Below are 72,089 nucleotides of genomic sequence, written 5' to 3' on the forward strand. Positions count from 1 at the left end.
GCCACATAGAAGGACTTCCTGACTACTGTGGTGATGTGACTATCAAAGGAGAGACTACTATCCACCTGGGTCCCAAGGTCTCTTATCACGCATTTGGTGTTAAGTAGATTGCTGCCTATGTGTTAGTTCATGGATACAGAGTATTTACCAAAGTGGATGACACTGCACTTTTTGGCATTGAGCTTGAGGCCATGGCTCTGACACCAGGCATCTGTCTCAGTGATGCCCTTCTGTAGGATGTCCACATCATTTGGGGACTTGACTATGGCTCCTAGTTTGCTGTCACCTGTGAACTTCGTCAGCCGGAGGCCTTCTGTATTAGCCTGTACTTCAGAGAAGTAGATGCCAAACAGGAGAGGTCCAAGGACAGAACCCTGTGGCACTCCACTTGTCACTGCCTTGAGGTCAGATTTGGAGTCTGCAACTTTTACAGTGTGGGTTCTGTCAGTGAGCCAATTGGCAACCCATCTTGTGACGTGGGGATTTATACCTAGTTTAGTGAGTTTAGCTATAATTCCAGAATGGGCGATGGTGTTGAAAGCCTTGGTGAGGTCAAGATAGGCTGTGTGAACCACCTTACCCTCATCCACAGCTTTGGTAACTGCCTCAAAGAAGTTGATCAGGTTCAGGAGGCATGATCTGCCTTTCACAAACCCGAACTGGGTGGGATCCAGAGTTTGGAGGTTACCAATATCTTTGTTTATGAGTTCCATGATGATACGTTCCATGGCCTTGCAGACCAGGCTCATCAGGCTAATAGGTCGATAGTTCCCTGGATCAGTGGTATGAAACATTTTTACAAGTGGGGGTATCACAGAGATTGCTACTTTCAGCATGTTACTTGGTAATTTTATAAAGCTGAATATAAATTATAATTAGAACTGCAGTGCAAGGAGAAGTGGTTTGAGTTGAGTGCTGCTTGTTTCTCTTATACTTGACTCTGACTGGCATTCCAGTAATGTATTTAAAAAGTAATTTTTTTTTTATGCCTTGCGACCTTTTTGTTTCCATCTAGATATTAAGTAAGCTGTCATGCAGCCAATGCATTGCAATATTTTTTTCTTCTGCACTTCATTTTGTCTTGATTGGACTCTCATAATGGTTTGGCACCCAGGGCAGCGTATTTAATTAAAGTTCCAGTGTTTGTGCTTTTGAGCATAGTTCCTCCTCTTTCTAGTTGGCCACACCCCTTCCCTTTGGCCCCCACCCATTCAGCTGTCTCCTACAGCCCCGTTTTGGTTTGAAGTCACCAGCCTCCACTGAGTTATACTCCTAGGAGGAGGGAACATAGGAGATGCTGGAATAGGTTTAGAAACTTTTGGCAAGCACATGGATGGCTGGAAGCTGTCATTTGGGCTGGCAGCAGAGAAGTTCTGAGGATGGTACATGCAGACATCACTTTTATGGCCAATGTCAGCTGTTCTATGTGCAACGTTCCACATTCCTTGCAGTAGCTTAAGTCTTTGGTATACAAGCCAGAAATTTGGGGTCACCTAGGCAGTGATTTCCCTCATGTTATGAATACTGTAATATGGGAATAGAAGGACATCAAAGTCATACATAATAAAAGCCCCCTAACCAATCCAAACAGGCAGCTAAAAGGGTTAATTAATATTTCAAAGGCTACATTTGAAGAAAAAATTGCTTTTCAGGCAATGGACAACCACAAAGCTTTCTACAGCTATGTCTGTAACTTCAGGGGAAATACACAGCAATGTGCGGAACTTATTATAAATGGCATCACACATACTGAACCGGAGGCTATTACCACCATCATCCACTCATCCTCTTGCCCCTCTGAACTGCTACTAAAAACTCAACTAGCCTTCTCCAAAACAGAATCCTGGATGCAATACAATCACCTAGCCCTAAACGCTAACAAAACAAAACTAATGGTTTTTACTCCTACCAAAAACTTAAATTTCAACAAAAACTTATTCTCCATTAAAAGCCACACTAGCATCCCCCTAGAAATCATTCCCAGTAGCAAGCTACTAGGCATCACCATTAATGAAAACCTAAAATTTGATTCCTACATTTATTCCAGAATAAAGAAAACCCATCATAAAATTGGTCTCCTCTACAGACACAACCGTTACCTCAGCCATGCCACCCGACAAACTCGCGCAATTACCTTCCTTCTCCCCTCTCTCATGTATGATGCTCCCCTATTCTTCAACCCCCAACTTGGCCTACATTCCAAACTTGAATCCTGCTATCACAAAATTTGCAAATTTACAACCAACTCTAAAAACTCATCTCATCACTGCCACTCCCTACACATGCTCAAATGGCTAGAACTCCCCAACTACCTAAAATACCTACAGCTTACTACTGCCCACAAACTCATCTTCAAACCTGCAGAATGCCCTTTTTTGCCTCATCCCTAATACCCTACATACTCAGCCGCTCCCTCAGATCCAAGAGCCAAAACCTCCTACAAGCGCACAAACCCTCACATCCCCCTCACCAATTACTGCTATCCTACATCATAGCTAAACTATGGAACTCTCTTCCCCCTATGCAGTATACCAAACCACAACAACTTCAAATCCGCCCTGCTCTCTGATCTGTCCTCCAAATGGGAATGCCCTTCTCATGCTCCTGCTTAAACATATGCTCCCAACTGAACACCCCCCCACTCTTAAATCCTTTATCCCTCTTTATAATGATATAGGATCAGTACACTATTCCTATGATGCAACATCCAATTTCCTATTGTAATCAATTTATTCCCTTTTTCAATTGTAGTCTATATGCATTAAGACTACTCAAATGCTTTAAATGAACTTTTTAAATCAATAATTAACCCCCGTACTATCTTTATTAGGAATATTTAAATATTTCTAACTGAATCTTGACAAAAAATTCCTATCTATTATGTCCTACCTTTGCCAGAGTTGCTCAAATGTCTGAAAATTGATTTTCATATGATAATTTCCTTTCTAATATGTAACTTTATATTCATCTGTAATGAATGTTATGCATGAAAGCCTTTTGTTTAGTATGTATTTTTAATCCTGTATATATTCAAAAATATGTAACCTCTATTGGCATGAATGTAACTGCTTGTGGAGCATTTCTCCCTGGGCCTCCACTGAAAATGGGTTGCTCTGACCCAGTGGACTCTCCCGGTCAGCAAATTCAAATAAATAAATAAAAATATAAATAAACCTTTTGGCTGACAGGTTCAGCTCAAATTTCTATCCCCACTCCCCTTTGATAGTCGAAAGGAAATAATGCATTCCACAATCCCCCAAATCATTACTAAGGAACAGGTAATCAGTGCACTTTCCAAAGCCAAAAACACTGCATCAATGGGCCCTATTAACATCCCACGATGTTTAATAAATAGCATGAAACATGACCTCTTTTGTCCACTAGAATCACTTTTCAACTGGAGCCATCAATCAGGTTTCAGGGAATACAAGATGGCTGCAGTCATACCCCTGCACAAAGGAGGTCCAACCACTGATCCTGGTAACTACAGGTCTATAAGTCTTACCAGTCTCATATGTAAGGCTGTGGACAGAATCACCATGGACCTAATAAATAAGGAAATATGTAGCCTGAAAATGCTGCACCCATTACAGTTCAGCTTTGTTAAAGGAAGGTCATGCCAATTAAATCTGGGGACATTTTTTGAGAAGGTCACCAAGCACTGAATGAAGGTAAGACTATGTGCACAGCTTACCAGGACCTGGCCAAGGCTTTTGATACAGTATCTCACTCAACCATTACAGACAAGCTCATTTATTTAGGTATAAACCCTTTTATCACTCACTGGATAGAAAATTGGATCACTGATAAGACCTAGAATATCAAAAGAGGTGCGACCACTTCCACCAAGAGGCCAGTCACTAGCGGAGTCCCCCTGCTACTTTTTGTCATCTGTTTATTTGAAATGCAAGCAAATGCTATTGGTATATGGCTGACTAAGTTTGAAGATGATTGCAAGCTGGGGGTTATCATCAACCCCCCTGCAGACACTAGCATTCTTCAAGAAGATCTATCTCTGACTAACACATGGTGCCAAAGCCATGGTCTTAAACTCATTGCTAAGAAATGCATAATTATACTCTTTGGGAAGTCAACCATCTCACTTAATTACCATGTTGATAATATGCCCTTAAGAGTAGAACCAGAGGTCAAAGATCTGGGTATGCACATAGACAGTAGCCTTACCATGTGGCCACAGTGGTGAGGAAATCATTATATTGTTGCACAGCTTACAAGTAAGGCCATGGCATCTAGGTCTAAAGAGGTCATTATCCCACTGTATTCTGCCCTTATTAGACCAGTCATAGAGTACAGTACTCGATTTGGTACATACTAGACCAGGTATATGTAACAACTAGACAGACCTCCAAGGTTAATTACGAAAAGAGTACAAGGCGTAACAAACCTGCCTTATGCAGAGTGTCTTAAAGCCTTTTTCCTGTACTCATCCTCCTAAATATTGCTGAGGGGTGAGCTATGCCAGGCTTACATGGCATCCATAAATCCCACAATTATGAATCTTCTACTATTCACAAGTGAAATACTACCAAAATACAAGGTCTAAGGACCTGATTTTTGTCTGTGACTTAAACAGAATATGCTAGAGGGACAGATACTGTGTCACAGAGAATACTCCTCTTATGGAACAAGCCTCCAATCCATGTGAAGCTGAGTAATTGTATTACCCAATTTAAGAACAACCTAGACCAAAGGGTGGGGAATAAGAAATGTATACCAGGCGTGGCACACATGCCCCTTATGGACAGAGTTAGCTTATAAATGCTTGGCCCTCAGTGTCCTGTTTGGATACATGACATCATTATTTTTTGGGGAAAACTTGCATGGCTTGGAAAAGCCCCTGGATAGTAGCAATCTATTAATCTATGTAGTTACAAAATAATGACATACTATTGAGTTTCAAACTCCATATTCTTCAAAAAATGCTTGCCAACACAAAAAACGCTATTCTAGCATCTTTCCAAGTTTATAAGAGCAATACTTAAAATCTGCCACTATTTTGGTCTTTTGCCCCATCCCTATTATTTTATGTTTTGTCCAGATTTCTTGAGCTAAGAGTTTGAAAGGTATGCTTGAGATTTCTTTTGCTGCTTCAGCCATATACATCTATTTCAGCATTTGCTCCAAAGGTTCTGTATATCTTTGATATGTTTGCTAATATCAACTACTTTTTGAGATCATGTGCTCATTTTACCCAGTTTTCTGTTTCCCTATTCTCTCTCTTATTGGGTCGATTTTTATTCATTGTTGATGAAAAAACATTTGGGTAAGGAATTGTTGTTTTTTTGAGTTCTTCTTCTGCAATCTAGCCCAACTGTTTATTTATTTAATACCTTCTCCTACCTTTGTTTCTGCTGGCAAGTCATTGACTTCCCTTATTTGCTCTTTCTCCCAAGTGTCAGGATTTTTTTACCTCACTGTTGTTACTTTCTAGTAGTACACTTTCTTCTGGGGTTGTTTACCTCTTAAGTTTTTGTTATTTTTTTTTAGATCTGCTTCTTTTACAGAACAAAACATTGTAAGAAACGTGTGTGTGTTTTTCAATTCCTTTATGTTTAGTTAATCACTATATATCAAAAAGTAGAAAAATCAGAAAACAGTAGGAGAATTAGTGAACTTAAAAATGTCCTAAATCAAAAAATAAAAACTTATTTTAAAATATTATTAATATTATACATAATTATTAACTTTATTAGGTATTCACAAGTAATTCAAGCAGGGCAGACAATCTGGTACCAGTCGAAAATCCTTTGCTAAGCACACATACAAGAGAGCCAAATAAAACAAAAAATAAACAGAATGATCATTCTTTTTATTTGATTTTTTATTTATTTATTTATTTTTTGTATTCTGATCATAGCTGGGTCTCTAGTTATAACCTCACAGTTATGCCTTTCAGAAACAAATGCCAAAATTTTTACCTCCAGAGCAAAGCTCAAGATATTAATTTTATGGCACCAATTTTAAAAATAATGACTGTGATTGAAGACCTTATCATAATTCTCTATGATACACAAGAGTTTTATTTACATTTATGTGACAGCACTTGGTAAAAAGGGCTATATAACAGCTCTTAAAGCGGCTTTTCAGTGAGTAGAATGATTTGCTTCTGTCATTCGTGTAGTTATGTGAGGAGATCTTACAGCTTTAAATGTTATTTCTTGTTTTCTAGTTTAGTAGCTTGCATCTGCTATCTATGTGACAGAGCAAGGTTCTCTTAATCTTATAAAAGAAAAGTTATTTCATTTTTCTCTGTCTTTTTGAATCATTATGAGAGCACTGTTTATTTCAGTTTGTGTTCCTCTAATATAAGAAAGAAAAATCTAAGCCAGTGAACCAAAGAACATAGAATATATTATTTACAGAATAAATGTTTTCCTTGCACTGCTTATGAGCCAAAACTCATTGGACAAATTTACATTCTAACAGGATACAATCTGACAGTGACTAACAATATTATTAATAGTATTTGGTGTATATGCAAACTTACTATGTTTCACATATATACAGTAAAAGCTTCTTAAATACTACATAGTAAATTTGCCTTAAGGTACTGACTGTAGCAAAGTTATAACTGCTAAAGATTTAAAAGGGACAGTATATACTTGTGGCATATTTCGTAAACCTTCATCTCAAAAAATCTAGAATTCCTTGTGTGGCTAATGACCCAAATGTAAGGCACATGGCTGAGCATGTACCGGACATTCAAAACTGAGTATGGTCAAGTACAATCTCACAGTATCTTCAGTCTTTCTAAATGAACTTTTACTATATACTGTGAACATGCATCTTCTATTAGTAACACAGAAGTGTTTGGAGAGCTAAACTGTACAATTATGCCTCATCATGTGGGACTGCTGACAGGTAAGTGTAGTAATGTGAAGCAGATGATTTTTTTTAAGATATCAGTTATCAGACATGTTGCCTTATTTCACATCAGTGGAAGGTTATACATCCACAACATTCAAAATGTAATATTTATTAATTGAAATATATATTTAAACACTTATTTTGTACAAAGTGAAGTATAACTAACAACAACAGAAACTGTGTACTAACTTTCAAACTGGGATGAGCATAAGATTATCAGCTGGTCAGCTGACAACATTTGCTTTTATTTTCAGACTTGTTAGCTCAGCATAACTGTTTGGAAAACTATGTTGGGTTAATTATTTTTCTTCCTCTTTATATTTACATGCTGGTTTAATAGACTTTCAGTGAAATAGGACATATTGCAGACATGACTACTTTCCAGAATAGCCATGTATTGTGCACATCTTTACCATATGTGAAGTGACCACTGTCTATACAATATATTAAAAGGTCCCTTCTCCTGTTGCAAAGCTAAGCATTTACAACACACTTTAAATTATGAGACATTTAAACACAGTTGTTTGAGTTGTTGTTGTTGAAGTATTTTTCTAAGTGTTGACTACTTTATAAATAAAGTATGCTTGCATTGCACTGCATTCACGTTATGTAACTAATAAAATAGTATTTCCATGATGGAAAAATCAGACATCACATCTACTGCTGCTATCATTTATTAAACAAAACTTGCCTAGCTGTGAATTAGTAATTATTACTGTCACCACATTAGACAGTCTCTGCTTGTGTACAATTATTTCAGTGCTGTGCCTGTGATAACAGTATGCTATTGTTTTTTGTGCAGAGGCTCTTGTGGTGTGTGTGCATTCTTAGCTACATTGTGTATCTTTGATTAGCTATGGAATTTCAATGAACTGGAATTTAGCATGCAGAGCAAGACTAACAATTTAATGAAGAGTCTCTCTTTATTTTTCCTTTTTTCCATTCCCTTTTGGTAAGGACTCACACCTTGACAATTTATTAGCTAAGAAACAATAAATAGCAAGATAGTTATACATATTCTATTGTCAAAATATTTCTTAGTGAAAACACACACACACACAAACAAACACACACACACACACACACACACACACACGCACACACACACACACACACACACACACACACACACACACACACACACACACACACACACACGTATAAATCATTGTGGCCCATCTCTATATATCAGAGAATCACTAAGATCATCAACAATTAAGGCTTATTCTTCACAGAAAGAATATACAGAGATTGGTGACTGTGAAATGTATTATAAGCAATTTCAGGATATTACATAGTACAAAACTGTGACTGTGTTCACTATCTCCAAAACATACTAATAACTGGGAGTAGCACTTGTATGACTTTGTTATCAATGAAATTTACCCAGCTGGTATTCCTGTGCATGAAAAATAAGTGACATTTAAAGTCCCTTAGCTGTAATGCTCTTGGTGAAATGTAAGTAAGCACAGTTTTTACATTTTTGTTCCTCAGTATAACGTATGAGTCAATTTTTTTTTTATTATTGATTCATTCATATTATTAGTATACATAATTTTATAGCAGATAGTGGGACTGCAGGATAATACATTATTAAGAAATTATGATAAAGTGTAACACAGTACAACTGCATGAACTTTGGAATGAATGTAACTCTGTGTGCATCTTTTTTCAGAATGTATACTTATGAGAGAGCTAAGTAGCTTATGCCTTCATTTCCAGTATCTAAGATGAAATATTAGGTAAGGAGAAGTGCTTTAATATTTCACAAAATGAATGAGTTGCATTAGTCATGACACAACTTGACAGGTAATGAAAGTAGCAAAGGAGGTGGCATTTTAGTAACAGATACGGTATTTACAATAATAAATTAGAGGGAATGTTAAGCCACCCCTCAGTTGTACAGGAATGTGGATCATGGAACCATAGAATCAACTTATGACAAGATTCAAGGGTTTCTAGAAACTGCATGGCTTAGAACTAATTGGCAATAATCAGCTTGAATTCCTCCCAGTCCATCATCCAAAGACACCATTGTTCTTTGGGATGCCAAAACTCCATAAAAACCTACACGACCCCCATATAAACCCAGGACTGTAAGTGGTGGATCAATAATGGAACCCATGGCAATCTACTTGGAAATTACTATAAAACCCCCAGCAGCTAGCACAAAATCTTTTTTGCTAGACACCCTTGATTTCCTGCAGAAAATGAAAGGCATAGGTTTCCAAGGACATACAACTGTAGTTACTATAAATGTCAAAGCACTATGCACAGTACTGCCTCACAACTATTGCATCAATACAGTTGAAGTGGCACTAATAAGGCATAATGAGCCCTTTCTGGTGAAATTGAAAGATAAAACATAACTTACTGCATTCACTATTGAGCAACAAGTACTTTACATTCAATGGAAACTATTATCTGCAAAGCATGGGAACTGCAATGGGGCAGCAATATCCCTGAATTTAGCCAACATAATTCTGGATAAATAGGAAACCGTAAAGATCTACAATTCCACTTACCAACAGTACATAGGGTGCTACTTGTCCTTTATTGATGACATTATTATATGGACAAGAGGCAAAACAGTTTGACTTCTACAATTACATCAACAAATCCACAGATTTATTGAAATTTACTAGTCACCATAGTAAAAACAATGTAGTTTTCCTTGAACTAACCATCAGCAAAAAAGTAGTGTAAGGGATAATGGATGGGGTTTTGTCCAAAACTGATTTGGAAAATTAACAGGGGTTAAAATGCTTTTGCATGCTAACAGTATGCACTCTCAGATGACAAAAAGAAATATTTATTTATTTTTATTTATTTACATTTGTTTGTAGGCCGCGGTGGTGCAGCGGTTAGGGTTGTCACCTCACAACAAGAGGTTTTCCCATTCGATTCTTGGCTGGAGCGCCTTCCGTGTGGAGTCTGCATGCCCTACCCATGGCTGAGTGATGTTAAAGTCATGCAGATGGGTGTGCCTTTGTTGAAGGTTGGGCATCAGGCTCGCAACTCAACACCGTAAAAATCCACTGCCAATTATTAGCGGACTGAAGTTCTGCTGTGGTGACCCCTAACTGGGAAAAGCTGAAAGACATTACTATTTATTTACATTTGTTTATCGGGAAATTGTAACTGGACACAAGTCCTTTTTCAGTGGAGAAAAGCTCCACAGAGCAATAAATGAGCAGTAGAGTACATGAAGAACAATTGAATATACGTACAATAGTAAATAATACATACTGCAGCAAACATTAGCTATACATACAATATGAAGCATAGCAATGAACAGATATACCAATATCTAGCTAATGGCTAGGAATAAAGGTAGGATGTATATACAGATAGTACTAAGCTCAAACAGATACTGTTCTAAACTCATATACCTAAATCCTATATACAAATATTGCACTAAACTCAAGCAGATATAAGCAGAAGCTCCACATGAAAGTGGAGCAAGCTAGAAGGGCTAATGGGATGGAAGGGGAAGATAGATGAGTAAGATAGGAGACTGAGTGAGTAGCATGTGTGGTAGTGAGAGGAAGCTAGGTGTAAGTCAGTTGGATATGTATTTGGAGTTGAGCTGAAGTAAGGTAGTTAAGCATGTTATAAACAGGTCTGAGAGGTTGAGTGAGGAGGGAAGGGGAGGGTAAAGGGTGATCATATCACAAAGGAATCATATTGATAGCGTTGTAAAAGAGCTGAATAAGCTCCTGACTAATATTAATAATCTTGAAAATAATTTTTTTGATAGAGGTTGTGAAGCAATAATACTGCATTTCTTAATGGATTCTATAAGGGATGTAAAAGTCCAAGGAAACCTGACAAATTTTGAACTTGTAAACAGACAACTACATAACTACAGGAACTTTTATAAGGATCATAAAAATGAATCAAGGTAATACAGCGCTACCATAACCTTCAGTATAGGTCACTTACACAAATACAGAATCATGAAAGAGACGTATGTCATCATTAACAGCAATAAGACAATTGCTAAGATATGAAAATCTGGCCCCCATTTCATCTTTAAAAGAGACAAAAGTGTGAGGGACTTCCTTGAATCCTTCTCAAATACAGACTTGAATGATCCCAGCTTAAATGGAACATTTAAATGAAAATTCCAGATTGCTCATCCTGTACACACATTAGGAATTCAAACCTCTTTGTATTCCCTACTATAAGGAAGAAATATTTAAGCAAATTCAGAGCAGACTGCAGCACAGAGATGGTCATCTATAGGGCCCCATCCACCAAATGTAAAGCATTTTCTATGGGCAAAACTATGAACAAGCAGAAGATTTGCATTTTTCCTTGCTTTTTGGACATAAAACAGGAATGACCAGGCAAAACACTCCGTGGAGACCACATGCCACTACAGCTTTAAATTCCATATCTTGGAAAAAATCACAAAAAAAAACCCCAATGAAAATAAACAGACACTTAGAACCAAGAGAACTGGAATGGGAAATATGACTTAATGCATATAGTAAGTCTGGTCTGAACTTCAGATGTTCCATCAACAGTGTTGCACAGTTGAAAAAAAACTGAACCACTTGTCTTTTTTATTACTTCTTCTTTCATAGGAGTTTTCATTTTTTGTTATTTATTTTCTTATTATGTAATTTTCTCATATCCTTTAATCTAATATGTTATGAAACAGGGACAATGCTTAGTTCTGTCTTGTTCTGGTTGTTTAGTGAAACTTTACTAGGATACCCTAATCAATTTTACATGTGTCACAATATAGGATTAATGCTGGTGACCATTAGCCACCTGTAAAAGAGGGTGTAGCACTCTGTTGTGTCAATTAATTTTTGATATATGGATTATCATGGTTTTAGGTATCAGCATGACTTTCTGAATTAACTTGTTTTCTCATGAAGCCTTTGTTCCTGAGATGTGTGTTCTTAGTATTTGTTTTCTGTGAAGTGTTGTTTTCTACATCATGATGTATTGTAATCCATTGAACTACACACAGAACAGTGCACTGAAGTGCAAAGCTCATGGTTTAAGAAAAACACATTGATTAAGCCTTATGCCCTGGAAAAGCAGACACACAGACAAAAGGGTCCAATTTTCCAATGATATTTAGCCCTGTTCAGTGGTAGCTGTTATTTACTGATTTTTCATTTATCTCCAAAGATTTTTTTGAAAAAAAAATGAAAAAGCAAAAACAATAATTAGAATAAGAATATAATTTTGATAGATGCTCCAGTGTTAAACAGGTTCAGGAGACTAACAGTTGATCCAGTCAGACTATTTATGCAAATTGATGACTAGCCTTTCCCTCCAATCAGGCTGAGAGCTAGTTTGTACTAATCTTTCTACTGAGTCAGGCAAACTAACTGCCAGCGTCAACAGTGGTTCTCCACCACATCCCTTTTCTGAAGCATTTAAAGGACCACTATGGATAAATGATAAAAAAATATATATTTTGTATCTAGTCACACATTTCTGCAACTCCCAAAGCTGCTTTCAACCAAAAAAGTATTCATTCTTAAATTTATTTTATTCATTTTTTTACTCCTTTGGAAGGTTAAATCTGTTCCAAAATGCAGTATGACAGCCCTGATTGTGAAAACAATTTGCCCTACCCTTTGCTGTCAGATAAGACTTCCATTCATTTAGAATGGAAAACCTGAAAAATATTGCCAAGTTTAACAGTCAGTAGATCATGTGTCATATCGTGTTCTGCACTGAGTTTTACAAATGTTGTTCCTACTGATTTACTGCACTTTTTCTGATAGAAGCTTGCAAAAGTGTCAAGATATTACTGAGATAAAAAAAGACTTTTTACAAACAGCTGTTTTGTTAGTGTCAGTTCCTAACCAAGTTACTCCTCCCATCTCCCCTCCTTCAGAGAGCCAGAGTCTCACATTTCCAGCTAGGCTAGGTTCAGCTAATTAGTATCCTTGCTTGACAATAAACATCAAACAAGGATTCCAAAATGATGGACAGCCTGTAAACACACTAGCTTTGCAGCTCCTCAATTTTTAAGATGCTATCTGACCTTTTGCTGGTGGATCCTTCAAAGAAAATATCTTAAACCTCTAAGAATTGAGAGAAGAATACAAATATAAACAGATTTCTTCAATATTTATACAAGAAAATTCATCTTTGAACTAAAATACTATTTACTGGATGCTGAGCCCTGAACCACATGGTGTGGACACTTCCAGACACTGAGACCTAAACAAGACAACAGCAAAGAAAAATATATCTGTGACTTGGAATTAAAATCAAATAGAATTATTAAATCAAATAGAATTATTTTTTTTTTCAAATTGCAAGCATTTGGTTTTGGATTTGAAATGGAAAATCACTCATCCCAAATGGAAACTCTGACTACTAAAAATAAACTGTATCTCATAACTACTCCTGAAAAAGACACCTCTTCTAATAGACAAAAAACTAGTAAACCACAACAAGAGACTATGAAGATAGCCCTCAGATCAAAACAGGAACAGTCTCTAACAGCTGATGATCTTAAAATTGCATTGCAACCTCTACAAGCTGAAATACAAGGTTTTTCTCATAAGCTAACCTCATTTGGATCTAATTTAGACCAAATTATGCTTGGACTCAAACAGAATGAAGCAAAAGTTATGGATAATGAAATAAAAATAAATGAGCTCAAACAAAAATTGCAAACCAGTGATAACATTATCTACAGCAAAAAATGTTACATCTTGAAGCCAGAAGCCGGTGCAGTAACTTTATCCAAAGAGGAATTTCTGAAACCTTTGAGAGTGTCCAACTCAATTAAATAATCAAAGAAATATTAAACACTTTACTAAATAATAAAGACCTCCTAAATGACATAATAATAGAAAGAGTTCACAGATCTATCAGGAGTTCTAAAACAACTGAAGTCCCGAGACAAATTTATGTCAGACTACTAAATTCAGCACATGTTCAGTTTATACTTTCAGCATTCAAAGCTAAAATTAACTTTACCTGGAGAGGCCACAATTTTAATATAATACAAGATCTTCCTTCAGAAATTAAACAGAAATGCCAAAAACTTAGTAAATACTGTGCCTACCTGATAGAAAACAACATTCATTTCCAAATGAAATATCCTGCTACCTTAGTCTTCTATCATAAAGATGTAAACATATCTGTTGAAACCTGCAAGGAGGCCAAATCCACGCTCAAGGTGAATCCCGCATGAAATAACTCACCCTGATTATCAGTGAGCTAGCGACTGGTTCACCAGGAGACTTTGCCATTTTTCTGCGCTGGCTGTTTTTATTTTGGGATCGGTTGGGTCGCTGTTTCTTTGGGCCTAGATGTCTGTTAGCGTCTCAGTGTTCCATTTCCCAGAAAACCCTTCAAGCACATGAGGAAATGATCCTCTTTTACCTTTCAAGTGAAATGATGCACTCCCTGACTCACTTACTGCTCCTATGCATTACTGGGAGCACTTACATGCCTATATCAAGTCGCGAATGCTGAATTCAGCCTTTATGAACTTGAAACCTGTATTTGCTATTATTTTTGTACTTTATTTCTCCTCATTTGTTTTAATCCATGAATCACCAGATAGTATCGATAAAGGAGATGTAGTGGAAATTCCTAACTGCATACAAAGCCCAGGACTTTAAAGAATAATAGCTGAAAAAGAAACTGCATAAGGGCTATGTTACTCTATTTCCCCTTCTTGTTGATTTATAAGCGCACCTATGAAGCAAAGCAAATAAAGGTACTGTCTCTTTCTAAATGTTTTAAAGGTGCTCCTGCAACTGCCAAGAATTATGGTGACAATTGACATTTATTAGAATATGTTTTCAGTCATATATAAAAGACATAGGGCAGGATTCACGAAGCCTCCGTGTAAGAGTTATAACTCATACACGGAGGCTGCAGTTAAACGGAGTGATGTCAGCATGCTTTGCATATTCATGAGAGCATGCTGAATCACACTTAAGGCTAACACGGTCCGTGTAAGACAGTAGGGGGTGTGTCCGTAGGCCGAGCCCTGTAAGCGGACACGCCCCCAAAGAGGAAAAGTTCCCAAAGTAAACACCCACGACAGAGTCCACGGAAATGTGAATAAACAGAACACAACACATGCCCCCACAGACTATGAACAGAAAACATATAAATAAACATGTTATATATTTTTTTAAATTGTAAAAATGTTTAACCGTGAGTGTGCTCGTTTGCGCGGGTGTGCCCGTATTGCAGCTACAGTTAGCAGGCAGTGGGAAAGCATATAAGAACTAAATATGCAAAATAAGCCAGGAAGCAATAGCGTAGCAGTAGAGATGTTGGCTGAAGAACCGGCATTCATGGTTCAAGCCCCCACAACACCAATTTTTATTTTTAGCAAAATAAGCACGAAACAAGTCCCTGACAAATATGTACACATAAAACCACATTTTATGTAAAATATAATGAAATAGCCCATTTATATTGAAGAAATGTGAGGTAACAAAAGAATAAAAAATGCCAGATGTGCCCATAGCTGAGCTACAGTTTAACAGGGTGAGTGCATCTGCCCGTAGATGAGCAGTGGTTTAACTGGTGCAAAATCAGTGCCCGTAGCTGAGCAGTGGTTTAACATGCTAAATCTATGTGCCCCTAACTGAGCTGAGCGTAATATGCGTGCCGATAGCCAAATGAGGCTTAAACCAGTGTACCCCATTTGCGCGGAGCTGCGCACCACGCAAACAAGCTAACCGACGGGCAACGTTGAGCAAGCCGTATCAAAACTGCCTTTACACAGACACACCCCTCAACATGTCTAGACAGTCATGAAAAATAAAAAGCAGTGGCAAGGTTCGAACCCAGGATACTATACACCATAGTCAAGGTACCAAACCACTAAGCCATGACAGCAGTACCTACAAATGCAATAATAGCTAATATATAGGAATGAATACAAACTGGAGCATGACAATGCAGGTTTACTGAAGTTGATACAATTCCAAAATGGCCAATCACAGATATGTGTGGGAAAAACGGACTATATAAGCCCCATAGGCGGGAATACACAGTATAAACGATTGTAGAACTGACCTGCAGGCAGAATGACAGGAGTAGGAGAGGGTAGTTGCTTTTGAGCACAGAGGTGGGGCGTTGAGGAGTCCAGGTACATGGTCTGGCTCCTAGTCCACAATCATGAGGCCCAACTCATGCAGGGCCAGGTCCCCTGGGGAGCATACAGGGCTGAGGCGTGAGACCGGTTGGCTCATGATCTTACCAGTGCCACAGGGATTCCAAGGACTGGTGAGCAGGTTCGTCACCACCATGCGGACCTGAAGAGACTCAAGCAGGACCAACTGAACCTTTGGATCCAGGAGGCCTGGCAAACACCCAATGCCACACTACTGAGTAAGTTGCATTTAATTATGTATGTAAGAAATTAAACTAGCTGATATTATGGAGATGTGTATTCCAATATTACTTCATTTATATTACAGCTGCAGGTGTCCGTTCTGCGAACTGCAGAGCCTATGGCGATAGGCTGGTGTGGTTGCACCACCAGGCAGGTCAGTAATCCACTACCAGTAACTGTAAAGAAATATAAAAGTATGACAGTCAGCAAAAGAGTGCAGTGTAGTCAGTAAGGAATAAAATGTGCAAGTAACAGTGTGAAAGTGTCTGCAAGTATTGCTTGATTACAAAAGTGTGTTTCAGCCTGTAAGTTAAACCGAAAAATGAAACTGTCTGACATAAATTCTGAAATAAAAATGCCCTACCTGTAAGAAAATAGTACACAACCTGCAGCAGGCTGAAAAGTATAGCTGCAGAAGATGATGAAATCACATGTGTGAAATATATCCCTGTTGAAATACTGAAACATGACAGAAGTGAGACTGCTGAAAAGGATTGTAATAACTACAGGTAAAACATGTCAATAAAGCCTAGAAGTAAGTACCATCCTGAATAGTAAAAGGAAAGCAAGTGAGAGAGTGTGAGAAAGTGTCATGAATCCAGCAATACAGTAGTAATAACCCCTGAATAAAGTAAACGGCAGTCAAGACAGAATGAAATGCATGTGAGAATCAAAACCAAACAGCGAAATCTGTTCAAAGTGTTGCTGCATCTGGAATGTGTATCCCAAAACCTGGATATGTTGCTCTCAGTCTGCAATATGCAGATAGGATGATTGTCTGATATACCAAACATCCACACTTGTCTACAGCTATATAAAGCAAATGTAGCAGGATGATGTAGCTGAACAAAGCTAGATATGAATGTGTATGAAGAACAATAAAATGTAGATTGATGTTGCAGTAACAGTCCTATCACCAAGTTGAAATAGTTATCATATAGGAAACTGTAGTTAGAATAGTAGTGTGTATATAACTGTAGCTATTAGAAATGTACAGAATATGTATTGGTATTTGAAGGTGTTAATATTATTTTCTTCACCCCACCCTATAACCACATATAACCCATTCCACTTGAAAATGGTATGTGCAATCACAATTAACACCCCTGGACGTTTGTCCTGTTGGGTCATATATATTTGCATGTCCGTTGATGCATCTGCCCTGTTCATACATCCAAACCTGATGGCCTGTTGCCATCAATTAACCCTGCATGTTGTTGGACTGTGTATTTCTGTCCAAATTATGCATGTGTTATGCACGCTGTTCAATGGTGTGAATATCTGGGTGTTTGGTTAATGGGAATACTAATGCATGCTGTTACAACTAATTGTGAATGGTATTATATGTCACTAACCCAAACTGTCATGACATAATGCAAAACATAGGACGACAGGGAAGGCGGGTTCCAGCGGACCCACCTCTCCCACCTCAGCTGGCGAGTGCACCTGGCACTAGTGCCGAGTCCAGACCCTCCTCTGGTGGCCCTGTGCCACCTGCAGGTGGAAGCACTGCAGGGGATGGGGCTCACCCCCCCCTCTGCAAGTGTGGCCGGAGGAGAACCACCACTCACTCACTCACTGTCTGTAGCGTCCGGACTGTGGTGCGTAGGGAGATTCGGGACTCTGTTCTCGAGCCCCTATGCCAGCTTGAGGCATGGGTGGTGCAACTAACGGGCATGCCTGTTGCCCGGCCTACACAGCCCCCAGCACAGCCCCGTCCTTGGCAGTGAAGGAACAGTGGCAACTGCCTATGGGTTGGGGTATCAGTTCCACTGTTGCCATCTGTGGGCTCATGGGCTCTGGATATCCAAACCTCCGTCCCTGTCAATTGTGTAACCCCCCCACACGTGTCATACACCGCCCCTGTATGCGTCTTGTTTGCCTTGTCTGTTTACCTACCCAACCTACCTCCCCAGCTGTACCAATTTCCTTCACCTGACATACCACTCTCACCTGAAATAAAAAAAAAAAAGGGCACTCTGTACCCACAAAAAAATTATGCCTCATACATAGCTGCCCATTCCGCACACATGTCTGCTGGACATGGAATCTATCAATTACAATTGGCTGTACAACAAGTATTATTGTTGTCCTGACACCTCTCTCATGGGTGGAAGGTTTCAAATGTCACACCAAATTACATACATATGCACAGCTGTTGCTGATGAAGAAATGGGCAGCTATGGGCCTTACCTACATCCCTACTGCAAATCCCAAGCTTGTTTCCCTACTGTCTTACCCTCTTTGTGAACCCTTTTTCACCACTTTCCTGTCTCCCCATTTTCTTTTCTTTCAAAAAAAATAGCGTGGGTGTGCGCCAGAGTAAGCACCGTTAAGCGGTTGTAAGCGAGTGTGCGCTTGTTTGCGCGGAGATAACCACCAGTGCGCATGCGTTAGCTCCACGCAAACCAGCGCTAACCTGGTTACAACTTTTTAAAAGTGCCTTAGTCACTTTCATTGACAGGTCCTGTAATCAGTTCAAAAGCAAAATAAAATCCCACTGTCAGTCCTGAACCCAGGACCTTGGAAACACTAGTTTGTATGACCTACCACTAAGCCATGACTCTTGTACAAGAACATTGTGCTAAAATAAATATAACATGTAATACTAGGGATGAATGTAAAGGGAATATAGGATGTGTAGTACACAAAGCATGTCATTTAGAATTACTGTCAAAACTACTGGATTTCCATAATAGTAGTGTGTGAACAGAAACAGCCATGCTAGTTGGTAGCTTGTAGATAATAATGTCAGTTAAAGTACATATATAAATGTATGTATATGTACATATATATATATATATATATATATATATATATATATATATATATATATATATATATATAGTTGTATGAGTCATTGTGCATACACACTTGCTACAGGGAACATGAGAGAGGAATGGAGAAATGTGAATATACAACACAGTCTGAATCATGAGAGTGATACTAACCTTTACACTCACAGAACACTGTCCACAGCATACCAGCATGGTCCCCGCCCTTACAATCTGAAAGGGCAACGCCTATCCCACATACCCTTTTATAGCACTGACCTGAAATCACAGTGAGAACTGCAATCAGTACACAACTGGCTGTATGCAGTTAGCAAATGCTGGCTTACAATTGTTGCAGAGGCCATCACATGGACCTATGCAGATACCTACAAAAGCAACCAGTACTAACACTCCACACATGCAATACATTCATTGCACTGTCTGGAAGCAGACAGAGGGAGAGAGAAAAGTGAGAGAGAGAGAGAGAGAGAGAGAGAGAGAGAGAGAGAACAAAAAAAAATATATATATATACACTGTGACTCTGTCACCCGAAGCTGTCAGCAGTGACAGTAGCAGCAGCAAGCAGAAGCAGTGGTAACGCAACCAGCTGCGACAAACACAGGTAATGCAAAGTAGCAGGTTAATAGTGTGCATACTGTGAACCCTCCAAATGTGTCATAGGTCTGTATCTATAGGTATGTCCATGTGATATGTTGTGTGTACGTAGTTCCACCAAAAGGGGATGACCATACATTACATGTCAATCAGTCTTAGGCCATGATCCTGGCAGCAGTTGTCTGTGCGTTGCCCCAGCAATGGCTGTAGTGACTGCTTTGAAAGGTCAGCCAGGTTCAAAAGGCAGGATCAGCCCATCACAAAGGCACACTGGCTGGGAACAAGTGTCTGCAGGTACCCGATATCACTGCATATGCATCCCATACTGCATAATTCCATAGCTTAGCAGACCAGGCCGGTTATGCATATGATGTGGTAGTTCCAAGGGTCAGTCGAGGTGCCTCCTTAGTGGTGTGGGACCACTGTCGCTGTATGCCACTGTCCAGGTACATATCCTGAAGTATGGCCAAGATAAATTATCAGTGTTATATGCGGTTGTATGTCCTCTCGGAGTACAGGTAGCACACAACCAGGGAGACCATGAGGTCACAGAGATGCTGTGTGTTCTTCTCTGCTGAGGGCAGCCCTCACCTGGACAAGTGAGATGATAGGGAGGTTACATCCAGCTGTGATAAATATTTCAACTTGTAGGGGAGAAGGAGGGGGGATACGTGCACCGAACATGTCTGCAAGATTGTTGCCAATGTCCGTGTGTTTGGTGAATGTTAAGTAGGTGTGTATTAACACAGAGCATATCTGAGGCATGTGGTCCATATGTGTAACATAACTGAAGAAGGCCTTGTGGTCATCCATAGTGTTTGTGGCCATTTCCCTCCCAGAGTAGGCCGTGGCCATTGTTATGACAGACTGTAGTGTAGTACCAGTGCTGACCACAGATGCCTTCCCTTAATGTGAATGTGCTCTGTTCTGCAGTAGCCTCCTGCTATTGTTATACAATCTGCCTCTGTCTGGGGTCCACCGGACAGGATGCCTAACCTTTGTGCATAGGGTCTGGGTTAGAAATGTGTGTGCAAGTTCCATGCAATCTGTGGCATGTCCATGGTAAGCATTTGCAAAGGGGTCAGCAGTGTGGCTTGTGGCTTCCACTGGCCCAGTGTGCTGCATGGATACCATCTCAGTCCCCGCAAGTGAATAACTGTCTAATCACATACATATCAAAGTAGTCTACTGTGCTGGTGGTGGTGGTGGGATATGTATATCCAGGCTGAGTAACTTCTGTCCACATCACAGTAGTGGACGGCGTCCCACCTACTGTACCTTGGGATGAACCCCCAGAGTGAGGTTGTGCATTGCACCTGTCAGTGTGTGCTGACCGATGGGGCATGCTACTATGTTGTGTGGAATGTGGCAGGTATTGTTGCACAGGTGTTGGCTGAGCACTGATATCTGGCCATGTACATGTGTATCCACCATGACAGACACACATGCAACATATGGGAGTAGTAGTATATCACTACACATGAGTATCATGTATAGTATGTGTGCCATATATTGCTGACATGGTCTGCTGATATCCTGTTTGTGTTCTCTTCCAGGGAGATGGCACATCACCGTAACCCCACCTACTCTGTGGTGGAAGACGAGGAGATCCACAAGAGCCTGGTGCGGGAGTATGACATCCTGTTTTCCCGCACCAGTCAGAATCAGCAGGAGAGGGCTGCACTGTGGCAAGACCTTGTCCGTAGGGTAAATGATATTGACACACATAACAGGACATATGAGCAGGTACGACATCACTGCAGTGATTTAATCTGAAGTGTCCGTCAGCGTGCATCAGATATCCACAGGCAACAGGTTGCCACAGGAGGTGGGGTGGCCACACATCCCCCCCCTCACCAGACTGGAGGGGCTACTCCTAAGTGTTGTGGCTCCAGCCCTGGAACACCAACAGCAGTACACCTGCATTATGATGGAGGCTGGTTCCACACAGCAGCACGACATGGAGCATGCAGGTAATATGCCATATGTACACTTGACTGTTCTGTACACTGTATCATATGCAAAATCAATGGCACAGTTGTGCCCACTGACATTAATCTCATCATTTCTGCTGGTCCCTCCGGGGTTACAGCAAGGCAGGCCATCCATGCTGGTGAGTGTGTTTAACATAACCTATAATAGTCCTGATAATGCTAGTAACAGTAGTGTAACTCAGTAGTGCTCTGTGTGTATACTGCGGGGTGTGCATGTGTGCATGTGTGCAGGTGTGCCTGTGCTCATGTGTGCATGTGTACAATGTGTGCAGGTGTGCCTGTGTCCATGTGCGCATGTGTGCATGTGTGCATGTGTGCATGTGTACACGTGACCACATGCATGTGTGCATGTGTGCATGTGTGCATGTGACCACGTGTGCATGTGTGCATGTGTCCATGTGTGCATGAATCCATGTGTGCATGTGTGAATGTGTGCATGTGTCCACGTGTGCATGTGTCCACGTGTGCATGTCTGCATGTGTGCATGTGTGCCTGTGTGCATGTGTCCATGTGTGCATGAATTCACGTGTGCATGTGTGAATGTGTGCATGTGTGCATGTGTCCACGTGTGCATGTGTCCACGTGTGCATGTCTGCATGTGTGCATGTGTGCCTGTGTGCATGTGTGCATGTGTGCATGGGTGCCTGTGTGCATGTGTCCACGTGTGCATGTCTGCATGTGTGCCTGTGCCCATGTGTGCATGTGTGCAGGTGTGCCTGTGTCCACGTGTGCATGTGTGCATGTGTAGTGTCCACGTGTGCATGTGTGCATATGTGCCTGTGTCCACATGTGCATGTGTGCATGTGTGCATGTGTACACATGACCACGTGTGCATGTGTGCATGTGTGCATTTGTGCATGTGCCCATGTGTGCATGTGACCACTTGTGCATGTGTGCATGTATGCATGTATCCATGTGTGCATGTGTCCATGTGTGCATGTGTGCATGTGTCCACGTGTGCATGTCTGCATGTGTGCATGTGTGCCTGTGTGCATGTGTGCCTGTGTGCATGTGTCCACGTGTGCATGTCTGCATGTGTGCCTGTGTCCATGTGTGCATGTGTGCCTGTGTCCATGTGTGCATGTGTGCATGTGTGCATGTGTCCATGTGTGCATGTGTGCATGCGTGTAGAAGTGCATCACTGGTAACAATGTCTGGAGACTGTAAACTGTGTTTCCTGTCTTCCTCCCACAGGTTCTGGGGCTGCTCTAGTGACCTGCAGCAGGGAACCTGAGTCCTGTGCCATGGCTACTGGTAATGATGATATTTGTGTAATGGTACAGGAAGGTGTGTCAGGGTCCGCCATTGGTCAGCCAATTGACAGTACACAGCTGTCAACCCCATCATTGTGCACAGTCATCCTGCCAGTACATCCTTTGTCACCATTGTCCCTAGGTGATGGACAGGATACAGTGGGCATAGACCAGGGTAATGTGGTACCTGTGGCACATGCATCCCCACACAGCAGCCATGGGCAGGGTCCTCCGATGGTACCACACAGACAGTTGCCCATGGGTTCTCGTGGGAGCATCCGTGGGAGTACTGCCTCTGGCCGACGTGCCCAAAGAGGTCTGTCAACCTCAGCTATGTTTCGGACTGTCATGCAGGCACAGTCACGTATGGAAAGGTACACCAGACAGGGTCTGAGGGAGCTGAGAGCATGTCGCCCAGCCATGACAGACAGTATGCGTGACATTGTGGATGCTATCCGTAACTTCACCGATGTCATAGACAGACATTGTGGGGACATATTACAGCAGTTCCACAACCAGATGTCCATGAGCCAGGGCAATGGTGGGTGTTTGTGGTGTCGACGTGGCCGTATGCCGGCAGCAGCTGCAGCTGACAGTCGGCGCGGATGACAACAGGCTCGTGCACGCCCCCATAGTGCCAGCAGCAGCCTCAGCAATGCAGGGTCTGTGCTGTCATCAGAACGCCCCAGGGGACCACGTGCACATGGCTCTGGACAGTCCCAACAGGGACTTGTGTCCAGTCAACACACTCCCGCTTCTGATGACAGTACCCAGTCTGGCTTAGTACTAGATGTGGTCCGTAGCACCCCTGCCCGGCACAGGTATCGTGTCCGTGCACACAGACACTGATCTGTATGACCTGCTAGGTGCAGTCTGTGGCTGTCCACAAACCCCTGTATATGGCAGCCATGAGGTGGAACTGTGTGCGTGCATACACACATGCGAAATGTTAACACCTAGGGTGACCACATACATGCACACACTGCACCAACACTGCCCCACCCTGTACTGCTGCCCCTCACCAACACACATACACACACATGTCAATTGGTGGTATCAGTGGCTGACTCAGGCATACCTAATCCACACCCTGTGCATATGATGACACTGTGCCACCTCCTGCAATCTTCAACATCATTGCGGGAACAGGTAAACACGTTGCTGATGCACAGGGTGACTACATAGAAGTGTATTAGTAGTATCATGTTGGTAACAGTACAGTGTGCTGCTATGACTGTGTGTTTATCCCAGCATGCCTGCTGTAGTAACTGTATGAATGTCCTGAATTGTTATCTTCACCCATAGTACATACCAAAGTATAACAGCTGCACATAATTGCATGCCGGTGGTAAGGTTGTCAACAGATAGCCGCATACATGGGTAGCACAGGGGGAAAGCTAACGGAAGTAGTGATATGCAATGGTGGACATGTACAGTAATGGTGTCAAGTTGCCCACAACGACTATGCCATGTGGATGTTCGCGCATGTAGATATGTGTGCAGTACCAATGTAATCCAAATCACAAATAAATATGACATAATATCAGTTCTACCATGGGCATCTGCGCTGTGTATTCCTGGGTACATGTTGATAGTGCCTACATATTTGCATTGTTACTTACTGTTATTGTTACCCCTTCTTTGTTGTACAATGCACTACTTCCAGCCCTGTTTACTGTAGCTTTGTTTGCATGCATGTTCACTTGGGGTTCCCTGGAACACTGCTTACACCTGCAATGCAGAGTTACAGTGCTTCTGTAGACTTCTAGTGACATCTGCATAGCGTACGATACGTATGTCAACTTTCCACATGACAGAACTTCACTGTCTGTCCTGTACACATGTACATTGCCTGTGACACATTGCACATGTCTTACCTGGCATTTACCCACGTGTGCAGTCATATATGTCAGTGCTATGAAACAGTAGCGGTACACCCACACATACACACCTTCAGTATGTTGTTCCCCATTGGCCCTATGTGTTGGTACTCACCATGGCAATCACACTACTAGGGTAGCATGTGCAAAGGTAACCTGTGAATCGCCTCTATGGTCCAGTTATGGTTTATGTGAGTCATGTGTCAATGTCACAGCTGCCACATGTATGCAGTCAGCCATCATCCTTGGCCAGGAACATACAAGACATGTGTGGGATGCCACCACACAGCTAATCTGGGGACTTGGCTCTCTGAACCCAGTAATGCCATACTCTGTCAGGTGGCAGGTCATATATACTACATCCTGGACAAACGTCAACCCCAATCCCTGCTGCTACTATTGATAATACCCCTAAAGATGTTCCTGATAGTTTTGACCAATTCTTTACTGAGACATTTCAGGCCCAAGCTAGCCATCTACCTCCTAGCTCCCCTGGTCCTGAAAGTAGCACCCCTAGAAACCTACTTGCGTTCAGCTGCCAACCAGTCGCCAGTTCACTTCTCCGTACCTTGATTGAAACAGTGAAACCCACTACACTTTCTGCTGATCAACTCCCTGCCGAGTACCTATCAAAATCAGATGATGCTATTGCTTACACCATCTCAAAGGTAATCAAACGAACCATGGTAGAATCTAAATTTCCCACCATCTGGAAAATGTCATATGTAATCCCACTTCACAAAGGAGGCAGCTCTACTGAATTCTCCAATTATAGGCCAATAGCTATACTCTCTCCACTTGCAAAGATTATGAAAACTTTAGTCATAGACAATTCATGCACCACCTAATCCAAAATCGCCTTATGGCAGACACTCAACATGGCTTCTGTCCTCATCACAGCACTACTTCAGGCCTCCTCGCCTTTACTAACACCATAAACCATACTTGCAACACTAATTATATATCCTCAGCCCTCTTTTTGGATCTTTCCAAGGCATACGATATGGTTGATCACCAACTTGTAATCCACACCCTGCAAACATTCTGTCTAGATACTGGAGCCTTCCAATGGTTTCAATCCTACCTGCATGGTTGACAGCAGGCTGGCCTCTGGCAGAACTAGCTCTCTAACCTTCTACCTAACACCCTCAGAGTACCACAAGGATCTATACTAAGGCCCTTGCTGTTCTCTATCTTCATTAACGACCTTTATACTGTCATCCCAAAAGTCAGCTGTATCCAATATGCTGAAGACTCTACTCTGATCTGCTCAGCCACATCTCCAGTAGAGTTATGGTCAGCTACCCAGACCACCTTTAATACAATAGAAAACTGGCTTTCTGAACATTGTCTGATCCTAAATTCCAAATAAACTAAACTGCTGTTATTTCACCAACACGTAGGTCTACCGCTTTCACAGTTACCATAACATCAACTGATGGCACAATAATCTCCCCTGACCCATCTACTAAACTATTAGGTGTCATCATAGACAATAATCTCAAATGTGACCTACATGTTAACCAAATTATCAAAGCCATCAATAGAAAACTAGGGTCACTTTACAGAATTAAAGCCTTCCTAGCCCCTCCAGCTAAAGGTGCCATAGCTCACTCACACCTTGTTTCAACCCTTCTGTATGCATCCCCTCTACTCACGAATATGAACAAGACTGTCCTTAAACACTCAATTTGCTACAACCACATTGCCAGGTTTGCCACTGGGCTGCCTTTTAGGACACATCATTGCAACAATCTAAATCAGCTTGGTTGGCTTGCAATACCCAGCCTAATACAGTATAACCAACTGATTATGGCCTATAAAATCCTCTATAATCCAGACAATACTCCTGCACTTCAAATATTATCACCCCCTATAACAATCCTAGACTGCTTCGATCCTCTAACAAACTACTAATTCAGACTGGCAGATTTAATAACACAGCCTGTGATTCTCTCTTTGCAAACTCTGTAAGTAGATCCTGGAACTCACTTCCAGCTGATATTACCCTACTGTCCACCTTAGGTCACTTTAACACTAGACTCAAACAACATTTGTCGCTTAACTGGCTATGTCAATGTATCAAGCCTGGCTAACTCGAATGTGTAAAATCTGTGAACCACTTTACTGTGTAATTTAATTTAATCCTGACTTGTGCTCAGGACTAACATTAACCTGTGGAACATGTTTAACTTGCTTACTTATGTAATCTCTGTAAATAATCTGTTTGTAATATGTAATGCTGGTATTATGTAATGCTGTATCTGCTACCCTCGTAGCTTGTCTCCCGGCCTCCTGAAATGGACATGCATCCAGTCGGACTATCCCGGTCAACAAATGTAGGATAAATAAATATATAAATAAAATATATTACAGTGACTACAATACAAGTCAGACATTGACACGCACTGACAGCATGCTGAACACACTGGGGCATACGTGGGGACTCAGAATAGCAGCCTGCCTGAGCATCACACACCTCCGCAGCTGGCACACAGGCATATGTTCTGTCAGAACAGAGCACATGCCACACATGGCAAACACATCCCCTGTGCCACACACTCACAGCCTGTAGGGCTACTCAACACACCTGCTACAGACGTGTCAGGTACCTGTCTTGTGTGCTGCACTGGTGTCCCACTCACCAGGCTGTATCTGGTGAAGGTCACAGTGATATGCCTCAGGGGCACTATGGTCCACCACAGAACACATGTGTACAGGTCAGTCAGAGGCATGGACACATATGACTCATTCATTGACCATGCCAGTATGGCTGCCTGAGACATACCTCCCTGGACTACATGATAGGGAACATAGAATGGATCTCTCAGCATGTGGCACAGGCCAGTATGAGCCTGATGTTGGTTGCCAACATACCCTCACCAGGTATGCTACCACTATATGTGGGAAGGATGTTGTATGTCTACATTATGCTCAGTCTCCACTGTCATTCATAGGGTATCCGCTGGCTGTCAATGTGTGCTTACATGCTAGGGAAGCCACAATGATGTGCAAGGGTCATCTTGCACGTGACACCCATGGCCCGATGTATAATGGCAAAGCTCATTGGTACACACATACTGCCTTATGCTGCAGGACATGGTTTACATAGCCACGTGGGTATCACACAGGTTAGGACACTAACAGTGCTGCTACACAACAACAGCAGTGTACACCGGAAGATGCATGCACCAGACACTGTCCTCAGCATGGTGAACTGCAATGTCTGTGCAGTACCAGATTCATGATTCATGTCTCACAGGTGTTACCCATCACTGACAGGTTATGCCCCATACCATGCCTGTCATCCCCTACACATGTAACACACATGGATAGGGTGGTGGTATCCCAAGGTACCACAGATACACACACCTCCAGGTTGTTGGCACTACACAAAGCATCAGGGCCTAATCATGTGCAGCTAACAGTGTGTCGGACTGCCATCTGGTTCATAGCCTGGCACACACAACCCTCCCATACACAGGAAGACCACCTATCCTCCATAACAACACTGGCAATATGACAGTCTCAAGAACTGTGTTTATATGGCTGGACTGCATCCAGCCAAACATTGTGCATGAGCATTACTGTAGCTACAACACACTAGTTGAAGGGTTCACAGCATATGGTCACTGAATTGCAGTGGAATGACATGTTAACACTACCACAACAGGTGGGAACATGCAGCACCTGTACATTGACTACATGTACACTATATGGCCCAGACCAGATGTGTATCCCCTGCTGTAGGTATTTCACCATATACACCCACACTGTATAGAGACATACCACGTGCGGACCCTGCACAGTAAGACACAGTCATATTGGTATACATTGCAAATACCATTTATCCACACGAGGCATGTGTCAGACATGGTAACTACTGCAGGTCACAGGTATTTATGTGTATGTGTCACACACATACATCATGTGTGCAATGCCATTGCTGGTTTAGGCAATGGCATGCATTGTTATGTACAAAGACCCACACAAGGTCATACTGTGTGACACAACCACACGTGGCAGTTGTGGGTTACCAAAACATACCTATCTGTACTCTGACAATGGTAATAGACACAGTAGCAGAGCACACTATTGGCATTACTAGCCAACTAGCCCTGTTTGGCTGTGCTGATAGTGTGGTGACATCCCCTGTGTTTACTGGGGGAGTATGCAGCATCTGTTGTATTGTAGTATTTGCCAAAAGGATCTGTTCTCTCACACTTACACACACCCTACTACCCCCACACACATGCACACTTGCCATTTGCAGGATTCATTCCCCTACCTAACTAAGTCATGATACATGAGAGAGACGCATTAGCAAAGCGCACTATTCGGTTTACTAGATAGTTCCTCTTCTCTGGCTGTACTTATAGGGTGCTGACAACATCAGTATTTTGAAAGGGTAATGTGCATCAGGTAGTGTGATCCCCTGATTGCCAAAACTAACATGTTTTTCATACGGAAATGCACACACACAAACTCCCCACATCCAAACACACGCACATGCCATTTACAGGTTTCAAACTCCTACCTAATTACATTACAATACTCGGGAGAGACGCATTAGCAGAGTGCGCTATTCACATTACTGGGAGGTTTCTCTTCTCCTGCTGTACTTATAGGGTGCTGACATCATCTGTGTTTAGAAAGGGGAGTGTGCATCCTGTAGTGTGTTCTCCCAGTTGCCAAAAGGGACATTTCCCTCACACAAAATTGCACACACACTAACACCCCTCATCCAAACACACACACTTGCCATTTGCAGGATTCAAGCCACTACCTAACTATGTTATGACACTCAAGATGGACGCATTAGCAGAGCGTGCTATTCGCATTACTGGGAGGCTTTCCTTCTCCTGCTGTACTTATAGGGTGCTGACATCATCTGTGTTTAGAAGGGGGAGTGTGCATCTTGTAGTGTGTTCTCCCAGTTGCCAAAAGGGACATTTCCCTCACACATAATTGCACACACACTAACCCCCCTCATCCAAACACACACACTTGCCATTTGCAAGATTCAAACCGCTACCTAACTATGTTATGACACTCAAGACGGACGCATTAGCAGAGCGTGCTATTCGCATTACTGGGAGGCTTCTCTTCTCCTGCTGTACTTATAGGGTGCTGACATCATCTGTGTTTAGAAAGGGGAATGTGCATCCTGTAGTGTATTCTCCTACTTGGCAAAAGGGATACTTCTTTCAAACAGTCTAGAACACACACTAACCCCCTCCACACACACTGAGCATGTATAGGATTCAAACCCCTACCTATGTTATGACACTCAAGACAGGCGCATTAGTGGAGTGTGCTATTCGCATTACTGGGTGGTTTCACTTCACCTGCTGTACTTATAGGGTGCTGACATCAGCAGTGTTTAGAAAGGGGAATGTGCATCCTGTAGTGTGTTTTCCCAGTTGCCAATAGGGACATTTCCCTCTCACAGCCTTTCACACACACAAGCCCCACTTACCCACACACACTGAGCATTTGCAGGATTTGAACCCCTACCTAACTATATTATGACACTTGAGGGAGACGCATTAGCAAAGCGCACTATCCGAATTACTAGGCATCTGTTCTGCATCTGTAGTATTTATAGCGTGCTGACATCTTTATTTCTACAGAGGTATGTAGATGAAGTACTACCTGTCAGGTGGGGGATAGCATATATATGCATTTGCAGCCACCTACGTCAGGGTCAGATATGCACATCGCACTGGCAGGTTATGTTCTATACCATGCTTTGGGACCACAGGACCTGTAACACACAACACAACCAGTCCAGAACACCACACACACATCCAGGACACACACTTAGCTTCCTTGGGAACAGTGCCAGGATATGCAGGTATTCACATACACCATTCCAGTTGTTAACATCAGGTACAGGCATATTGTGTGTGAGAACTACTCAGGCCTCTACAACTTTACCCTACAGCCACTACAATTTGTGGGTCCATGTGCTATGGCAGAACCACACACCACAGCCACATGGGTGAATACATATTGCACCTGTCCATCTGCAATGTGGGTACTCACTGTTCCACACCAGAGGTAGACCACCATTGTTGATATCTGACCATACCCACCTTTCCCTGGACATCCATATCTCATCTCCACCCCCAGGCAAAGTTGTCACTGCACACAAACTGTGTTTAGCACAAGCAGACTCTACACTTGTGTAGACTGGGGTGGATGACTTCAGAGGACCCATGCTGGAGGACTATACTGGCCACTCAGCATAATCCTTGACAATTGCATTCTATGAGCATGTGTACAGTTTGCATTGGTCATGCTATCCCACATATACCCATGACTGCTCCACAACAAGACATCTGTCAGCTGTACACCAGCCATATATGCACCGTTCAACAGACAGAGTGACCTAATACATTGCAGAGCTGTAGCCCACAGAGGGAGGACATCTGTGGACAGTTCCGGCATGGCACTTCATTCACACATTCTCATTACAACACAGTGTTGACAGTGGAATTGTCCAGAGAATGCAGATAGGGCTTCCCTCAGTCTGTTATTGACGGACACCTACTGTCAGAGATCCTCAGCAACCCTCTCACAGCACACATCAACAACATGGCTGTGGCTTAGCACATTCAATCCCTGAGACCTCCACGGTGCCCCTGCTTGACAGAGGCACAGCTCACTAGCCTCACATGTTGCCTTCTGTGACCTACTTTACAGTGGCACAGTAGCCTACTATCCTGGGAATGCAGATGCCAAGCACACTCTGGCTGAGCTGTCATTCCCTGGGGCAAGAAGCCTAGTATTGACCTCTACACCCATATGTTCAATTGTCGGATGCACAATATTTGTTGTGCTGTTCTACTGTTTGCAGGTCTTTATTGCCATAGCATTCCCTGTTCCTATGACCAACTTGTGTTTCTGTGGAAGATGTTTGCATATGATGGTGATCCACTATATCAGTTATGTCTCTGTGGTCATTTACTGTGTGCACTGGGCTGATTGCTGTGTTGTGGTTGGTTCCTGGACTGACACGTACAAATACCAGATATGTGTGGCCAACTGCTAAATGGAGATATGGCCTAAGTGTGTGAGCATGCCCAGTTCAGCCTTTCCATGGCATGTTGTCTGACATATGCCTCATTTATCAAAGTGTGCGAGCATGCCCAGTGTGAGCTTTCCATATGTTGCACTCTGAAGTCCACCACATATTTGGGTGTGTGTGAACTTCGACAGTATCACACGTTTATGATTGTGTGTTGGGTGTCATGTTGTGTACTAACTGGCCAACTGCTTCATGTCTGCCACAACAGGGATTATACTGTGCCTGCAGGGATTGCATGGGATACTTTGCAGACAGTTCTCAACATACTTTCATAATGACCTAACACTGTAGTACCGTATAGTGTACTGGTTCGGTACTTTCACTGTGGTGGACAGTATCCTCAGCTTTAGTCCTGTGACTGCTTGACATCTTCATAGTGAGCACAACAGGCTGTGTAGGGGCCAGTTGTGCACATATGACCATGTTGCAATATGTTCAGATATGGACTACCTAAACCAGGCTCATCCAACATTGCTAGTGTATTCCACAACATGGGTGGACATTGGAAAACACTAGCGATGTTCCCTAGGCCATTTCTGATGCTAGTCACAGGGTGTGTTTGCCCTTCGACACACATTGTAACTGGAGTTTGCCATGACATATGTCATGGTTAGTATACTGTGCCTCCGTCTACCTCTGACATAACAGTGATACCCAGGGTAGCCTACCATCTCCCATACACTCATCAGGATGCCTCTTGAGGGGTGTCGATATGTGGCTCTCTGGCTGACCTGTACCAGGAGTTTACTGAAGTGTGGGGGTGCCTTCTGTGTTATGGATCATTCTGTACAGCTTATACTATGTATGTCAGTGCTGGGGTTCAGGTCTCTCATGTGCATAGCTCACTGCCATTCAGATTGTACAAGGTGCAACATGTTCATTCATTCCAGGTTGGACATGGCTTCATACATCAGGCACAGCTTTCCTGTAGCTGGGACGGATGGCGGTGTGTGGAGCTGCAGTTTGTTTACTCAGGCAACACATGGCATCTGTTCATGCTCTTTGCTACCCCTGGTGGGGTACTGTTGTGGTCTTTACAGTTGATGGAGGTGTCTGCTGCGGTATATCCCACAGGGGCTATTGTAGTCAGTTGTGATGCTGATGGAGGATGGCTGCAGAGCCACAGTGAGTTCCCCTTATCTACATCTGCCAACCTTCATGTTTGGGTGGGTACATGGTACATGTTTCTGCGAACACTACAGCCACATGTTTGTCCACTGCAGGATATTTATCACCTTTTGTACCCAGGTCTCACATTACATGTTAGGTACCTCATGGGTTAACACCTGTGTGGTAATTTGTGGGCACTTACTGTATATCCACGGTGGTTGTCTATACACAGTTCTGCAATTAGCTTGCTGACATGGCTATGGCTACAGTTGTCTGTTTGTAGGTGGCCCTTTTGTGGGTTGCTTGTGTCAGCTGGAGGTCGGATATGGTGGGCTGTTTGTACTCCTCTGTATACATGCTCAGTCACAGTCCTTCCATGTTGGCCTATACCTATGGGACATGTATACAGAACGGGGGTGGGGGGCCAAGACCAGGCCTTGTGGGATGCCACTCATATCCGCTTTGTAGTCTGACATGGATGCGGCATATCTGACCATGTCAGTTCTGTCCTTGGTCTGGTTTGCAACCCCTCTACTAACATAGGGGTGTATATTTAAGCTGGTGAACATATCCATACTGAACTCGTACGGTATTGTCTAGAAGCATGTGCACGGTCCAGCTACGCTGTGTGGACCACATTGCCCTCATCGATGACCTTAATGACTGCTTCAAATGGGTCAGACATGTTTAGGGGCCAGTTCTGCAGTTACAACAGCCACAGTGTGTAGGGTCCAGTATCAGTAGGTCCACAATAGCCTTCTGTCTGCGGTACATACTGATCCTTTCCATAGCTGTGCAGAACAAGCTTGTCAGGATCCTGGGGTGGTAGTTTGGAGTATCCATTCAGGCAACACCTTTGTTGTGATGGACCACTGTTGTTGTTGTACACTGCTGTTTGGGTACATATCCTGTGGTAAGGCTGACATTGGGCAGTAGTGTGATTTGGCATTCCATTATTCTTGGAGTCCATGTTGGCCTCAGCACAGGACACCATTACATACCTTTGCTGCTGTGTGTTCTGCTTTGCAGATGATGGCTGTTACCTCAGCATCTGCAATGTCAGGGGACCATCTGCTGAGACAGGTATTTTGCACTCGGGGGGGGGGTGTTTGCACTACACCTGACAGGTTGTATGTTAGCAATATGTGTGTGTGTTTGGTATGTTGTTTGTAATATCTGTGTGATTCGGAGCATTTCTGTGGATGCCCAACATGGTTCCTACCATCAGTTGGGTAAGCCTTGTCATTATCCTTAGTGTTCTGTACATTTTGTATCTTCATAGGTTCATGGGTTCATAGTTGGCTAGACACCCTAGGCCATTAGTAAGCCTAGCTAGAGTGTGTGTGTCTTTCGCCACCCCTTGCTATGTTCAATTATGGCCATTAATGAGGTTCTTCACTGTGCCTCTGTCTGGTCGGGACACAGTGGGGACCCCAAGTATACATGTACGGTCATCCATCCACTTGGCAATATTCCTGTTGAGGGGTGTCAGTGAGGGGCTCTGCCTACCATGGATTGGGATCCTGTTTCTGGGTGTGGGGATCCTATAGGTTATGTATCTGTCCCTCCAGCACATCTTATTTCATTATGTGTTGAGGTTGACATCTGTGACTCTCACAGCTCCAATGGCTTTGATTTCCTGTGGTGTAGCATGTCCATTACTCCTGTGTTGGACATGGCCTTGTACAACAGACATACAATGCCTCTGTGTAGGCAGTGTGTGACTGCAGTCAGCTGGGGTGTCTACAGCCAGGCAGCATATGACATATATTTCACACCCTTTATCCTGTTGGTGGGGTAACTATGAGGTCATCCGAACCGCTGCAGGTGTCACATACGGTACATCCCATATGAGTCATTGTACTAGATTATGGGTCTGATAAGGGAACAGTACAGCGGCACAGTGACCTCTGTTGATATTGATGTGAATCCTTTCATGATACGGTGTCCAGTATCAACAGTCTTCATAGCCACATTGGCATTGTGGGTGTCACATGACAGATTAATGTCGACCTGTGTCCCTAGGTCCCTGATTACTCCTTGCATACATAATGGTTTGACACCTATGTGGTACTTTGTGTGTACCTTGTCTGGTATTTGGTGGGACATTCATACTGTCCAGTGTCTTCGGATGTCTGGGTGGAGTTCTTGTGTGTGAGAGTGTGGACTGTCGCATGCTACAGACTGTACAGCAGTTTTGACTACAGTTATGTGCACATGGGTGGTGTCCGCTGGTTTGTGCATTGTCAGTTACCTGGCAATATGGGTGTCTGTGCTGCATATGGATACTCCCCCTCCTTTGATGTTTTGGTGCAGGTGTTGGGGCCATAACACATGATATGTGGTATAACCTAGTAGTGCTGGTGTGCTATCACTAGGCTTGCAGCAGGCTTCTGTCACTGGACAGACATCAATGTTCTCCATAATGGGAAGTGCCTCAGGGGCATGCATATTGCAGTTTACACATCTGGCATTGGTCAGCATTACCCTTATGTTTCCTACCACTTATGTTTTCTAGGGTGGTGGGTAGTCTTTTTGGCCTTGCCTACATACGGCTCTATGGAGGTGGCAAAGGCCTTATCCAGTATCCAGACGCACACGGGTAACAGCTGACAGCCATCCCTGGAACAGCAGCATGGCTTGTCATGCTTGACATCTCAAGCAGACACACATTAGACCCTCTTGGACTGACAGCTGTAACTGTGCCAGCTGTTAAACATGAGCATTCTGTGTTTGTACTGTGGCATCATTCTTGGTGAGGGTTGGATGCTGCACACAGCCAGTGTCATCCCACCCTGGGGTACATACTCAGAGGGACCATCCATGTCTCTTTTGATGTTGACCTAGGAGGTACATCTCAGGTAATTCACACCAGCATGGACATTGAGTACATCATATTTCTGCTTGCTTTGGGGTGACCTGCGTACTTGTGTTATGTGGCATTTTGTGGCAGCCTACAAGCAGCTTACTCTACCCTTTCCCTTGTTCAGTCTGGTGAGTGGGACAGCTGTGTGTCTGCCTATACAGACACCTACTATGACTGTATCAGGCATGTTGTTTCTCCTTCTGGCCTGTGACTGTTTGGCACACCAGCTTTGCATACTATTCGTTGCATGTGCTATGTTTGAAGGTTGTGGTTGCTTGTGATCTACTTTGGAGGCTTCTGTCGGTGTGGTGTGTTTGTAATTAAGGCCTCCGGGAATATTTGTCTGTGTTTATGTGTTTGGTTTACAGTTTTGGTAGGTCTATGTGGGACTGGGTTTGTGGTGTATGTGGTTACCTTCTCCTCCTGACTAGTTTTGACAGTACTGAGTTGTTGGAGCTCAACCTCTGGTTTGGATACATGGATGCATCTATCACATATATTTGTATTTATTGGGGGGTGTTGTGGTTGTCTGTGTACTTGGTACTGGCGTCACATTGCCTCTGGATTCACAGATTCTACTTGTTGTGGCTGGACTTATTGGATTGTATGTGTGGACATATGTTGTTGCCATACTACTGTTCAGTGATTACTTCACTTTTCATGTTTGCTCTATCATATGGTAGCTTCCTCATTCTCTTGCATGGTTTGGTAATGGCTGGAGGCCAGCATGCCAGATGCCTGCGTGTATGGCATTGTGTGTTGTTGTTATTTGTGATTGCATACTCCAAGCATTCCTGGCTGTGTTCATGGAATGCCTGTATAACATGTTCTGTGGTGTGTCCCATATTCTGCACTTGCATAGGGCCTTTTGTGGATTCAACATCGGTTTTGAGGGCTGCAACCTATACTTTACACATGTTTTTCACTGTGGTATTCTGGCCAGGGACTGGGGTCAGGATGTGGTATGTCCAGTGTGATTACTCTATGGTCTGGTCTTACCAGTGAGGGGTACACTTCTCATCTTTCCATCCAGTACACATGTTGCTAATTATCACATCCAGTATGCTTACCCCTCTTGTGGGAGTAGTACATTGTTCCTGGGCATTTTGGTTTATGGAATCTGGGTAATTTTCTCCTACTGTGTTGGTGCTAGTACAATGCTACCGGTGTATGTCTGGGTATTTTCAGTCAAGCAATATAATGTGGTTTGGGGGGCTTGATATATTCATGTATTCCGACATAGGCCAGGTGCTGTTCCTGGTATTAGGACAGTAGTCTGCAGCAGGCTATATACTGTGAGGCAGTTTTAGCCATTGGTATTTGACCATGGCTATTCCATGCTGCTTCTTGTTATGGTACCAACATGGGGGTGTGGTTATCCTTGCCATTTCTTGCTAGTCACCCTCCTTTTGTAGCTTGTTCCATGTTTTGCGGCTGTATAGCACAGTATGAGGTGTGACCTGGTAGTGTTAGGGTGCTGATGTGAGCCTTGCCCAGCTCTCTATTACAAGACTGGTATCTACATTCTCCATACTGTGTGCATTTACACTGCACACATCTTGCTGTTTATACATCTGTCATTGGGTAGCATTACATCTAGGCTCCTATCCCTTGTAGAACCTATGAAGGTGGGTTTGTGTTTTGAGACTTACCTATTCAGGGCATGCTGTGGGTACTGACAGCCTTTGCCGGTATCCATGGGGCATGGCATGATAGGTGCACACCACCCCTAGCAGGTGGTGCATCATGTCAAGCTCCACATATCTTCCCAGCCTGAAACACATTGGCTCCCCTTTGACTGACTGCATTACTTCAGCCAGTTATTGCACTTGATCATCCCATCATCATTTTGTGGCTTCATGCTTGGTGAGGGTGGATGTTAGTCAAGATGCTCAGGTGTACATATAGTACATGGTGTTACATTACTTAACACATAGCATTCATGCCTCAGGTGGTGCTGCAGGGCTGCCTCTGTCGGATGCACATATTACACTTCCCTGTACATGTTTGTGAGCAGGTCATGTCATTTTAGGCATCCATGTTATTATTTGAGTGAGTCAGAGGGGGTATCATTCCCAGGGTTCCTACTGAGCCAGTGTATGTGCTATGTGTTGCCTCTTTGCCAAGGCCAGGGCATACTGGGCATGCCTCCTTCTGCCTACTGGGGCAGGCTCAGGTTGTTCCTCCTCTGAGTCATGCTCTGCCTGTGATGGCCTTGGCAATGGTGGGGGGCTGTTTGGCCCGGCCCTATGCTGGTCCTGCTGCATCTGTTTTCACAAGATCATATTATGTAGCATAGCACATACCATGACAATTTGGGTACATGTAGTTGGTGTGTACTGCAAGGCTTCAACAGATGTGTCCAGACACCGGAACCGTGACTTGAGCAGCCCAAACACATGCTCTATTACATTACGTGTTTGTGCGTGTGCCTCATTATGGTGTTCCTGTTCAGGTGTGTGTGCGTTTCTGATGGGTGTCATCAGCCACAGCTCCAGTGCATAACCTGCATCCCCCACTAGGTGTCCATGTGGGATGTCCCCATTGGCAAATGTCTGGTACAGCTGCGTCAAGTGCCAGATGTGGGAATCGTGGTAACTCCCAGGGCAGCCAGCACACACATTCATTATTATGCCCTGGGCATCACACACAACCTGGCAGTTGATGGAGGGGAAGCCCTTGTGGTTAATGTAGGCCATACCCTGCTCACCGGCTGGTGCTTTGATGCGTATGTGCGTGCAGTCTATTGCACCCAGTACCTCAGGGTATTCCGCTATTTGTTGGAAGAGACGCATATTGCTGGCCAATACCTCATGGGCATTGGGGAAATATACATGATCACTGACATGTGCTGACATGGCATCCAGGAACTGGTGCAGTACCTTGGAGGCTGATGCCTGTGATATCCCCATCATATTGCCAGTTGGTCTCTGGAAGGTACCTGTTGCTAGTATTCTTAAGCCAACACATACCTTGGTTTCCACTGGGATGGGTTCCCCTCTGTTGTTTCTGTGTGTGAGGTGTGGCCTGCACAGCTCAACAATTTGCTGCAGGAGCTCTCTGTCCACTCTATAGCATTCTACTATCTCCAGGTCATGTAACCCATGGTAGGTGACCCTGGGCCTGTACACTCTTCTCCGTCTCCACACTGTGGGTTGTCTGGCACCATCTGCATTGTCACCACCCTAAGCAAGTCGCCTATGTCTCATTATGACAGCTATGGCAGCCCCTAACATTTCTGCTCTGAGTTCAGCTTTTTCAGTTTTCACTTCTATTAGCTTACTCCTGTCTTGCAGTGTCTCTTAAGGGAAACATCCTGCACTACTGTTTGCAGAGTTTTAAGTGCTGGGCTGGGCTACTATTGTGCCTGTGTAATTGCCTGCTTCTAATTGTTTTCACCTGCTAGCTTCAGCAATTATCCCTGCTAGCTTCCTATTAATTCTGTTGCTTCCTTTTTCCTCTCTGTTTCCTCTGGGGGAAGCAACGTGCATACCATCAGAAACACGCTCACAGTGGCTTACACACGCACACACGTGCTTACACGGTTCAGAATCTACTTATTCGGGTTAAAACGCGCGTACACCCATGCAAACACTGTTACACGTCTGCCAACAGCCTCCAACATACTCAGCCTGCCCTATACATGCGCACACCCACGCAAACAGTGTTAAACATCTCCCAACACGCTCCCACATGCTCAGACTGCCTTACACGTGCGCACACTGTCCTACTCGCGCTTCATGGCGCGCACACGTGTACATGCACGCCCAGCAAGAAATTTTGGTGTAAGTAACAGTGTACACCTTCCATTTCTTGACTTTCCATGACTTATCTAGTGGCACACCTCTTTCCATGATCTGTGCCTGTCATCTGTCATGTTACACTGGCCTCCAATGAACTGCATTTCTTTCTACCATTCCCCCCTGTGATGTCACCTATCTCCTACTCTATTCCTCCCCTTATGTATCTCTTACACTACTCAGACTGTGCTCATTTTCTATGTGACTGTGAGATTCAGTATCCGAACCCTCATTTACATGAGATTGCCTACTAATGCTTAGTTACATGTCTTAGACTCAGCTTCCCACCTTAGCAACCACTACACGGTGGCCATGTTGTTTTTGGTCTGCTGGTCCCTGCATTGTCATTCCATGTATTGCATGAAACCCACATTTGTGGGTTTATAACCTTCTTTTTTATGTTTTTATACAGCACAGCCCGTTTTAATTATTTTGGCATCGGCTTGTATTGCCAATGGCCACATATTTGTCCATTGGCATGCTGCTTGAGTCATATGCAAACTTTTTTTGGAGCTGACATGGCTCCGTTGTGGAATTTGCAGAAATGTACTCATCTGCAGCTAAAACGTCTCCTACACGGACTGGTTTCTGCTTCGTGGATCGCTACTATACCTCATTTGCATAACTTTCAGATGCAAGTGAGGTATTTAGCATGTCCACGCCCAGTCCGTGTAAGAGACGTTTTAGCTGGTCTCTTACACAGAGTTTAGGGCTGTTCCTGGATCGCGAGGCTTGCATGAAGTGTTGCACGTCTCTTACACTCCGTGCAAGCCTTCCTGAATCCTGCCCATAGTTAAACCTAAGTTCTGTAATATAGTGTTATGCTAATGGTACATTCTTAAAAACTTCCACTGTAAGCAATCCTTGCTACTTAATAGATTGAGCAGAAATGAGCAATTGTATCCCTAGAGAACAGAAAAATGCAGTGACTAGGAGTCTTATCTTTATAATTATTAATGTTCAAATATAGGAAACTACATGTTAGGTGGTGCACCTTTCTGCAACAGTTTTAATAATAATATTATATGGATGCCAGTTGTTGTTGTTGTTTGTCTTTTGGCTTTTTCCCAGTAAGGGGTCGCCACAGCGGACCTCCGGTCCACTAATGATTGGCAGTAGATTTTTATGAAATGCCGAGGTGTCAGCTCGACCCCCAGCCCTCAATGAAGTCATGCCCATTTACGCACGCATGTCTTTTAAACACTACCCAACCATGGGGAGGACATGCAGACTCCACACAGAAGGCACTCCCAAGCCCAGCCGAGAATCGAACGGGAGTAATCTATTTATATAAGCAGCAGTGCCTCAGATTCATGCTGCCAAACTTGTAGTTAGTTTTTCCTATGACATAGAGATTCTACAAATGCCAAGATTAGCACTCTTTCACCTCTCTGCTTAAATGGGTTGAATGTACCATTATGGATAAAATGCACATTAACCATTTTTTTAATGCATGGTTAAACATAATGAATGGTCTGATAATCATATTCACTTTCTCCCTACTCCCTTATGGCACATAACTAATATGTTCTTTTCTAGGTACTTGTATAACTACTATTAAGAATCTAAGGATATATAATATACTGCTCATAAGTTAAGGTTTTTAAGAATGCAAACATGATTATGGTGTTCAAAGCTTATTGCTGCTTGCTTTTTTACATATGTTGCATCAATTGCTAGTTTCTTCTTGTATTAAAAGAAATCTAACAGTTAGTAGGATATAAAGCTAGAGTTTTGCTAGTTGTTTGTTAAATTTTAACATTGAATGGTAAAACAATTTTCTTTAGCCTGATGTTGAACAAAAGTAACAAGTTCAAGTATAGTTAAACAGATCATTGAATCGAAAAAACTCTACAGGCTGAATATAACAATTAATGCTTTAAAAGGGTCTATGGTAGATTTACTGTTGTAATTTAAATGAACTAGAAGTTCCCCTATTACTTCTATAATTAATGGCAGTGGTTGGTATCTAATATAGTTATAAGTTAAACAATCCTTAACAATGGCTATATCTATACTTTCTCTGGATACAAACTAATCTGATATAAGGTCTTCTACTCTTGTACATAACATTTTTTCCTTAAGAGTCTAAATACTTTTTAACAGAACTCCCTCTAAGCTTTATATAACAATGGCTGACCCTTGAAGCAAGGTACTTATTATTAGATTGATATCCATACAGAACTATGTTCTAGCCTTAATGTTTAAATTGTATCTTTAGTAAAGTGAACATTATTTAGTTCTGAATGTTGAAGTTTTGTAACTGTAACAAAATATATATATTTTTTCGGCCAGAATTGTATAAAGTTTTCTTTAGTTAATCTAGGATATTTTTATCACTATCAAGATTGGAAACTTTCTAACTGCTGGTTTAATCAAATATCCCTAGGCTTCTGCCTTTTTAGTTTCAACAAGTTATTTAAATAGGTGTTATTAATATAAAAAATTGAAGTCAGATAGTGATCCCCTAGTAACTGTCAAATAATTTAAAGGAGCAGTCATGCACAGTTTGTAGCTGATGTTTGTTTACATTTGGATCACTTTAGGTAATTTTGGAATCCCTCTGCTGTTTATATACTTCATCTTAGCTCAAATTCTATCTATTTCTTGCTATCCGATAAATATTTCTACACTTACACAGAGGGTTGGGTGGTTAGGCACTTACATAGGGTACAGGAGTTTAGAAGTCACCTCACTTATAGTATTTTCTAATATGACAGCTTTTAATATACACCTCTTTTCTTACCTTTGTCAACCAATAACATGTATAAAAGTAAACTAACACTGTGATAATGAATTCAATAGATTCATGAAACATTAAGGGGCTATCTGACAAAAAAAAAAAGAAACTTAATCATGCATCTCACATTTCAAAATAAATCTAATGTAACCTTTCTTCAAGAAACTCACTTGACTAACCAACTCTGGAATAATGAGAGGAAAAGAAAATGGGTTAAGCAAATAATTGCAGCAGGACACAACACATCATCTAGGAGGGTAGTCATTATAATAAATCAACCTTACCAGGAAGAGATTGCCTCTACAAGAGTGATGCTAATGTTAGGTGGGTTTTGTTCACTAGTAACTATCTTACTGTTTCTTAATGTTTACAGCTCCTGTTCAAATCAACATCTTTTTATTTATGATATCGTTAATATTCTAGTTAATTATCCAAATCATTTATACATTGTAGGAGGGGATTGGAATACCTTACTCGACCCTGACAGGCATAGGTCACATAAAGGCACTAAGCAATTGCAGCATAATACTACCATAGCCGTAGACAAACTTCAAAATATCTTTGATTTAATAGAAACTCTATACAAATTTTCAATAGGATAACTCAGTTCCTAGATTTACTTTTTTTTCAGTCACACATAAAACCTAGTCAAGAACTGATGCCTTTTTAATATCCCAAACCTTCCTTTCCTATAGACTAAGCTATAGAGTCTCCCCTAGATCCATATCGAACCATTAAAAAATTAGTAAATTCATTAACATTTTGACCTCTAATCAAAGATCCTCTTATTTCAATAATTGGACTTTAAATCCTAATATCATTCAAATACAAGAGGTATCACAGGAAATAAGTAGTATCCTAGCCCAACTGGATGTTGATATTATATCTACTCACACTCCTTATAACATGCAATGGGCTGCTGCTAAATCATTCATAAGAGGTCACATAACCCAAAAATCCACATGGTATAAGAAAAACATAATAATAATAATAAACTCAAACTTGAGACCTAGATCAAAGAAACTGAATTGGAACTTCAGCATAAATACTCAAAGGAGATGGAAAATGCACTGAATGATTTGCAAAAGGAATTGCATAGTCTTTACTTAAAAAATATCTCATTTGTATAGATGAGATCGATATACCAATATTTTGAGTGGGCACAAACTCCCTCAAAAATTCTTGCTAGGTTAATTAATATTAAAAACCATCCGCTGAGGATCAAAGAAATAAAATAAAAAGGACTCTTGAAATATAAAGACCAAGACATTATAAATACATTTGAGGCCATATACAAAAACCTATATAATTTACCTAACTCTCCCTCTACAGACACATTTCTTGAGTTTATACATAATCTAGAATTCCCACAGATTACTGATCTTCAGAAAAAAACTTCTAAAATCACTTCAGAATTTAGAAGAAGTTAAAGCTGCAATAAATAAACTTAAATCAGGTAAATCTCCTGGACCTTATGGATACACAGCAGAATTTGACAAAATATTCTCAGATCACATTTCTAAAATTTTATTAAAAGTATTCAGTTATATAATTCAGCATGGCATTACAGATAGATATATTAACAACTCAAAAATCATTTTAATTCTTAAACCAAACTCTGACCCATCAGACCCAGCCAGCTATAGACCAATATCCCTTATCAATAATTTTAAGATCCTAGCCCATGTTATTGCTAATAGATTGAAGAACATTCTCCCTTCCATCATCTTCCAAGAACAAATGGGTTTTATGCAGAATAGGCAAACATGTGATAACACTCTTCTTTTGGATACCATTATAAGACTTCTGGACAAAGATAGACATCCTAGGTACATCTTTACTGCTGACAGAAGCAAAGCATTTGACAGAGTAAACCTAAATTTCTTATTGAATAGCTTGCCCTTTTTTTGGAATTCCACAAGAATTTATAAAAAATAATTAAGGTTCTTTATCAGAAGGCCTCCACTTCTACACAAATAAATAAACTCAAAACCAATCCTATCCTCATCTCTAATGGCACAAGGCAAGGTTGCCCCTTTTCTCTCTACCTTTTTAATTTCTATTTAGAACCCTTGCTCTTATATATATCCCAAAAAACTTTCCATCATATACCCAGATTATCAAACATAAAACTTTCATATTCAGCCTTTGCTGATGACTTAAACTTATATTTTCAACTTCCTAACACTGATCTTCCAAAAGTACTTAACTCAATAGATTTGTATTCTGAGATATCCAATTATAAATTATACTCGAGTAAATCTTATGTATTTCCCTTGAATCTCCTAGGCCATAAAGAATTTTACTTTCCTGATAGCGAGATCAAAATTAAATATCAGATAAAATATTTAGGCATAATGTATACTTCTAATTTCAAGGAGATCATTAAGAACAATTTGTTACGTACTTGGGCTAACATAGAAAATTATATTAATAGATGGAAGAATATTAACATGTCTCTACTCTCAAAAGCCAGTGTGGTCAAAATGAATGTCTTACCTAGAATTCTCTATCAACTATATGCTACTTTCTCAATTATTCCTCAAAATTTTGTTTAAGGATATAGAAAAAGCCATATCTAAATTCTTGTAGCATCCAAAATCTGTCAGAATTAAATATGATAAACTTTCCCTTACAAATGATAAAGCTGGCCTGGGATTACCAGACTTTAAACTTTATTATAGTATAATTACTTCTTGTCGGCTGATCCAAATAGTAAACTATGATTCGAACATGACTAGATGGACACCCCGGTGGGTTAAACTTTGGTATGATCAAATTAAATCCCTAGACTTTAACCCCAAATCTCTTCTTTTCTAAATTTAAATCAAAGAGATTCCTACACCAGGAATGTACACCCATTGATCAAACATATGATTCTAACTATCCAAAATCTATTCAAAGCTATACAATTATCTAGTGTTATGGCCTTCATGCAACCGCTTCACCTAAATCCTAACCTGTTAATTAATAACCAACCAATAAACTTAAACTACCCTCTAACAAAATAATTTACAATATGGGAAATATACAAATGGCAAGAAACTAATATATCAAAACTAAGGCTGAAACTGGAACTCCCTAAAATATATACTACCACTCTTAGTCTGATCCTGTATCTAATTAAAGCTAAATTACCACAAATTAAAATCGACCAACATGACATTAACTTAGCTATTCTAATATTTAAAAATCAAGCAACTAAAGAAAAAATCTCTAGGATATATAAACTTATAAAGAGTATAAAATCTCAGAGTTCCCTATTATTTTCAACCTATTGGCAGGAGAAAAGCCAAGTAATTACAGAAGAAAATAAAAGAGTGGCCATCGAAAATACTGTTAAGTTTATTCCCTTTAAATAGTTGTTGCACACTCAAATTATGGTCAACAACAACGCTTACTATACACCATCAAATCTTAAAGAGTTTAACCCCATATTTTCAGCTTACTGCCCATACTTCCCAAATCAAATAGCAAATATCTTGCATGTTTTTTGGGGCTGTAATAGGGTCCACAACTTATGGTGTTCTCTAAGAGTTAAATTAGAGAAGATGGGTTATGAAAAATATACCCTATCATGGGAAACGGTTATCCTATATATCACCACAAATACAGATCCTAAAATTTTAAAACATATTCTTATCACAATTTTTGCCCTTATTAAATTTGATATCACAAAAAACTGGACTCTCAAATCCCTAATCTTATGGGAAGACTTTTGTAGCCTAGCTATTAAGTATATTTCCTCTCATAAATTAGCTAATATAGCTACAAATCAAAAACAATATTATCAAAAATACTGGGGATTCTTGCTTGACTTAATCCTTAAGAATTAAAATCAGTTTATATGTGAACCCAATAAAACAGACTGGGATGCAGATTTCCTACAACAGACTCAGTCTTTTCCTTTCTTTATCACAACATTTAGGTATCGATATATCATAACTGGTTATATCAAAGAGCTTACATTCTTCACTTATACTATTCAATACAATATGCTCTTTCTAATATCCTTCTTCCTTTTACTAGCTGTTAAACATAGCTTTTAGTGGTGACTTCTATTGTATAGAATGTATATAGTTATAGGACTGATGTTTCTTTATTTGTAGATATTTGCTTTTGGTTTGTTGTCAACCTGACTGTTTAACATTCTGTATCATAAAAATTTAAATAAAAAGATTTTTGAGAAAAAAATAATATACATCAAACAAATCTCAGCCTGGTGTGCCATTAAAACTGTTCCCTAACGACATTTTTTTTCTTACTGTTGACTAGCACTATCCCAGAAAATATGAGAAAAAAAACACACTAATCTCCATCCACCGTTTTGGCCAACATGTCAATTTTCTCAAATGTATACAGTGAAATATTTGCTTTGCTTGTGTACTGCTTTCTGGCTGGTCACATGGTTATTTTTGCATAGTTATTCTTTTATAGCATAACATGACGCATCTTGGGTAGTGCCAAACTTTACCTAACAATTAAATAATTTTGTTTTTTTTCCTTAACAATGTCCTCCCTAGCCCCTTATGTGAACCACTACTGTTACTATAGCTTCACACAGCCTTTTTTAAATTGTATACTTTCAAGCATATCTCTTACCTTTCAGCAACAGAGTCATAGAAAAAGCTTCCAAATTATAAACCTTTTCTAAGTAGCAGCACTACTAATTTGGTTAAGGTCACATAATTAGACTACATGAACTGGCATGCCTTTCATGAAAAATTGTCCTACATTGCAATAAATGTCATTGTTTGTTCACGAGAACCAAAAATCGTATTCAGGGCAAAACTATAAGCACAAATTAGGCACATTTGTGAGGTATGCTGCTCTGACATCCAAAAATGTTACCCTTCTGTTTCCCATCACACCACCTGCAATCCATTCAGGCCTTTGCATACTTTACTGACACACATATTTTGCAACAGTGCAACAGTGACAGCAGGTGTGCCAAAGACTTTGCAAAACACTACTATAATGCCTTTGTCAACCAAGGTGATAGAAGGATGCTAGCATCAGACTCTCCACATCTGGTAAGCAAGGGGGTGTCCATACAGCTTTACTCCACAGTTCTCTGTCACACTAGACATATCATATGAGCATTCATACATGCCTGCACACACACACACACACACACACACACACACACACACACACACACACACACACACCTCTTTCCAGAGCAAGAAGGTGCCAGTGCAGCTTACATCCATATTTCTCTGTTATACCATACATGCCTCCCCACATGCGCTTACACCACATACAAGCTCATGTAATCACACAAAGATTTACAAAAATACCAGCAGGCTTTCACACAGACTGCACACACATACATTTTCAGTGTTTGTTCTCTGTTGCACGCCCACATGCACACACACACACACACACACACACACACACACACACACACACACACACACACACACACACACACACACACACACACACACACACACACACATCTGCCTTCACTTTACACAATTAAAATCTACAACAGTCTGTAGTAGTATCTTTCCATACTCCCCAAATCCTCAGAACTATTTCAGTTTGATAACACCTAGTGAGACACAGAGCTCATAGCCATTTTACTAGTGGAGAAACAAAGCTAATACCCCTATAGCCCCAAATTCCTGGAACACCCAGATGCCAACATTCCACTAATCTATGCAGTTTTGTGTACATGGCTTCGAACTGTCCAATGAACAAGTCCATAAAGTGGTATCCAAGGTTGAGAGCAGTGTTTTCTTGTGCCAGTTAACATTTCCTGTTGACTGTTGCTGGACCTAAAATGGTAAACAGTGAAAATACCCTGGACCTGGTACTAACCAATATGAGTAGTCACTGAAGCACCTCAAAAGTGTTATACTCCTTGGAAAGATCCAACCATAATGCAATTACTTTCAAAGTCATCATCTCCCCTGACCCCCCATCAGGATTAAACAAAAATAAACTTTTCCAAAGGTGACTACAACCTCCTGAGAGCAGGTATATGCAGGTTCACAGACACCGTCCCTTCAGTTGGAACTAGCACTAATGTCCAAGCCTATACCAAAAACTACATGAGCACCTATATGACTGCATGGATTCAGCAATACCTGACAGGACCAAATCATCTTCTTCAAGGAACAGTAGACCTGTCTGGTGGAGAGCAGCAGTAAAAAAACTCTGTAATAAAATGAAAAAAATTGCTGGCCATGACCTAGAAGGAGCAGGTGCCAAGTTGGAAGCAATCTCTTCTTTGTCTGAACAAGCAAATAAGATCACTGGTGAAATCCTCTAAGGCTAACTTCGAGTCCAAATTGGCCACATCCACTAAGGACAATCACAAGGCCTTCTTCACATATATCCACAGTCTCAAAGGTAACACACAAATCTGCTCTGAACTGCTTGTCAAGAACACAGCATATACAAATGCAGTAGATATGGCCAACCTGCTAGCAGTCAGGGTCTGTGAAAACTTCACCCATGTCCCCAGCATCAGTAAACCGGGACATTCCCAGCACCAGCCCCCTCCCCTCATCACCAGGATATTTGATTCTGGAGAAACATGAACTCACATGGCAATTAAAGCTGAACTCTTTTAGGAAGCCTGGACTAAACTACTACTGTTCATTTAAAAGTGCACTGGAACTTAGAACGTTCCCACATTGTTTACATGACTGATTTTATTTTATTTTATTTTATTCTACCAGTTGGTTTTAAATACCATTTTAAATCAGTTGTAATTTAAGTGTATATTTTCTTTCCGTCATCATACATTTTTTCTTATTATTTTTTTTCTTTTTCTGGTTCTCTTTTTTCCACTTTATTCAAAATAATGTGTAACAACAATACTAACTAATTATACAATTATAAATATTTTTATAGATAGTTTTTAGGATTCTTTACACAGACCTGAAGAAGTCTAGAAGGGACAAAAGTGTTCTTTGTTAACAATAGGTTATGAAAATAGAATATGATTTTTACAATTGATTTTTTACATGCAAAGTGTATATGTATATATTTATATATATTTTTTGATTGTCAAATTGACTAAGGTTGATATATTTCCAGCCATGTAGTATATTGTCTTGGATAAAATCACAGACTTAATAATCTACTTAATAATCTGGTTAAATAAGAGGTACCACATCATTATACATTTTATTTAAAGTGCATAAGGGTTATATTATTATGGCAGCTACTAAGTAGGGCAGGACCAGCTCGAATGTCACACTGATGGGGGAAGGTATGTGAATTTAACATGTGTACCAATAACACTTTGTTTTACAGCCCAATAAACCACTCCCTTGCCTGATAAAAAGTATATATATATTTAGAAAACTTGTGAGGAAACTATTACTCTATTTTTGTTTTACTTGGATCGCTTGTCTGTGTACTTAATAAAGGATTTTCAACTGGAAACAGACTGCCTGCCTTGCTTGGATTACTTTCAAATACTTAGTAATTCTTTACAATTATATATATATATATATATATATATATATATATATATATATATATATATTTGGTTTAAGGCGAGTTTAGGTTTGCTACTTCTACTATTATTGTCTGATCTGATTAATCTGCAGTGATTAACTAGAGATATATGGACTGAAAATCTTCCACATAGAGAAGTTTCTTACATTGTTTTGTTTCTGGACCCACTACAGTTGTTTAGTGGGTTGTTTTGAGACTTTGGGGATACCACGGAGATTACTTGTTTTTTTTTTGTTGCCAAAACACAAAAATAAAACATGTACCCAAGCAATCACTTCTGTTATATGTCGAAGTATGCACAAGCACAAATATCAAACATGTAACTAAGTGAGACCTTCTTTAATATGTTCAAGTAAGCAGTGAAATTATTTTGCAGGGAATACTTAACTGTAATAAGAGTACCATGCAAAAAAGTTTAAAAGTAATAATTAGCAGTGACATATTCTTGCAGTCATTCTCTTTATAATAAAATGTCACACTTAAAACACACAAAAAAGGCATCACTTTATATAAAATAATTTAAGTAAGACTGTGGAACATAAGTAAGCAGAAAGCCTATGTGACAATCCTACATATATGAAGCTCATCTTAAGAAAAAACATATTACAAAACGATCACAGGAAGCCTTAACTGGGTGCTCATTGAACAAGTATTACCGATCTAACACAAAAGAATTCCTGTAAAGTCAAAACAAATGTTAGTTTACTTAACCCTAATATATATGTATTTAGGTAAACTCACCCAGTAAAAGAAGGCAGCATGAGCCAGAAGCAGTCTGAGAACTAATAACAACTGTATTTTTTTAAATACCCACAAAAACGTAGCTCTAGCAGTATATTTCAGGAATTCCATAACAACAGAATGAGCCATTATGTAAACAAGGACGTGCCGCAACATGCATGATAGTGATCATAAAAAATCAAAAACTGGGCAACATTAAATAGCAATAAGATTGTCCTGCATTTTTTATTTTAATTGTTTTAATCTTTTTAGATAGAATAGTTTAGAAATAAGGTCAGTTTACAAGAATTCCACTGCAGAGAGACCAGTTAGTTGACTGGATCTACCAGGGTAATTGCCTTTTCCTTCCTTAGTTTCACTTATATCACATGATTAATACAGGTCTATTTGTCCATCTATTTATATGTGTGTATATATATATATATATATATATATATATATATATATATATATATATATATATATATAGACACACAGACACACACACACACACACACACACACACACACACACACACACACACACACACACACACACACACACACACAAAAATACTTACATACTGTATGTATATATATATATATATATATATATATATATATATATATATATATATATATCAGCACCTCAAAAAAGAATAACTTCTGCTAAAAAATGTATAACCAGGAATCTTTAGCAACAAATATTAGTGTATCAAGACCATCAAGGTAGAAAATTTGTGTTCATCAGAATATAGTTTAAAAAATGTTATTTAACCTTTTAGTTGAGTGCTATTGTCCTAATATCCTCATCAGAACTAAAGTTATATCATGCCACGCATATTCTGTTTATACCATAATGCACCTCTTATAAATTAATTAGCAAACCAACCAATCATAAAACATCTAATAAAATTATATAAAAATGTTTTATCAAACACATACAAATAATCAACAGTTGTATATAACTTATGAATATAATAAGTAAGAACATGGTGTTAAACAATTAAATTTTAGTCCATATAAACATAAAATCAAGTCCAGCATGATAAAATAAATATACACAACCAATTATAAATAACTCTTCCTATTAGATTTTCATAATAGAAAATAGTAGAAGTTCAGATATTAATCAATGTCTTATCTCTAGAAAAATACTACTAAATATATAACAGACATTAAACAGTGTTTTATACTCTTATATATAAAACCATAAATAGTAATCAAACAGTAATGTTTTCCCCAGAATTTTAATAAACTCCAAGAAGCCACCATGTAAAACCTACACAGAATGTATCCATGTACACGGCCGCGGTTCCCCCTCAGCAGCATGCCATGCATATTAATCATGGCACACTGCTGAGGCAGAGCATAGTAACAGGGATATTGAATCAGTGTAGAGAGATATGTAGAGGCTACCCATAGTTGTGGATCCCTGGTCAGATGTTATGTACAGGGTATTCCTTTCTAATTTTTTTGTAATTGCCATTTGTGCAGTGTGGAGAGCCACAGAGCCAAGCACTGTTTATACATACACAGCTGACACCTGATAGACATCTAAAAATAGAAACTGGATGAAATTAATTATTTATTTATAGGTCTGTTTATGTGTGTTTCCATTGTGCAGTGCAGTGCTCAGCAAACACTAACAGGTAGTATAGTAGTATATGTGAAAGTATACTAATTTTCATAAAATCCAAGTAGCTAAATGGGTATAGTTACAGCCTTAGGTGTAGTACGTTCTGGGTTTGAGTCCATAGCAGCCAGGACATGTTTGTAATTTAATGTACAATTTTTGTTTACTTTAATAACAAAAGTGAGAAACATGGCACTGCTGCACTCTGCTAAGCTGTGATCATCCATGCTAAGCACTGCTTAAACATGCTAACAGCTACCAATGTTTGCGCAGTGCTAAGCTTCGCTAAAACCATGGTCATATGAGTTTCTGCTCTGCTCAGCTCTGCTTAGCTGGTTTGTGTGCTGCTAAGTGACACGGCACTTTTTTGAATGTTGCTCAATGACATGTAAGGGAGGGAAAACAGCCTATATTAAGTGCAATAGGTGGGAAATCTGCGCCATTCATTGGAGTTCAATTGACTGTTGATATGGTAGGGGGTGCTGGTAAAGTTGCATGTTTTCAGGTGCAGAAGTGGCGTATTCAGGAGTCCAGGGTCATGGTTGTGCTCCTGGTAAAAAAACATGAACCTAGGCTGCTGCAGGGCAGTTTCCAGGGCTCAGAAAGTAAGGTGGAGGCCTGGGACTGTTTGGTCAAGGAACTCACTAATGTTACTTGTATCCCCTGCACAGGTGAAAAGTGTCATCATCACTGTGATGACCTGTAGAGGAGAAAGAGTAGAACCTTTGCCACCTGCATCCAAGAAGCTACAGCAGGGAATGCCCCACAAATATGTAAGTAATTTTCCTCTGTTTTATCAATATGCAAGTTGAATGTCTGCAAAACTGGTATGCATAATGGTGTGCTTCTCTCCCTACATCTGCAGCTGAAAGGGCTTGCAATGTCAAGTTCCATGCTCGGCGCCTGGCCAGGTTGTTCCATGAGTGTGATAAGTACGGATGTATTACGATAACTGTAGTGCAATATGCAAGAAAGAGTAAAGCATTTACTGCAATAAAGTATACACAAGATAAACTGTAGTGCAATAAATGGGCAATTAGAGGTGTAGCGCAATAAATGAGCAATAACAACTGAAATGCAATAAACAATAAACAATACCAATAACAGTAAGCAAAATGGTGTACAGCAGGATTGTGTTTTCATAACCATTGCAGTAGAGCTGTAGCATTGTCTATGGTAAGGTTGCTGCAGTTAAGTGTAACACTGTAATAGCTGTAGAATGCAAAACTTATGGCCTGCAGACTGTATTGCTTAACTCATAATACTGTATTACTGTCCAAAGCTATCTCCAGTCCAATATCAGTCACATAATGCTCTCTGTTTCTCCTACTTCAGGCAATAAAGGTATATGGGTGAGGTAGCCCACTCCATGGATAAATATTGTGTATGGACTTCACAGATATTTCAAAGCAATACCAATAAATAGTGTTCACCAGCATTGCTGATTCTAAAATAAAGGTGTATTAATATATGAAGTATGGTTGTATTCCATGCCTGTGTTTTCTATAGTGACTGCAGTCAATTATAACACTATAATAGTTAAAGAATGCAAGAAGAATATCCTGTAACTTTTGTTGCTCAGCTTATAGTATGGTTCTAGGTTATCTCTAGGCCAGTATAAGTCAATTAATAGTCAGTAGTGACTCCGTAGCTCAGTGTGTTAAATGCTTTATACACAGTACATTTTTTCCACACACAGTCCTGGGTTAAAATACTGCTACTGCAGCAGTCTAGTGCTACTATTACTGCTACAACTGATTTTCAGCAAGAATTGCCATTTTTTTTCTTGCAATGCCAAAAGTAACAACTCAAGATTATTGTACTATACTACCAACTATTATCAAAGTTTAGAGAAGTTCTAATACACACTGATAAGTTTTTATATTGCCTATATATGTTTTATTTTTTATAATCTTGTAACTTTGCTTATTTTACTATTTAAAATTGTTTGTCATATGTCTATATCTTACTGTTAATCGTGGAGCTTTTCTCCCGAGGCCTCCACTGAAAATGGATTACTAACCCAGTGGAATTTCCTGGTTAACAAATGTCAATAAATAAATAAATAAAATAAATAAATCCAGTGGTGTGCAGCACTAAATATTCAGTATCGGTCATGTAATGCTCACATTTTCTCTGAGCCCAGGAACAAAAGGTATATGGGTGAGGTAGCCCATATTATGAGCAGATATTGTGTTTAGATTTCACAGAATTTTAAAATCAATAGCAAGAAAGTGTTCACCAGCATTGTTGATTCATAAATAAATCTGTTTATTTGCAGTATGGCTGCATTCCTTGTATGTCTGTATTAAGTTGTTGCAATTATTACAATTTGCAGATGTCCCCTGCAGTCACAGCTGTTGGGTTCTATCCCATCCTCATGCCTCCCAACTAAGCCATGATAGCTGTATGTACTGTACACAAACATGCCTCTCAAGTGCCACAATTTCTCATAATGTAATTAAAACTATCTAATCCGTCTGTCACAGGATTATCAGAGAAAGACTACCTGGAATGCAATGTAGCATCACATCCGCTTACAGAACATGTTGGTAGTTATATAAGTCCACGTTATATGAAACTGTTCTCCGTGCTTGTGTACCTGCATTTATCATTTCTTGGCCCATACTGATCCATGCTAATAGTTTGAGATGTATGTATGTACTACATTAGCCATATGAGAATTGTAGTCACTGTACCAAACTGAAATGAGACACCTGTAGAGTATTTATTATCAGTGTTTTCTGGGATATGAACTGCAATGCCACTAATGGAATGTTTTTCTCTCTCTCCCCACCCCTTATCTTCATGTATTTATAATTGTTATTTATTATTATGACTTAATGTTAGCATATGTTGCTAAACTAACTATATTTTTGCAAAGTGTGATGTAATATTGTTATGTGTTATTGTGATTCACTATTAACATACTTTGTTAAACTAACTATTTTGTTGCCCATATGGCTTATTTCTAACTGGCATGCTGTTACCATACTGACTGTTATGTTATTTCCTCTTGTGTTGTGCATACTATACATTAATATGCATTTGTATGAATTAAAATGATGTTCCTTTCTGTTAATACTAACAATGGTCTGGTTATTACTAACCTAAACCTATTGCTATACCTCTATCACCACATCACATCAAGGTAGGCCAGTTCCAGCTGATAACCCTACCTTGCCTCAACTGGCTGTGGTACCGGGTCCCAGCATGTCTGGGATCCAGACCAGTGGAGCCCCCTCTGCTGCTCATGTATTGCCTGTGATGTTGGGTAGTACTGCCTTATGGGTTGGGGCATGGCCCCCCTCTGGGAAATGTGGTGGAGGGGGTATTGTCCCTGGGGATGAGCTGCCAGTCTTGGTGTGCAGGATAGTCTACACTGGGATTGGCCACCACCTATGTTGGAGTGAAAGCATGCTGGCCGACCTGGTGGGGCAGCCTCACCCCTTTGCCCAGCCTCCAGCACTGCCACCTTTGGGGCAGTGAAGGATCAGTGCCAACAGTCCCATGGGTGAGGATGTGAGTCATGCTGTTGCCGTTGGGAGGCACACGGGACATGGATTCCACAACACCCTCTCTCAACAAAGTATTTATCCCACTCATGTGTCACAAACTGCACTTGTCTGCTGTCTTGTATGTCTGCAAATGCATCCTCACCTATCCAACTTACCTTTCCCACACATAGCTATCTCCCTTCCCCAACATTCCACTCACACCTTAAAAAATGGGCACCCGTCCCCCCAAAAAAAATATTGCCCCATACATAGCTCTCCATTTCGCAGATGTGTCCACTGGACACAAGTAATTTGGTCCAATTGGCTTGACAATGCAGTTATGTTGTCTTCACCCATCTCTCTGTGAGCAGAAATCCATGTACATATTCTGTCAAAGTGCACAGTTGTTGCCGTACAAGTAATGGATAGCTATGATTCTTTCATACACTCTTCCTGCACATCCCTACCTGCCTTTTACTATGTTTTTCCCCCTGCTTGCACCCCATTTCACCACTTTCCTATTTCCCCATTTTTCTTTTCCGCCTATTTTTGTAGCATGATGCTGGGTGGTGTGCAGCATCGCACAACTTTGCTAAGCTCAGCTAAATAGACCTACATTAATTATATATGCCCTTAATATTCCATTACACGTTTACAAAATAAACACCTGTCACATGTTTCAAACCCAAGATCATCACACCTGCAAACCAGTGCATTAACCTGCCACTCTATGCAACTCTTACTTAAAATAGGTGCTTAAAAAAATAGTAGTTGTCAGTTCCAGTCATAAAGTGTGTTTCAGCATAGCTGCGTGGAACACTGTGCTACACAAACTTGAATACAACTTAATGGAAAACATGGGAGTATTCCTGCACCTCTGGTGTAATAGTACACCACTACAAAGCCAACAACATAATAATGGATGTAAGTGAGGCCTCCAACAACAGGTACATGTGCCCTTTTATCAGCAACATGTAGAAAGACACCTGCTTAGGCATTAATGGCAAAATATGTGTGCAACTGGGACCTTGGTGTAGAAATACATCCATATAAAGTCTTGCACATACTGATGGATATATAGCATGCTTATCATACCCTGTAGGCATGCACATATGTCTAACAAATACACCTACTGCATTAGCAACTCAGTAGCTCCATCTGTTAAATGCTTCATAAACAGTGCATTTCTGCCACACACATTCCTGGGTTTAAATCCCGTGGTATGTAGCACTGAATTTTCAGTATTGTGAAGTCAGAAATTAATGACAGAGTCATGCACTCTTTATCCACACAATGCATGTCAAATGAATTGACTACTTTTAACTTATGAAAGTCACAGGTCTGCAGGTAGGACCACACTTCATGTATCCCTATAGCAAATGTATATGGGCATAAATTGTCACATCATGCAGTAATATGCATTCACAGAGAATGTCAACACAGGTACTGTGTATGAGGGCCACTAATATCAGAGTGCACCACACGACCCTTTCAGTCACAATGCAGATTACAGCTGAACAACGAACATACACATTTGAAGTCCCTCCTTGTAACAAGAACTATCCTTATACATGCTGCAAATTACTACCAGACTGTACAACATGGCCTGGCAGATGACCAAATGGTAGACATATTTACACACACACACACATATATATATATATATATATATATATATATATATATATATATACACACACACACACACACACACACACACACACACACACACACACACACACACACACACACACACACACACACACACACCATATTGCTCAAGGGCACACCAAACATGTTGCCCAGTACTCTATTGCTTATTGATACCATTGCCCAACATACTTACCTTATACACATACATCTCTGGGCCTGGCTCTACAACAAGGCTGACACAGCTCACACAGTTACTCCTACAGCTTGTTTTCATCCAAAGTCTTCAGACTCTCTGCTTATGTCTATTACCTGCAGCAGTAGCCACAGTCTATAGAACACCCATCTCTATGTAAAGGTGTTTGCTGCAGACCTACCCTTTGCAATGATGTAGTCTCCTCACCCCAGTAATGTCCAGCAAAACATATCAGAAAGGGGCCCTAATCTACATGAAGGCCTCATATATTCTACAGTGGTTGCATGTGACCAGCTGATGGTAGTACAAATCAGCTGTTTTGGCTGCAATTAGCATTTCAGAATCACAGACTGGCTTATAGGTAATCACCTGTTGCTAACAAGCATGTTTAAAAGGCAAGCAGCTGGCTATGAGGACCCATACTGCATGAGACCTTCCTCACACAGAACATGCCATTGTGACATGTATATTATCACCACATATCAACAGAGGAGTACTGCACTCGATCAGGTATGTACATGTTTTTGTGTACAACAGATTGCAGATGGGTGAATAGACTTGTGGGGAATAGTGATTACAATATTAAGCCTGTCTTAGACCTGTGATAATGACATGTTATTGATCTCCTGCTGTCTTACACCTACACAGGATGTACAATATATCAAGGGTGCATTGTCTTTTGAAATTGTGGCACACTGGTCTCATTGGACTGTCCCCTTTATAGTGGGTTGTCATAGCATACTGCTATTCATGTGGCATTGTTCATATTACATATTATCGAGGGGTTGCCCATAGGAGACACACCAGAGTAGACCCGAGTGTTGAATGTATGATAATACAGCACTAGCTGTCATGGCATACATGGGAATAACTGACTATTGCTACTATCTCAATTGTATCCACACACTTTGTTTTGTTTGCACACTGTGGAGTATGACATGTGTGAGACACAGTGGTTAGTGCTAGTTCTTTTTGCCTTGATGTATCTGTACATAGTGTACATCCACATATGTGATCCTGTAATGTGTTCCTCTTTAGTTATCTTTCAGGAATTATGTACCGTAGATACCATACACCCTTCTCGGATGCAGGGAATGAAATTATACTGCAAGCACTAAGGCAACATCTTCACATCCTACTATCCAGGTGAAGACAAAGCAGGAAACAGTGGGCTGCATTGTAGGGAGACATTGTCTATGATTTGAATGGCATGGGCTGCAGGACAGGACATATGAGCAGGTTCGACACCAGGCAACCAACATGTAAAATGCTGCACAGTGTAGCCAGGGATCATGCTATCACTGGTGGAGGTCCTGCAGCAGAACAACCACTCTCAGCCCCTGAGGAATATCTGGCTTACCTAGGCACACAAAACAACTCCCAGGCATCGATCCCACCATACATCGTGGAGGTGGGTGCCACAGTTTCCACAGCTGAGGAGTGTGCAAGTAAGCTTACTGTGATCAGCATTGTAATACTGTAACAGTCAGTGTGTCAGGCTGCAAATATTTTTATTTGAGTGATAGGTCTTTGTTCTTTGTGGGGGTTTAACCTCAGTTATACACGTATACTCAGATTGTGACCAATACAACAAGTGACACAGTTGCCACTGCCAATGTGAGATATATGGATGTATTGCCTTGTTGTGCTGCAACATACAATGGTACTGACATTACCACATGCTCAACCTTTCACAGGTCTGTCAGGTATTGCCCAAGGACATGATCCTGCTCCTGGTAAGCATAACACTTGTTTTGTTAAGGAACAATTATATGCTAGTATGGCTAAGGGCCAGAATAATGCCCTATGTTAACCTAAGTATGTGTGTAAACAGTGTAGGATGTTTTTAAATTCCAGTCTGGAATAGGTACATAAGGTTTCTAGAAGGGGTAGTCACAGGAGGTTTAATTCAACAGATACACTTTGGCAGTTACAGTTAAGAGCAGATAAGGCACCTGGTTTAAATGAGGCAAGGAATCTAAAATGCCTTTTAAAATGCAACAGGCTGAAGGTAAATACATTAGGCAGTGAAGTGCATAATTCCATATATTTGTTAAGAGAGTTGTACTGGGCTTTTATGTGTTCTTTTTTCAAGTATAGTGTCATACTGATTAATTATAAGGTAAACATTACTGGTCATGTTTTACTTGATTTACTTCAAGTGTTTGTTATAAAGGTCCTGAGTTGAATTTGCATTTTGTTCTGAGGAAGTGTTTTTTTGATGAAAGTGGAGAAGAAAGTTGTTTGACCTCTAATTCAGTTGTGAGTCTTGGAGGCTTTTCATACACAATAGGACAAGTATTAATGTGTTGTTTTTTTCTTTCTTATTGCAGGTGACCATGGGGGTTGGTGTCTGTTCCCTACACAACCAGATGTCAGTGTCTCTTCATACTCTGGTGATGATGGTAGCCACAGTGAGGCACAGGTGGGAGTGTCTGGGGCTGAATTTGTCCCAGAGGTAAACACCCCTCTTCTGCCCCCATTGTCGCTCCACACAGTGTGTATGCCCACACATACCCTATCCCTGAAGGCCACCGATATTGGACAGTCAGAGGGTGTGGATATTGAGCAGGAAAGTGTGGCAACTATTCTTTAGTGAGTGTAGACACTGGTCATAGCCAGAAAAAGTGGATTGACAGGGGTTCTTGTAGGAGGCTTGCTGTCTGTCTACCACCTGTTGCAGGTGTGACATTATGGGTCACTAAGCGCATGTTTTGGGCCATCATGGAGGCACAGGTACATTCTGAATGGAATACCAGACTAATGCTTAGGGTGATGGATGCAGCACAGTCTGACATCCATGATTGCCTCCACCACACTGGGGACACCCTTGATCAGTTCATTGATGCAGTGGACAGAAGGTTAGCTGAGACAATGTCTGTCTTGGACTGCATATTGTCTGTGCTGGAACATGTGGTTGGAGCTGAATATCAGACTTGTGGACATATTTCAGCAACCCTGTCTCCTGAGAGTCTACATAGTCATGCACAATCATACTCCCATTGTGGCAGTACATCCAGCGCTACAGAGGGAAGTGTGATGTCCACACCATGATGTGTCAGGCCATGGACTTGTGGTCCTGGGTGGTCCTGTCTGTGGGGGATACAGTCTCAGCAGACAGCAGTCATCATCAGGTACTAGCACCAATTCTGACCTTGGGCATAGAGGTGCCAGTGCAACTCTTGGCAGAGCCAGTTCCCATGTCCAGGGCTGGAGATTGTGAACTGTGAACTCTACTATGTCTGGTCTGAAGCTGCCCAACATACACACATTTAGGGCTAATACTGAGCTTGACTGTATACACACACACACACACACACACACACACACACACACACACACACACACACACACACACACACACACACACACACACACACACACCACTGCCAAATGCAGGTTACTCCTCTCCTAACTCACGCACATGCTGTCTACTGATTGGGCCAGCCTAGACCTCCTGCACCCCCACACAACACCCTGTGCAAGTAATGATACCTATGCTACATCCCTGTCTTCCTCGCCATTAATGCAGGGAAATGAAGCCATGTGTATGATTCACATGGTGACTATATTAGTTAATATGTACTGGTGTAATGCAGTGTTGGTTCACCATGCCACTTGTAGCAGTTACTAACAGAAATTGTAAATTGGCATTTGTCATGAGTACACCACATACATTTGCGTACCTTATGTTGTATGATGTTGTGTTGGCTGTATAGCATAGTAGCTGGATGACTCACTGTAAGGACATTAACCTAGTTTGTGAATTTAGTACTACATGGTTGTGGGAGAGGGTTGTCTAGCAGACTGAAACATACCCTTGGAACAGAACCCTGCCTAATGGCACACAGAGCACCTCAGTGCACCTCAACGCATGCCATCTGTCTGACTGGCTGAGTGACTGTGATCTCAACACAGGGCATCTGCCTGTGTCCCTCTTGGACAGAGGCAATATGTGCTGATCCTGTAACTACAGGTATGATGATGTCTATGATCATGAGGGTTGTATGGCCATTATTCTAGTTAAGTTCAAACATCCTATGGTTCCATACCATGATGTACAATGCTCTAACTGCCTCACAAACAAACATGGCTACTTTAAGGCTAGCACTACTTCCAATTGCTGCATACAGGCCACGCCAGAGCAGACATGTATTGCAAGTTGGCTGTATGTAGATGTGAACAATTACCTATGCAATGGTACATACTACAGATCACAGTACTGCTAGTACTATCAGTTTAGGACATATTATGCTTGATGACATAAGCAGACCTTGTTGTGGTCAATCCTTTGGGGGTCCACATCACCCGCTTCAAGTAAAACACTGCCAAACCATACCAAGGTTATGCCATAGGGTTATATGCACACACACACCAAGTGGGTGAAAGTGATATTAGAACCCCTACCTATCTAGTCTTACACACTACAGCTTACAGTATTTATTGCATGTGCTATGGCTTATGTCTGACCCCAGATTATCAGATGGTAGTCTTATGTTGGCTGACATCATCAGGCCTTGTAGAAGGAGGCAGTTTGGAAGCCACCAGCAAAGTCACAGGCCCAAAAAGCACATAAGCACTGCAAGTGAATAGCCCATGAGGGCACATTTCTTATTTTGCAAAATATACATATACAGACAGACACTAAGTGGGCTGCAGGGAGATTAGAACCCCCACCCATCTAGTCTTCACTACAGATCTCAGTACTTATCGCACAGGCCACAGCTTAAGTCTGCTGAATATGTGATTGCAGGCACAGTATTTATGCATTATACAAATTAGACTTGTGTTGAACAGCATCTGTGGTCTGCAGAGTGATATTGCTTCATACTGTTATCTGCATTTAGTATCCTAGCAGCAAGATAACTTTTTTATCATAGCTATGTGTGTACAGTTACCAGTATGGCCATATGTGGCTGCTTGCAGTTACATAGGCGAACCTGTGGGCAGGGACAATGTGCCCTGTACATGCATGCTTTGACAACATTATACATTACACTACCTACTCATCTGTGTTTGTCTAAGTATTGACATCCAGCATGCATAGGAGTCTGTAAGTAAGCTGATTATTATTGCGCCCTAAGTTTGGATCCTATGAGCATCAGTATGGCTGTGTGATAGTGCAGATTTACTCACAATTATTAGGGTATGTTGGACAATACAATAACAGGGATGTATATATAAATGTAGCTCTGTGTGTGTATGCTATGTATATGTGCTATGTAGATGTATGGGGGTGTGTATGTATCATTTTAATATATGTATCTATATATATTGATATATATCTATTTGACACTTCATAGCAATAGATATACTATTCATGTGAGAGAGAGATAGTGACAGATGGATATGTATAGGTACATTTCTGTATGTACAGACATTTATACATAACAGGTCATTTTGATGAAAGGGCGACAGGACTGCACTCATTTTATCTAAGTGCCTGGGCCATACCTCTCAACCTCTTAGTGCAAGAAATCTAGACAAAACCACATATAATGGGGGGACAAAGGCCTCAAAATAGGGACAATTTTTAAATATTCCTCTTACAAGCTTAGAAAGTTGACAGAATAACAGGTTTTTTATTAACATGAATTTTCTGAAGGATATGAAATCTAAAACTCAAATGTCAGCCATTATTTTCTCAATTCAGTACTCAATGATTTGCCAGTGATTTGCCAGAGAACCACAATTTTATGAGAAATAGACATAAAATATGAGGCAAACATCTGGACATTCTGCAAAAATCTGTATAGTTGAGAGGTATGGTCTGGGCACGCCCAGTGTGGCAATCAGTACTTATATAGTGACTCAAGGCCACACATACCTGTACTCCAGTCTAGGATTTTGTATATTGCAGATATTAACATCCACCCCTGTTTCCTTTAGTACTATACTTCACTCAAAATGTCCATGGCATTCCCCAGCTGTGTGCTGTACTGAATATGTGACTAAGGTTGGTAATGTTACACCACCAACAGACTGACTGTCTGTGAAAACACCAATATAGTACTACCTCACATGCAAAAGATGTGAGTAATTCCAGGTTAGAACCATCAGCATCATCACCCATGCTAGCTTTCCTAGTCCATTGAGCCACACATGTCACCAGACAGAGTGGAGTCATTCATCACACAATCAACAGCATAAATATGCACATTGTTAGCCTGCATGAAGAGAGACATACAATGTGTGAGTTATATCTATCTTACAGCCCTGAGATTGCCTGGTCTACTGATATACCATAGCTGATTTTCAGTTAAAATCAGTTATATGGGTACACTGCTGTGTTGGGGGCAGGGGAAAAACAGCAGATGATCAGCTTGGGTAGATAGTAGTCCAAATATCATGTGTGGCCATTATTTAACATCTCCCTTGCCTGATGTCATGAATATTCAAACCATGAGGCCTAGTGAATATTAAGGAACACATACTATTGGACTGGGTATCTGTATTCCCATGTGGATGTTACATCTGTCTAAATAGCCCTTTATATTTCCTTGTATAACAGCAGCAGATCCATACATACAATACCATATTATAGTAATCTTTTTTTTCTGAACTGAACTTCTTCAGAAATCATTTATATCCCCCTCACATGTATCCATTTATATAATACATACAGGAAATGATGTTTAATGAATTTTTTAATAATAATAATAAATAATAGAATTAAAATTTTCCTTATGAATGCTTTGTCATTTTTATAATATTTATTTTTATATATTGTTTTATATATATTTTTTTATTTTTATTTTGTTTAAAAAAAAATTGTGTTCAATTCAAAACAAAAAAATATCAAAAGAAGTACTAACTTTTTAGTTTTTTTTCTTACATAAAACTACCATACTTTTATAAAAAAATATTTTAAAAAAAAAAACTATGTAAAAAAATTCAAAAAAAAGTTATACAAAAATTTAATGAATAGTATATATCATAATATTCTATTGTATCAAATTGTTTCAATGTGTAATGTGTGTCCATGGATTGTTGTTTTGGTTGTGTTTTATATGTATGTGTATTGAGCACAAGAAACTTGTATAGAATACAATATATACAGCCACGCTCACCCCCCTATATAAGTGGAAAATATTATATATATGCCGTTGAAACTCTGGAATCCTTACTACTTTGTTTACTTTGATTTGACTCTCATCCATAGTGATCAAATGAAAGGCCATGGTTCATATATGGTTCATCATCCGGATCACATGTTGTTAGCATTTTTTATATGGACTCCTGTCCCTGTCCTCATTAGCATTTCATACCATTGTACCCTGACCAAACAAAAACTCACTCAGGGCACGCAGGCCCCATACGGTATAATAAGGGTACCGTTAGACATGTAGTTTTATGACAAAACAATTTGGAGTTTGGAGTAGTACATTTTGGTAGGATCCGGTTTGCCATTTGGGCCAGTCACATAATATTGGTAATAAATATGGTAAAAAATGGTACCTAGCCACGGTGGTATCCTCTTCCATGTAGTGTTAATGAGATGTAGTGATGGTAAGACATAGGGATTAGGAGAGGACCAATAAAATGTCCATACAACATGTGATCCTCGGGACTATGAACCATATCCTCCATCACTTTCATTTCAGATGTATGGATGTGAGGGTCAATTCAATTGAAAGAGTAATACTGAGATAGGGAGTTTCAGCAAATAACAAGGGCATACATAATTCATCCATGTAGATAGGGTGATTGATTTATATATACACACTTGATAAACAACACAAGTTTTCAATGTACACATACACCCACATTAAAAAAAAACAACGTACAACTGTATTAGTATTAGACACACATGACAATTTGAACAAGTATATGAACTAGATATGGGATTCAACAAGTGTTTTTTGTATTATTTTTACATCACAGTAGATCATAGAATGTTTTTTTAAAAAAGTAAAGTTTTTGTTTAAACTAGAAAAAAAGTTAGTAGTTTTTACTTTTCACAAAGCACTTGTAAGTGTTTGATTGAACACAAATTTTTATGTTTTGTTTTCAAAAAAAAAAAAAAAAAAGTATATATATAAAACACAATGTATAAATAAGAAAATAACGTAATCCTTACAATCAGTGTGTAGGTTAGAAACTCACCTTGCGAATACAGCAGTTGACAGACCTGTTGTTCAGGGCTGACTCTGTGTGATGCAAGCAGTACACAGCCAATACATGGATAGGTACAGGTTGTGTGGATTGCCTGGCATCAGCTGTTTTAATATATGTATGTGAGTAGGAGTAAGGTGTCAGTCCCTAGGGTCCTAGGTTCTCAATGAATGTGCTATGCATTGTCTCTAAGCCAGTGCCAGGGCATACTTGGCATGCCTACATCTGCCTACAGGGACATCATCGGGAGATCCTCCTCCAACTCCTCCTGTGAATGTGGCTGTGGTAACCCAGGCACTGGTGGGGGGCTGTGTATGTCTTCCCTTTACTGATCCTGATGCAGCTGTTTCTACAGAATCATACTGTGTAGCATGGCACATACTGTGAACATATGTGCACATTTGGCTGATGAGTACTGCAGGGCTCCACCAGCTATATTGAGGCACTGGAACATGCTCTATGATGTTCCTAGTTTCTGTGTGTGCTTCATTATGGCATTCTTCCATGGGTATGTGTGCATTTTTGATGGGTGTCATCATCCACGGTTCCAGTAAATGGTTGTGTGAGATGTCCCCCCTAGCAAACATCTGGTACAGCTGTGATGCATGCCAGATATGGGAGTTGCAACAACTGCCAGAGCTGCCAGCACACACATTCAGGATAATTCCCTGGGCATTGCACATGACCTGGCAGTTGATGGAGTGGCACTCCTTGCTGTTGACGTTGGTTCTACCCTCCTCACTGGGTGGTCCCTTGATGTGTACATGAGTACAATCTATGGTACCCAATACATCAGGGTAGCATGCTACACTGTAGAAGTAAAATCCACAAGCAGAAAGAAGCCGCATGAATAAATGGTTCACAGGAAAATAAGTTAAATATCCACATGTGCAACAAGTGAACCAAACAGAAGATAGAAAGTGAGTCCAACAAAACAACTCCACCAAAAGATGTTAATGATGTTTTAATAAGTATGTTATCACTTTCACAGTGATAAAACACTGCTTCAACAGACATCTAAAACCACATAAAAACAAATACATTTGTATAATAATCCATTAAAAATATAACCAGTCAAATCTAAAAACAGTAATAGTGTATCCAGTCATAAAGTACATAGTTCTAACCTAAGAAAGAATTAAAGAGAAAAACAATATTTGAAACATACATTATCAACTCCCGAAGTGATGCAGACATCCAACAAAAGGGCCTCTCTGAGACCAATGACTGATGTCGGAATGATGGCCTGAAGCTTAACGCCAAAAATGCATTATCATCCCCTTCGGAAAAAACTCAGTTCCCACAAATTACTAAATTGATGGGAGCCCACTGAACACTGAAGAGGCCATAAGAGATCAGGGCACCCAGATTGACAGCCACCTCACCTTCAACCACCACATTACCACTGTGGTCAGAAAGTCCTTCTACATGGCACATCTTATAACCAAGGGTTTTGCATCCAGGAAGAAAGAGGTCATCATCCCTCTCTACTCATCCCTCATTGGACCATTCATTGAATATAATGCCCCATTTGGCATGTACCTGACCAGACACATACAACAGCTGTAGAAGCCACAAAAGTACCTCATAAAAAGGATTCTAGGCCTTAAACACATGACTGACATGGACAGACTCAAGAAACTTCATCTGTTCTCAGTCTCTTATCGTCTACTTAGAGGTGATCTCTGCTTGACTTACAAAGCTATGTCCAACTCAACCCTACTTGAAATGCTACACCTAAGGAAATCCCAATACACCCGCGCCACACACTCCAGAGATCGCAACCTCATTACCAGAATTAACAGAACAAGTTGGAGGGACAGGTTCATCTCCCAAAGACTGCCCATACTCTGGAATAAGCTTCCCACTCATGTTAAGCAGAGCACCCTGCTGGCCTTCTTCAAGAGAAATCTTGATGAGTGGATGGGTAACAGAAAGTTCACTCCAGGGATCATTCCAGTTGCCTATTGGTTTGGGGCACTGTGAATGAACTAACATCAGGTGGAACGGTGCTTGGGCAATTTTTTTGGGCTAGGCTTGTAAAGGCTCTGGGGCAATTAGCTTAGTAAACACCTATGAACCTATGAACTGATGAACTAAGTATAAAGCCTAGTTCACTCTAACAGTACATAACTTCAACATTTAAAATCCGTAAAAAACAAAACCTAGCCTGATCCATTAGGGGAAGGTTTCGGTGTACTGAACTATGCTATATATCATTTAAAAAGAGCCCTATTTTTAAGAATGGGCTTTAGTGGAACCCTGTAATTTAACCCTTTACCTAAATCCGCTCTTAACCTGACTATCCACCTAGTCTCAGATGTCTCTGTATTGTTCATTAAATATCCACCATGTTCGTTTACTCTCATAACTTCAATAACCAAAAACCTAAACCAATGTGTATTTCCACGAGCAGAAACATGTTTTGCTAAAGTGTTAGTCAAAACACCATTCTTAATATTTTGCACATGTTCTCTAATCCTATACTTGAGCTTCCTGTTGGTCTTTCCAACATAGAAAGCCAAACATATGCAACATATAGCAAAATAGACCATGCTCATTGAATTACAATCAGCCACAGTTCTTCAAGATATAAGATAGTCCAGTGTATGGATGTAAAAAATCTACTTGAGGTGTCAATAAATCTATAAAAGTTACATTTATTGAAAGGAAAAGTACCATATATAATATCCATAGATGCAACGTCAACCCTGTCTTTAGGATAGCACAATAACCTTTTCAGATACTTTTATTCTTAAACAGAAAGCTGCGCTTATCACCCACTATGTTCTTAATATCAGAATCATTGATTAGTACCGGCCAATGTTTCTTAACTATGTCCATTATCAATCGCACATTGCTAGAGTAATAAATGGGGATACACACTGCTTGTTCAGTTAGACACCTCCCCCCTCTGGGAAATGATACTACTATGAGAAAAATATGGTTTGGCTATCGTCATCCTCAAACTAGGTATTTAATTAAGTATAGCCTCTGTGGTATTGTCAATATATCCTCTTTCATTAAATCTGGTTCTCAAGGCATTCCATTCATCCACAAAATCAATATCATCTGCATTCATTCTTTTTTTTCAATAATCTTTTATTATTTTTCAACCACATGACTACAAACTACTATGTATATACAATATGTACATGACTGCTTCCAAATGTTACACAAACATTGTATATTAACATAAATTATTAAGAAGGAAATACAACAAAAAAGCCAACGGTCTGTATTATTATTACAACCTATATCTAATCTAAGATTGAATCTATCCTATAAATATATGCCCTGATAAAAAGTGGATAAGAACATCTAGGCCAACACAATATTAAAGATTTGCTCCCATATTTTTATATTGTTTATGCTTTTCTTATGGTCATTGATTAACAATTTGTGCGTTAGAATATGTCTTATTGCTAATGTTCTAAAATTTTCCCAAGATGTCTGGGCCGGGTTCAACCAGTTTGAAGCTATGTACAGTTTCATTAATAAACAAATATTCATGATTATGATCCTTTTTGATTTGTCTAAGTTATCTGGGGGAATGTGTAGGATCATAAATTCCCAAGAGAGTGTTGAGTGTTGGTAGCCCATTTTCTGTAAATGACGTTTTAATGAATTCCAAAGTTTAAAAATGCATTTGCAACTCCAGAACATGTGCAACAGGTCAGCCGTCTGATCTATACAATGTGGACATTTAGGCGAATTCTTTGAGTCAAATTTATGAAGAGTAAGACGGGTATAGTAGGCATTATTAAATATCATCAGCTGCATGAATAGTAATTTTTGGAGGGATACTGACTTAAATGTTAGATTAAATGCTTCCAAAATCTTGCTGTCGTCAACCAATATTAATTTTTCCCTCCAGTAATTTGATAAGAGAATATGTTTATTATATTTCATCTCTTTTATCAATTTATACGAGGTAGCTATATATTTTTTGTCCTGTATCAGAGCTTCCCACAGATTACGGCATATGTTTAAGTCCTCTTCTTTAAGTTCAAAGTTATTGAAATAATTTATAGCCAGATCTTTTAGTTGCCTCGTGATAATTAGATAGGAAATAGGAAGATTCTTCTCTTTTAAAATATCGTGTACTGATACCCCAAGAAAGGGGTATAAATCCAGTATGGTTAAATCCTTTATTAGAGGGAATTTCTGTAAGTCTATCAATCGATTCCCAATTACTAAGTTTGGGTTCTTGTGGAATGGTTGAAACACCATCATATACTTTAATAGGTTTAATGAAGTAAAGAGATTTTGAATTGAAGTTACATAGCTTTTAATATGTTCCATTAAGTCATATTTACTGAGTGTTCCTCTATTTAGAAAGGGTAGTGCTTTACAGTGAATTCCCACTCCAGTTACGTGTCTATAAGTTAGGACCAACCATTTGGGTGCCCATTTCAGACTGGCTCTGTCAAAGTGAATCGCCCTTAAAATTCTGTTATCATTAATTACCAAATAATAGGTTTCAAAATCCGGTAAGTCTAGACCTCCCCTATTCTTTGGAGCCATCAGTTTCTCATATGTTATCCTCATTTTCCTAGGTTCCCAAATAAATCTCCCTAGTCCTATATGAAGCTGTTTAAAACATTTCCTCATAATTCTAAGTTGTGTAGCTCTAAAAATATATAGTATTCTGGGAAGAACATTCATTTTGATAATTGCGGTTCTTGCCATTATTGGTAATTTCAATTTACTCCATCTTTTCAAGTCCAATGTTATCTGATCCCAAGTTGACTTAACATTGTTCATAAAAAAATCTCTATTATCAGTTGAAAATACAATACCCAGATATTTTGTTCTTTCTTCAGTCATTACCTGTCCTATCAATGGTAACAATGAAAAGGGTGTAGGTGTCTTTAATGGGAATATTTTGTTTTTTTTAAAATTAAGTTTATAATTGGAGATTTTCTCAAAGTCTTCTACTGCTTTTAATATTTTCTCGGTATCTGAAACAGGTGTAGTACAATATATATTTAAATCATCTGCGAAGGCAGCCATATTTATCTTCATACCATATAATATCGGGGGATTATAAAAAACATTTTGTTTAATGTGTAAAAATAATGATTCCAAATAAAGATTAAATAAAGTAGGAGATAATGGGCACCCTTGTCGGGTACCATTTTTAATTTGTATTCTTTTAGAGCAGTCTTGATTAATAAATACATTTGTATATGCGTTGTTATATATTTTCCTTAATGTTAGAATGAAATCCTGGGGTATATTAAAGTATGCTAACATGTCAAATAAGTATACCAAGTTAACTCTGTCAAATGCTTTCTGTGCATCAATTATAAGTGCATACATATTGAGATTTTTATGCTTGGCGTAGGAGATTAATGTGTGAAGCATTAATGTATTATCAGTTGTCTGTCTCCCATCTATAAACCCCGGCTGTTCCTCTGATATTATTAAATTTATGACCCTCTTCAGTCTATTTGCCAGGATGGATGTCATAATTTTCATGTCTATATTCAAGAGTGAAATGGGTCTGTAATTATCTGGGTTTTCAGAATCACTTTTCTCTCATTATCAAAATTGTCTTTGAAGCATTAAAGTGGGGATCATTAATTTTATTCTGAATTATAAAGTTAAATGTCTGTGAAAGTATTCTACTCAGAATCTCACTAAAAGTTTTGTAAAATTCAGAGGTCAAACCATCCGGCCCTGGGGCTTTATGAGGTTTCAACTTCTTAATTATCTCTGTTACCTCCTCCGCTGAAATCGGTTTAACTAAATCTCTATGGGACTCATTATCAATACTCGGGAATGTAATCTTCTGTAAGAAATCTTTCCTAACTTTATCTGGTAAAGGTGCCTGCTGGTCACCATAGATCTGATTAAATATTGTTTCAAAGGTATTCATGATGTCTGCTTTATTAGCATATGTTCTATTATTATAATATATTTCTGGGATTAATAGTGTTGATTTCGTTTGATTAATAATGCGTGCTAGTGCTTTTGAGGGAGTCTGAATATGATTCGCGTATTTTACTAGATTTCTCTGTTCGTAAAATGACAGTTTACTATTATGTAATAAAAACAGCTCTTTTTGACATTTTAATAAGTCTGTTTCTGTTTGTTTATTGTAGTTCCTCATTAACTCCTGGTCTAGTAACTTAATTCTGGTTTCCAATTCTTGTAGTTCCTTATTTTGCATTTTTTTATAGTAAATAGCTTTCTGAAGAAAAATTCCTCTTATTTGCGCTTTAGTTGTAGCCCATTCTATATCAACAGGGTGTCTGTTTTTGAGGAGGTTATGAAGTAACTGTTTAAGTGTCTCTTTAACTTCTTTCAATATGTCATCTTTACTCAGTAAATATGGATTTAAAGACCAATTGTATCCTCGAAGTCTCCTATTACTCATATTATTATTGTTTAGTGTTAATGTGATCTTAGAGTGATACGACAAT

The sequence above is a fragment of the Protopterus annectens genome, chromosome 5.part1 (assembly GCF_019279795.1).
Source record: "Protopterus annectens isolate FY-2018-M chromosome 5.part1, PAN1.0, whole genome shotgun sequence".
In the NCBI taxonomy this organism is placed as follows: Eukaryota; Metazoa; Chordata; order Ceratodontiformes; family Protopteridae; genus Protopterus; species Protopterus annectens.